This window comes from Triticum aestivum, chromosome 2D, assembly GCF_018294505.1.
Source record: "Triticum aestivum cultivar Chinese Spring chromosome 2D, IWGSC CS RefSeq v2.1, whole genome shotgun sequence".
Lineage (NCBI taxonomy): Eukaryota > Viridiplantae > Streptophyta > Magnoliopsida > Poales > Poaceae > Triticum > Triticum aestivum.
Genome location: NC_057799.1, coordinates 40,381,371 through 40,442,318, shown reverse-complemented (window position 1 = coordinate 40,442,318; position 60,948 = coordinate 40,381,371). Strand labels below are relative to the sequence as shown.

At 46.4% G+C, this 60,948-nt stretch overlaps 3 protein-coding genes and 1 pseudogene across 3 annotated transcripts; 2 read left to right on the top strand and 2 right to left on the bottom strand.

Annotated features, from left to right (window-relative positions):
• Positions 1–8,250: 8,250 nt before the first annotated feature.
• LOC123048598 (uncharacterized) lies at positions 8,251–10,117 on the top strand. The gene is made up of 4 exons (XM_044471671.1): positions 8,251–8,487; positions 8,581–8,958; positions 9,042–9,176; positions 9,284–10,117. The coding sequence occupies exons 1-4, from the start codon at positions 8,291–8,293 to the stop codon at positions 9,819–9,821; spliced, it is 1,248 nt and encodes a 415-aa protein (XP_044327606.1). The 5' UTR covers positions 8,251–8,290; the 3' UTR covers positions 9,822–10,117.
• Positions 10,118–11,012: 895 nt separating this feature from the next.
• On the bottom strand, positions 11,013–12,976 carry LOC123048597 (disease resistance protein RGA5-like). The gene is made up of 2 exons (XM_044471670.1): positions 11,994–12,976; positions 11,013–11,902 (listed from the first exon to the last, which is right to left on the bottom strand). Exons 1-2 carry the CDS (start codon positions 12,818–12,820, stop codon positions 11,086–11,088), a joined length of 1,644 nt encoding a protein of 547 aa, XP_044327605.1. The 5' UTR covers positions 12,821–12,976; the 3' UTR covers positions 11,013–11,085.
• Positions 12,977–13,308: 332 nt separating this feature from the next.
• On the bottom strand, positions 13,309–15,107 carry LOC123048596 (disease resistance protein RGA5-like; annotated as a pseudogene).
• Positions 15,108–25,463: 10,356 nt separating this feature from the next.
• On the top strand, positions 25,464–26,200 carry LOC123048595 (zinc finger protein 36-like). The gene has a single exon (XM_044471668.1). The coding sequence runs from the start codon at positions 25,502–25,504 to the stop codon at positions 26,090–26,092; it is 591 nt and encodes a 196-aa protein (XP_044327603.1). The 5' UTR covers positions 25,464–25,501; the 3' UTR covers positions 26,093–26,200.
• The last annotated feature ends 34,748 nt before the right edge of the window (positions 26,201–60,948 follow it).

Genomic DNA, 60,948 nt, shown 5'->3' with positions numbered 1-60,948 from the left:
GGCTTTGATCTACAGCAGCTAGGTTGTTTTTCCTCTCGGGACTGAAGGCTTTCTCGTAGGTTGCTAGATGCAATGAGGATAGGCTCTGATGACCATGTAAAGATTGGAGGAAGCGTTGAACCGTTTGATCTCGGACCGCTGTATATATTGAGAATCTGTAGTGGGTTACAAGTTTGGGAGGTCACTAGGACTCTTCAAGATTACACGAGGAAGAGAGACAGAAGGTTACACGAGAGGGAGAAGAGATAGAAGTTTGAATACACATATATCTCTATCTATATCTATCTAACAAAAGGTGCGTGTAAGTACGGTTCCATCGGCAGTGTTGTGTTGAGTAGCCGCAACGGGACGTGCGGTACAAAACCGTAACAACCGTATACCGTACGTATTAGCATCACGCGGTGCACAAGCATGCGCAGTACGTACGGTGCCTCGCTCCTACTCTCGGGGACCGCCCATGCCGTGCTCCGACACCTCACCGGGCGCTCGTGGGTGCGGGTTAATCTCTGTCAGTTTGAGGGCCGTTGTGTCGTTCCCTGGAAGTCAGTCAGGGCGCGTCAATGACTGCACGTTAGTCGTTTGTCACGAGCCGTAGTGAGACATCACACAAGCCAGCCATTTGGATCGAGCAGCGCCTGCATGCGCATGGAGCATAGTGCTCAGCTTCTGACGCCAACACTGTCAAGGCCCAAGCTCACCACCAACGGCGACGAGCTCCCCGAAGCTGTCGTCCTCGAGGATGCGGGTGCCGCCATGGCCGGCTTTGTGGGCCTCCTCCGCCAGCTCGGCTTTGAAATTGCGTACATTTTTGGAACTCATGAACAAGTTTTTTGCATAGGCGATCATTTTTTGAAATTCGTGAACAAAATTTGTAATTCAGAAACATTTTTTGTTTTGCACGTACATTTTTTTAAATTCATGAATATTTTTTTGAATTTCAAATATTTTTCTTAATTTTGTGAACAATTTTCAAAATTTTGTGAACAAATTTTATCATTTCCTGAATATTTTAATTTGGTTTTTTTCTAAATATCCATGAATTTGTTTTGAAAATTGTGAACTTTTTTTAATACACGAACATCTGATTTGTAATCATCAACTTTTTTTTGAAATGCTCGAACATTTTTTGAATTCATGAATTTTCTTTCTGAATGCGATTTTTTTGAATCATGAATATTTTTTAAACCACTAACATTTTATGTTTTCTGGAATATTTTTTTTGTGAAATTCAGTTTTTGGAATTTGAATTTTCTAAAAATAATTCCAAATTATTTTAAAGAAAAGTAAAGTAAAAACAGAAAAAAAAGAAGCAAAAAAGGCAAAAAAAACAAAATAAATCAACTGGGGTGCCCAACCCTGCTCATGGGCTGGCACATTAGGGCACTGGCATGTTCGCCACGCGACCCTTAAAAAAACCTTAAAAAAAAGATGCTAGTGAGTCACGCGCCATATAGGACGTCCCAACCTTCAGGCCTGATTTGTATAGAAACCAGTTGCATGCCCGTGCGTTGCCATGGATTAAAAAGAGTGATCGTAGAAAAGTGCATTGACAAGGGAAAATCATGTTACTGCCCGTCCCTATTTACTAATCAATGAAACCCGGATAACAAAACGCCCCCTCACTCCACCCCTTGGGCTATCACGATTGATACTTTTGTTGAATCCTTTAAGCTACCTTCCCATTGCCTTTGACAAGGGTTGGCATCTAGTACAATGAAGAGAATAATAATCTTTGAGATGAAGAGTCGTCCTTTAAAAGGGTAAAATAATGTTACTCTCCGTTCCAATTTACACTGCACACTTGTTTGTCATGATTAAAATGTAACCACCAATTTTACCAACAATATATTAATTATGTGACATAGCTGTTAAAACCTACTTCCTCCATTCGGAAATAATTGACGCTCAAACAGATGTATCTAGATAGATATATTCATTTGAGCGTCAACTCATTCCGAACGGAGGGAGTTTTAATATGAATCTTATTTTCCTTTATTCAATCAAAGGCTAAAAGCAATACATATGTTATCTTCATGAGAGAACACTTAGTTTCACATACCATTGTAGATGGCAAGATTCTTATATAATCTAAAAACTCCCGTAAAAAAAGGAAAGTATTTCTCTCGATGGCATGTATCTCTTAGTTTACTTAACTTACTGATTTACTTGCCACTAACCAATAAATTTTACCAAGGGTAATTTAGTCCTAACTAATCTATAATTATGTGTCTTGGTCACCGCGCCGAAAATAATACACCTAACATAAAGGAACGGAGGGCGTAATTGCAAAGGATATTGTATATAATTCATAAATTGCAGTCAACAACAGTTATTATTCTGAAAATTAAGTCAACCGCATTTTATTTCTCTATAGAAAAGACATTTAAGCATATAAGTACAAATGAAAATGCCGCTGAAGACTGGCATCACCTCACAAGCAAGCTATATGGATTTGAATCATCCACCAGGTCAAAGAAATTGCCATCGACAAATACAACAATACATAGAACAACTTACTGGATAACAGTACATCAATAATCGTGGAACTGGAACACTTTAACACAAAGCGACACAGATCATTAGTGCATTCACATCACTAACAAAATTGCATACATACTTAAAGCATGATCAACAATAAATGTTGTCGTATGAATTAGAAGCAAAGCCGTTAGATCAGAAGAACACGACCAAGAGCCATGTGTCTAAGTCTAACGCTTAAAATAAGTATAGTATACATGCATAGGAAATCCAATCCATATTACAATACATCATAGCATGTATACATAAGCAAGGAAGTGAAACATAAGTCAATACTTGTCAGAAACAGAGAAGATGATGAATGGTAATGGTAGAGCCACAGAGGTCACTGGTGCATGAGGGTATATGCGACGACAAGGTGCGTGAGAGGAATACCATCATATTAACTTAACTTGCATATCTCCCATCCACTTTTGTGTATGACAGCCAGGGCACCAAGAACTAAAAGCATGCATTCCTGACGTCTCCCTTCTGGTAGCTGCCACCGACGTTCACCTTGCTTCAGTAAATCCTTCCATGGCTCACATTTGCTTCAGCTCGTACTCAGTCCATGTACTACCAGATCAATGTCGATTAGGTAATAAATGTCCACGAGCGAGATAGGGGCTGAACTGAAGCAACCGGTACAACGGGAGGGCCAGAGCTGGATGACCAGCAGTCTAGGACGAGGTGATCTTGGTGGCAACCTCGCTCGTGTCTCGAATCTTTAAGAGAACAAATGGATTGGATAACGAGAGCAGGTGTGCTCCAGCTCAGAATAGCACTTCCGCTATCTTAGCTTGGTCGCACCGTAACTCGTGGATGAATTTTTTATGCGATCTGCTTAATTGAATGGTTCATCATGTGATGAGCGATGCATTGGACATTGGCCAGTGTTTTATCATAGTTATTCTCCTTCATTAATTCAATCATACTGCCAGATCAAAAGGAATTCATCCATTCCTGCGTGGGAACTGTTGTAGCAGAGGAAGGAGAGACAAGTATTTCAATATCCTGCCACTAGCAACTGGCCTCATCCAGCCTCAAATACTAGTCTTAATAAGTAGGACAGAACTTACATGTCAAACTACTACAAGTTAGCTACTGTTTCAAAAAAATCACCAAACGACACTACAAAAGGACTATCCTCCACCTCTTAAAACTTCACCAACAACTTTAGATGCACAACACGGACCAAACCCACAGTCCAGATGAAAATCCAAAATGTGAGTAAGCGATCAGGCAACGTTTCTTCACGGAATAGAATCACAATGTGCTCAGCGAAAAGTGTGTCTCCTTCGACTCCAGAGCGAACAAGTTCTGATCAAGACAAAAAGACATAATGAATTGATAGACTATAAACATGTGGAAGTTGACTGCAGTGGACATTCTACTGACAATCAATGAGATAGATAGATGGATAGATAGATAGATAGATACGACAAGTATTACTGTTGTTTTTAATTTAACAACTAGAGCATTTTTTTCATCTGCACATTGTCACTAAATCCATTATAATCAACCTACTACAAGTTCAGGTCAGAAAAATTAATCGGTACAACTCATATGATTAGAGCATTTAGACACTGATTGCTACTTCAAACATGCAACAAAATATTATCTTACCTGGTGTGCGGTGCGGACTAGAGAAAGTCACTTAATTCAATAGATATGCGAGCCTTCAGGAGACTGAGGCCATTCAGCCCGTACAATTTCTCTGTCGAGCATGAGATATTCATCTACCTGCACTTTCCATCTTCCAAGCTTCAAATTGCCCATTCATGTACACGGGATCCCCTCCCGAGTCGAACAGCATCCCTTGGTCCCCCTCCCGAGTCGCCCCCCGCGTGGGCGGCCGGGAGGCCCCCAGATCCCGTCGGCCAGTCCTCCCCCTCTCCTCCTCCTCCTCCTCCCTCGCCGCCGCCCAAGGGCGCGGCCAGGCGAAGCCTGCCGCCGCCGCCGGCGGTGAGGACTCGGGCCTTCTCGCTCGGGTGGGGCTCGCGCGGGCCGGCGCCCCCGGGCCGGACGCCACGGCGGGTGGTGGCGGCGCCTCGGCGACTTCGCTACCCCGCGGCAAACGGCCTCGCGATCTGGTGCGTCACGGTCGCCAGGGAGGGCGGCGGCGGGGCCGGATCGGTTCGCGGCGGTGCAGCCGGATCTATGCCCAAGCGTGGGCCTTGATCGCTGGATTGCCGTCGGCACGGTGGTGGGTGCGACTCGTCGGCAGCTGGGCAGATCCGCCGGGATTCTACCCTTGTCTGGTCCTTGATAGCGCGGGCAACTCCGGGGGAAACCCTAGATCTCCTTGGGATCGAGCGATGGCGGCGCTTTTGCGTCGTAGTCCCTCTTTAGGGCATCGTTTTGGAGTTTACTCCGGTTGAAGGGACCAGCGACGTCGGCGGCGCACGTCTGGTGGAGCAACTGCCGATGAAAATCGCGCCGACTACGGTCATGGCGGACGATGGCGGCGTCTTAGATGTCGTTCCCTTGTCGAGGCATCGTCGTTGCAGTCTGCGTCATCAGGCTTGGGATGCTCCGAGGGAAACCCTAGATCTGGGTCTTCCGGATCGGATGATGATGGCGTTTTATCGCTTTCCCTCCTGGGGGCATCGTTTTGGAGCAAGTGATGGCTGGGGGGGGTGGTGGAGCGGTGCTTCATCTCACACATTGATGGCGGCGGTTATCGGCGGCATGGCGCTGTGGAGGCTCGGCGTCCGATGCGCGGGATGGACTCGCGCAGGAGGAGGTAGCTGTCTGGCGTCATGGTGACATCGATGGCTGAGTGGCCAGACAAGGTAGATGCCTCAATACGATCTGAAGACGGACCTGTGGAAGATGGCGGCGACGACACACGAGTGCGTTTGACCGGATTGTGCCCCAGACCCGGTATGTGGCTCGGCTGGGGCTTCCGGCTTTTGATGTTAGGCTTAGGTGAGTGGTCTGAGTGGCCCAGCTAGCACCCCTTCATCGGATGGATAGGAGTAGCGGCATATGTTGCCAAGATGGTGGATTCAGGCATATTGTTGTAATACTTTGTAAGGTCCTCGAGAATAATCAATAAAGTGGCCATATGCATCTTCCAGATGCAGAGGCCGGGGGTCATCCTCCTTTTCTAAAAAGAATGTACACGGGATCCAACAGGAAGTGCCAGAACATGCCTAAGCAAGGGGATTTCAAATGTTATCTGACTCGCAAGACGTATCTGGACTTGACTTTTGAAAATTGTAAACCTGGCTTCATACTTTTCAACAGATAGTGTAAGCTTACCCCGGACTTTAAACTGCATCTAGGTTTATCCATTCAATGACAGCGTTGTCTCAAATATTTTATCACACAATTTAGAGTCTTCAGGCTCAAAAGTTGACTCAACACGCACATCCATCTTAATGATACAGCACCCACATCTAAAGTTGACTGCAATGGACATTCTACTAACAATTAATGAGATAGCAGTGGACATTGCACAATTGACATCTTATTATTGGATACAAAATTCAAATAAATGTCAATTGACTTTTAGTTAGATGTGAAATAGACACTCACATTATTTATAATAAACTTATATACTTATAACTCATTTTTATAATATCACAATCATAGTTAATGTACTTTTGTAGGTAATTTGTGATATTAACTAGATGATAATTATGGTAAATATTAATAACGGTCTTGTTTAACAAAGATGTTGTGTGCTAAATTTGAAATGTGTTTGTAATGCAAGTTACATTATTTTTATTTTCTTTCGCTACATTAAGCCCTAAAAGATAATTAAAATTAATCTCCATAAATAACGTGAGAAAAATAAAAACACGCAATTATATTCTTTTGCAGATTTATTTCTTATACTGACATGGACATAGTGTATATATCTATTTATGTATCTTCAAGTATCCTGGTAGAGATCACTGAAGCGCATGGTCTAAAAAATATCTTGATATCGGTTTATAGTTTATATAAATAAGAAAATTCAAGAGCATATAATTATTTACAAGGAGCTTGCCACCAAATCTTTAGCATGTTGAATTATCCTTTCTAGATTAAATGTGTCTCACATGTCCATACGGTTCAAGAATCCAATGATACATAAATATGGTCTAAAAAAATATCTTGATATTGGGCCGTGGTACTTCAATGTGGCGCAAGTGTGTCTTTGGGCGAAAGCTCAGCGCTTCGGCGCCAACAGCGGCGATGCATGTGGGTGTCGTGTCCCTCTTGGGGTGTCGTTGTGCTATCTCTCCCGGTGTCAGGGCTCCGGGTGAATACCCTTGACCGTGTCTTCTATCTCGACGGCGGCGGCCTGTTGCGTCATGACCCTCTTGGGGGCGTCGCCGTGGAGCGTAGGTGCCCTCCGGTTGCGTTTCTTCGCCATCGGCGGGCGAGCTCGGATCCTATCTCGAAGCTCCTCCAACTCTGGCTTGGGGCGGTGCCGACAACTTCCTATCCTTTACACGTGACGTCGAGGGCATCACTCTCGGTCCTTGTTGTCTGCAGGCAGGATCGGTGCTCCACGGTCCGGAGCAAGAGAGCAGGGATGCCCTCTCCAGCGACAACTTGGTGTGTGTGTTGCATTGACGACCGGTGGTTTCTCATGGAGGTGCGGTCTCTCTTCTAGTTAGTAGCCTCGGGTGTGTCTCGGTGGAGTGTGGGCACACTTGTAATCTTGTTCTATTTTTGATCTACTTTGTAAGAGGTTTCTCTCATCACTTTGTATCGGTTCGGCCATGTTGCTTTATATAGAAAGCGGGACGAAAGCCTTTTTTGATATTACAACACACGTTTACCAAGATTTTGGACCCAACAGGGCCAAGCAGGCCCATGCATGGCCTACATAATCGTGCCGGGTTGTGCCGCCCATTTTCTCTATTTTTAGGCCCAAACCGGCCCATTTACTTCGTGTCGTGCCATGGTCGTGCCATCCCAGAAAAGCCCCGCCCACGTCCCAAATGAATCCGTGCATGAATAGCTTACTTGAAGTCTAACAGCGTACATGCACTGATGCACATGATTTGATTGGTTTGCAGTGAACTAACACTGAGATGATAAGTAGGTCGTGCGATCTCGCGACTCATGACACTGGGTTGGCCTACCTGATATTTGTCCGGTGGCATGGTACAAAACACAGCTAGCTAGCGTTTGTTGTGTTGTTGCCTGGAGCCGGAGGAATTGGATCCTTTTCAATTTAATTAAGGGTCATCCATATTTGTGCCCTTAACTCGAACCCACTACTTAAATTTACTCTTAACTTTTTGATATGCTCAAGTTTGCTCCTAAAAAGCATTTTAGGTCACAAGAATGCCCTTCCATCTGGTCAAAGTTGTTTGACTGAAACTTTTAAAATTCATAACAAATTCATATGAACTTAGAAGAATGCAAAATAGGATATAAAAATGTTCATAAAAACATCACCTATATATGCACATATCATTTACGTTCATGGCAAATACACAATATTCCTTGCCTATTACAGGCTGGCTTATCATATATTGAGAACCTTTCATACTACGGTAAGAACCTAACGATTTTCCGTAGCTTATAAATGCATTTTGCAGGCAGTCGTTGAGTAGCCGCAACGCGACGTGCGGTACAAAACCGTATTCCGTACGTATTAACATGGCGCGGTGCACAAGCATGCGCAGTACCTAGGGTACGGTGGTACCTCCTCCTACTCTCGGGGACCGCCCGTGCCGTGCTCCGTCGACCGTCACTTCACCGGCCGCTCGTGGTTGCGGGGTGTCATCGTGTCGTTGCACTGCCTGGAAGTCAGGGCGCGTCAATGGCTACATCTATATGTCAGCCGTTTGCCACGAGCCGTTGTGAGACATCACATGAGCCAGCACCTGCATGCGCGCATGGAGCAGAGTGCTCAGCTTCTGACGCCAACATGAGCCAGCACCTGCATGAGCCGGAGGACGCGGGTGCCGCCATGGCCGGCTTCGTGGACCTCCTCCGCCAGCTCGGGGACCTCGCACAGTACGTCGCTCATGCCCTGTCTCGCCATCCCTCCGTCCTGCTGCATACTGCAACAACTGCAAATTCACTAAACTAGCTCCTGACCTTCTTCAGGCTCGCCGCAGAGGTGTTCCACGGCCTGCACAACCAGGCCACGGCGGTGTCCACTCGGGCGATCGGCCTCACGGTGGGGGCGCAGCGGATCGAGGCGCAGCTGCCGCTCATCGAGGAACGTTTCCGCCGTCGTCGGAGTGCACGGCCCTGCTTCCTGCAGCAGCAGGACGTCGCCGTTGCCTGCAGCAATTCAGTCTTGTCGTCAGGCATTCGGTCAGAAGGTTTGTGTGGTGTCGCAGGCCACGGCGTGGATCGGCGCCGCCCGAGTGCCTGGCTGGTGAACCACAGCGTGATTGTGGTGGGAGGAACGAAGTCTCGTTCCATGGCGGAGCACATCCGGCGGTGCCGCGGGCCTCCACAGCTGTCCCTGCTTGACAAGTAGTAACACCTGCTCCCGTGTCTAGGAAAACCTTAGCAGCTGCCTCAGAAGATGATATTTTCCTGGTTAATTTTGGGTGCAGGTATGATACTTGTGGCGAGGGGGCGTGCCTGAAGCGATACACAGACCCGTCCTTCTTCAGAGCCCAGTCTGCCAAGCATGAGCTTTTCTTGCAGGAAGCCAAACCAAAGCTTCAGAGTTCACACAAATGCTCCAAGTAAATTTTTTATTTATTTCTGAAGCTCATTTCTCCCATTTCCATCTTCCGGTCTCAGTTTACATTCTTTAGCATCCAAATTAACTTCCAATTTGTACCTCCTGCAGATTCAAAACAGACGCGTTGCTCGATACGCTCCGGCAACTGAAATATCGACACATCATCGGAAGAATCAGGCGTCAAATGCACAGCTCTCACAATCAGGATTCGCCAGAAGATGAAGCATCCGAAGCACACGTTTTGTCTCCATCGGATTCGCCTGAAACATCAAATACCAAAGTGCCATGCCCTTCGGTACCAGTGAACAAGGAGAGGAGCAGTGTCCTCGTCCAGAGGACCAGTTCGTTCGGGGCATGGCTCTCTCCGGATGCAGCTTCTACTCATGCGTCTGACATCATACAAGAAACCAATGCTGATGGATTTGCCAGCCATGGCGCAAACAAGGCCGATGAGAATGCCAACATTGCGACAAATGCTCGTAGCGCCCTTATCGACTTCATCGCCTCAAGGGTCGAAAGCTCGCCGAGGAAGCTCTCTGTCAGGAAGCATAGTGATCCTTTAACGGAATCCTTCCGGAACATGGCTAAGAAGGTGCTGCTTGAGAATGAATCAGCACATTCTTCACAACGAACCAGTGAATTCTGAAGACATGCCAGATCCAGATGAAGTTGCATTTTACAGCAAAAGCGCCGAGGAGACTTAACAAGAGGCGACCTCGGAGCAATGTGACGAACCTTGTGAATAACCTTGTCCGCCTGCGCGTCGGTGAAGAAGAAGCAAGCGGCGGCATCACTGATCAAAACACAAAAGTGACTAATCTGCGTATGTTGTATACCAGCGGTATTGAGTTGTGATGCTTCTGTGCCGGACAGTAAACAGTGCCATTTACATGTACTGTCGTTGTGCCTATTCCTCCTATGCAATGACTTTTTTTTTTCCCAGCGAATCGGCCTTCAGGCCCCGCTTTATATAGAAAGCGCAGGTGTCGACAACATCCTTCGGGTATCATCAGCTACATACAACTCGTTTGGTTGGGACACTGGTAACGTATTCAGTGGTGTAATGAGAATACGATGTATTAGATCAGGGTTTGAGCGATTACACGATGTGTTTGGTTCAAGCAAGGGAAGAGGAAACCGTAGCCTACTGCCGCCGGCCTTGTAGAATACGCTGGATGACGGATGGCTGCCCGCGATGGCTTGCAACCAAAAAATGGAGCACCATCTTCTCACGGCGGCGCTGCTGCTCACAGTGGCGAAGGGAAATCAGCGGCGCAACTGCGTGACGGCAGCAGCGGGAGAACGGCGGCGCTGCTGGTCACGGCGGACGGAGATCCCCGCGCCGCTGCTCGCGGTCAAGGGAGATCGCCGGCATCGTCGCCCATGACGGAGAAGGGAGAGGGCCGGCCGTCGGCGTTCTTGCCGACGGCGACAGAGGCGAAGGAAGATCTCCGGCGCTGCTGAATGCTGCTCGTGGTGAAGAAAGTATCTGGCGAGTGGAGAATAGAGAGAGGGGATCGATACCGGGCGAAAGGTGTTTTCGATAACAGTGCGTATGGGCTGTTTTCAATTCTGCGAAGAGCCGTTTCCGATTACACGGGATCTGAAACCAGCCCGACTCAAACAAACGCAGGTAACGTAATCAGCAGACGGTGTAATCAGAAGACGGGAAAAAAATCGGCAACCAAACGCGTCGATAGTGTAAGCAAAACAAAAAAAAACCTCCGGCCTGAAATTCATGCTAATATCACCTGTGATTGCAATGGCTATCAGTCAAGGTGCATAAGGGGTCTGTGATTGCAATAACTGAACCAAAATTAATATGATAAACCATGCAGCTAAAAAATATATTTCAAGTTATCCAAAAACATAAGACTGGAAAGATTCAGGCAAGGATGTTCATGCTGATATCATTTCGTACTGCAAGAGCACAAGGCGCGCCACATCATTTTGTACTGGGTGATCAGCCATCTCCTCAAGCTCTTTTTCTTGGTGATCGTTGTCACCGTCTCTGTAAGGGGACCTATACTCTTCTTTCCCCTCTCAAACATCCTGGGATTCTCTCTGCTGAACTCTATTGTTGGTGTGTTGGCGGAGGAGATCCGACAGACTTGCTCTGTGATGGCAGTCTCTGCAAGCTCCACCTCCGGAGCCGTAGCATCTTCACATCCAATAGCGGCATGGATTCTGGTGAGACTAGAGAGATGCTCAATGCCAAATTCAAAATCTCCATAAAGAGACAGCATCTCTAGAGCGTTGAAGTGGAGCCGAAGCCCCCGCAGCCGTGGCATGGCTCCTCGATCAAACTGCAGCTCATTTCCACCAGCCTTGCATGTGAACCAGAACACCTTAAGACACGGAAAGGCGCCACTGCAAATTATCACCCTTCTTCTTTGTCTTCTGGAAGATGAGTGCGTGTCCGTCATGGGAGCAGCAGGTCCTGAAGATACTAACTGGAGAAGGATAAGATGGGGCGCGGACGCGATGATACTCAGACCTTGCTCTCCCAATTGACTAATTTCAATATTCAAGTGGGTAACACAGGTGGCCATACAAAATGCAGTACTTCCCAGGATTGCACCAGATATAGTCAGTTCAAATCTTTGCAACTGGTACGGGGGACACAAGTTCAGTTGGCCAACCAAGTCACCATCAAGACAATGCAGAGATAGGGACCGAAGGTTAGAGTGTCCAACCACCTTGAGGAAATCAACGATGGCACGTGCACTGTCCACAGATGGGTCTAATCCATCAAAGCTCAAGCTTTCCAATTTCACCTGGTAATTCATGGATAGCAGCCCCTCTAAGTCCCAAGTACCTTAGTAGAATCAGCCCTCCAATGCCTTTCAGATGGTGGCTTCTCAAAATACCATTATCTTCCACATCGAGTACTCGTAGAAATTTGAAGGTTCGAAGAGCAGGCTTCCCTTTTCTAACCTTAGGATATGTGAGGAGGGTTGTCCATCCAGCACGCCCGCAAACTTGGAGGGTTCGCATGCTAGATAGGTGCAGGGTTACTGAGAGCAGCTTGCCGGCTTCATCTTCCTTACTGCAGCAATCGAATGAGAACCGTGGAATCAGGTACCATGGAGTTAGTCCAGACCTCATATCTGCACTCGTCGTCGCAAAGTTGCCTTCCGTAGACAAAGTTTTGATGAAGTCAAGGATCACACCATGCACCACACATCCTACAGCCTGGCCATCTTCGTAGCCGAACACTGGCTGAATCAGCCGCCTACAGATGAGCTCATTGAAATAGCTTTCTCCTGTTCTCCACAAGTTTTCTTCATGTCTTCCTAAGAAAAATCCCTCAGCGATCCATAGCCGTATCAAACGGTCTTTCTTGATGGTATAATATTCTGGAAAAACACCGAGGTATACAAGACAAGACTTCAAAGGGGCAGGTAGCTCATCATAACTCATGCGCAATAACATTCTCATCCCATCCGATGTGGAACATTGGTCTGATGTTGAAAGGATACGTCTCTCACGAATCTCTGGCTCAGCTAGTCCTGCAGATTTCCTGCCGGCTGCAATAAGTATTGCCAATGGCATGCCCCCACACATTTTCAACAACTCATTTTCAGCGGGCCTTTTTGCCTCGTGAAATAAAGTCTTGGATTCTTCCTTGCTAAGAGGCTCCATCTGGTGGATGAAATCAATTGGGCGTGTAGAACAACATTTGGCTACGTCGCTGATGCAAGTTGTGATCAATACTCTACTTCCAAGATCATTCTCAGGCAAAACAGAATTAAGAACATCCCATGCCGAGATGCTCCAAATGTCATCAATTAAGATGAAATACCTGGTATATAGAGGAACATGGTAAAAATTATCGGCTAATATATGATCAATTTATACAGATGACTTATCGCAAGCTGGTTCTGTTTTGTTACTTATCTACTCAATAATTTCGAGAGTCAGTTAGATCCAACTGAATGCCTCTATTGGTTGCCAATACATCACATATGCATTTGTTATGCTGATACTCCCTCCGTTCTCAAATAGATGACCCAACTTTGTACTAAAGTTAGTACAAAATTGAGTCATCTATTTTGGAACGGAGGGAGTACTTTTAAGCAGGAAAAGTGCTAAATTTTTATATATATTTTTCCTGTTGATTACTTGTTTGGTCTGCATTGATAAAAAAGATTGACAAAACACAACAAATACAGGGGATAAAAATGCTGAAAGTTTGATCTTTTTATCATGATTATCTTGTGATGCATCAAATAACATTACCCGTTATTAACTTGACGTGGTCTCAGATAAATAGAATGGGAAAAGCACGATGAATACACCTATGAATAGCCTCAGTCTGCATTCGCTGATGCTCTTGTGCATTTTATTGCTACATGAAAGTACAGTAAATATGTCTATCTGCATTAAAACAATATAAACGAGAAATACCCCTGAGCTCAGTTACGACTTGATTCATTTCAGGAGCTTCTGTACCATTCAGAGGAATAGTGCCCTGGGGCTTTACTTGGTGAAGTATATCCAGCCGAGTGGCCACTAGAGACGGTTTTCAGCCAAGAGTGACGAAAGCTTGGCACTCGAACTTGCATTGAAGCTTTGCATATACCTCCTTGGCAAGAGTAGTCTTGCCAAGGCCTTCCATTCCGACGATAGATACCATCTTTAGCCTCGCCTGTGTGGCAGTCAGATGCATGAGAAGCTTACTACTTGGTTCTTTCAGAGCAATGAGGTCACGGGTTTTCTCCTCATAAATCAATGGACAATCAACGGAGGCTGTACTGAGCTTATCAGTAGAATGTTTCAAGACCTCACGCGTTTCCCGTATCTTGGCCTTGTAGTCCTGGATTAGTTTTTCCTGCAATTCATCCATGTCCTTTCCGGGCTTCCCATGGACCAAAGTTTCCACCTCGCTGACCAGCTCACATGTTCGATCCATAGCCCTCAAAAAAAAAAACATGTTCGATCCATCCACACTGACTGCTCAAGACTCATCGGTGGCCCAAACTTATATGGGAGATCCTTTTTAAGGCTCTCCAGATCTTTATGTAAATCATCAATGATCTTGAAGCGATCTTCAGTTGGACTGAGAAGGTCGCACCACGTGAACTGCTCAAGCACATTGCGGATCCGGGACTTGAACAAAGCAGTCATCTCTCTCTCCGAGAAATATGTGGCCTTTGGCTCGTCGATCCACTCTTCGATGTCAAAGACCAAGTCCCTGGCAAACTTCGTCCACAATAGGGCATGCCGATCCATCACCCGCCCCCGGCCAAGCTTGTCGAAACCCTTCTTTAGGTTCACCACGCCTTGACATAACACCTCCATCATCTTGGGATGATTCTTCTTCAGTTTTGTGGAGCTGAGCTTGGCGAGCACGGAGTCGATTGATCCTGTCACCATAGGCTCGTCCACCAAACTGAAAAATCCTCTCTCTCTCGCCGAATTCATCTTGTGCGTTTCAATCTCTCGATCTACCATTAGGGAAGTAGTGTGGCAGCCGTACACCACAAATCGACCTCGCGCTACCAAGATGTGGCCGCCGCCCGCTGCCTATGTGAGGTCGCCGGCGAAAACCAGCCTCGTACAGATGCCGCTTGTCGTGACTTGAAAAAGAACCAAGCAAACTAGACCAATAGGGGGAGAAGCCCCGAAAAGAATTAAGAAGGATAAAGCCGTCGCTGCTTGCCACTGCTGGCCGTCGTTGCTGCCGCTACTCGCTCGCCGCTGATTTCGCAAGCCGCCACCGGCAAGGAGCGCCCCCAGGATTCGATCCGCCGTCGATACCGGCGAGGAGCACCGCCCAGGATTCGATACGCTTCCGCTGCCGGCGAAGAGCGGCCCCAGATTAGAGCCGCTGCCGCCGCCGCCGCCGCGCCGCCAAAAAACGGGAGAGACAGGGAGAAGGATGGGGTAGGATTTTTTCGGGTGAGTCGTTGAGGTTCCGTGAGAATTGACTCACGCACGGTCACGTGAGGGAGTGTCTTTGGTCTGTGCCCCAGCTAAATCATCAAAATTTTGATATGAACCTTTCCTCCGATATAAAATAAGTGTCGTCACTTTAAACTTTAGTTGTATATGATGGTCAAACACTTTTGTGGTATTCATTTTCATCAAATGTGTAGAAAAACTATGATAAAAATGAAACTATGATGAGAAAGGGTTGAGAAATAACAAATAAATTCTACTGAAGTCCATGACTCCATTGTCCCTCTTGTAATGCATTTTTCATGACTACTGCTATCTTCAGTTTTGTATGCAAAGCAATTATCAAAATTATAATTTGCAGCTATACTCGGCCATCAATATTAATCGAGGCTAAACTCTCCATTATATACTCCTAGACAGCAGTGGCGGAGCTTCACGAAAATACATGAGCGGGCCGACGGGTCCTAGCTGGAGGAAATTACTGCTAGGTTGTTATTCCATGGCTGAATAGTAGGTGTAGATCGATTTGCACAACTGGGCGGGCCAGGGCACGGGTTGGCCCAGCCGTAGCTCCGCCACTGCTATACAGGTCAGATCTTCAGGAGATGGAATAAACATAGGTTTTCAAAGGATCACAAGTTTATCATATAAACTACAGGTTAGACCTAAAGAAGACATAACTGCAAATGTAATCTTCAACAGCTGCCTGGTCCAGGAGTAAAGGACTTTTTTCTTTGCAAATCATCCAGCCATGATTATGTTAGTCTCAAATCTTCACTCATGTGTTTGCCTCACACTAGCAACCACAGACATTAACTACCCCTTTGCGTGCATGACCGTGTGATTAATAATCACATGTACGTGCGCCATATTAATTAACGCGACATACGAGGAGACAAGCTGGATCGCAACATTGGCTTAAGCAGTATTAATATTTTACCTTGGTACCTGTAATATGGGTGTATGGCATTGGATGCAAAACTAGAGGGAGTACAAAAACCTTTTAGGGTGCACATTTAGTATCTGGTTCTCTTTTTGACATGGGTTCTCTTATGTTGGAGAACATGCTTTCCTCGGCTCAAGCCAGCTTCATCACCACTCGTTTCAGCTTTGAGAAAGTTAGGACCGCCCTCCTCACCATGACCGACTATTGAAATCCCGTGCCATATGGGTTCGGCCTTGTGTTCTTCAAGAAGAATAGGGATCTTGTTAAAGATGACCAACTCTCACTTGTTAACCAATCCTTTGATTCAAACCATCGATCCTGGACGTTTGAATAGGGTGTTTATCATTCTCTTGCCTTAAGAAGGTAGGTGCTACTAACCCAGATAATTTTAGATTGATTTCTCTACGAATTGCAACATCAAAATCAGTTCCAGTTGCCTAACTTCTTTGCTCAAACCATGCATCCCATCTCTTATTTACCAAGACTTATATGGGTTTGTTAGGGGCAAAAACATTACCAATTTTTTTTTATGTGTCTGATATAATCCAAACCTGCTACAAAAGGGGAAAAACTTAGATACCTCTAGTCAATTGTTTTAGATAACTAGGCTTACAACCTAGATTCCTCTAGTCAATCCTATGCAAAAAGAAGTATCAAACATACATAGTCTTTACTTCAAAGAAAAAACCAGAAATGTCATATAGAGTTAGGGAATGGATTAGAGTCAACAAATGAGGCAGGTTCATTAATAACTAAATTTACATATTAAAATAAAATAAAACACTGCCTTCTTTACTATATCTTGCACACATGTTTTGGCCTTGCTTATGCGTTCATAACTCAAAATCGGTGATCTAATGGCCGCCCCCAACTAAACATACCAATAGTCACCAAATTCATATGGGCTACTTAGGAGTACACAATAATCCTCTTAAGATCGATCTTTTTTAAAGTTTTCGAGGAAGTATATATTACAGCAATCGCGCCTAGGGCATGGCCAATGCATAGCCCCAGGGTGATGCCTCACATGCCATGTAGGATCGGATGTTAGGAAAAGTAGGTTCGGATAGGGAAGCGGGATCCTCTGCAGGAGGCGGGTGCTTGGAGAGAAAAAGTGTGGTCCGGTGCATAAAGTTAGAAAAGTTGAAGTGGAGAGTAGGGATGCATGTGTAGTGAGAGTCTACTTTATATTCTTTGATGATGCCCACTAGTAGTAGCTTGCATTGGAGAGAGAAAAATCATATAGATGCTTGAAGCTACTTTTTATCATGTGCCATCTCTATCCATATGCCACCATTGTACATGCCCTTAGAGTATAAATGAAAGGAGTGAAACAAAGTGTCGATTCTGGGAAACATGGGTTTCCTTTCAAGAGGTTTGGTGTAAGACTTTTTATGTGAGGCTCCGTTTTTGGTTTCGTGAAGTTGGGGCCTTTGATCCATGTAGCCACTTAGATTTTCTGGTACTTTTGTTAAAATTAGGTTAGTTGGAGACCCGGTTGTTTTTTATTGGGTTTTAGTATTGCATAAAAGCACTCATACAAACAAGGTTACATCCATACAATTGACTTCTTAGTATTGGATAAAAAATTCAAATGAATGTCAATTGACTTTTAGCTAGATGTGAAATAGACACACCCATTATTTATAATAAACTTTTATACTTACTTATAAATCATTCTTATAATATCACAATCGTAGTTAATGTACTTTTGTACGTAATTTGTGATATTAACTAGTTGATAATTATGCTAAATATTAATAACGGTCTTGTTTAACAAAGATGTTGTGTGCTTAATTTGAAATGTGTTTGTAATGGAAGTTACATCATTTTTTTGCTACATTAAGCCCTAAAAGATATTTAAAATTAATCTCCATAAATATGAGAAAAATAATAAACACACAATTATATTCTTTTACCGATTTATTTCTTATACTTACATGAACATAGTGTATATATCTATTTATGTATCTCTCAAGTATCCTGGTAGAGATCTCTGAAGCGCTTGGTCTAAAAAAATATCTTGATATCGGTTTATAGTTTATATAAATAAGAAAATTCTAGAGCATATAATTATTTACAAGAAGCTTGCCACCAAATCATTAGCATGTCGAATTATCCTTTCTAGATGAAATGTGTTGTTGAACATGTGTACATGTACGTAGGTCTGGGTTCTGTATGCAGTACCTGTAGTATCTGTCTCCCTCTGTATGTACGTGGAGACAAGATACCGGTCGCACCCCTTGTACCTATATATATGTGCCTAGTGCACGATCAATCAATTATCGATGCACCAAATCATTCTCTACATGGTATCAATCGCAAGTCTATCTTCCAGCTTCCGCTAACCCTAGCCGCCGCCTCGGGCCGCCGCCGCCGCCGCGACATCCCGCCGCCGCCACCGCCGCCCCAAGCCGCCGCCACCACCCCTCCTCCCCGCGCGCCACCTCCCCACCGCGCGCCTCCACGTCGCGCCGCCCCTTCCCGCCGCGCCGCCCCTTCCCGCCGCGCCGCCTCTCCCGCCTCGGGCCGCCGCCGCCCCAAGCCGCCGCCACCACCCCTCCTCCCCGCGCGCCACCTCCTCACCGCGCGCCTCCACGCCGCGCCGCCCCTTCCCGCCGCACCGCCTGCCTCCCGCCGCCGCGCCGCCTCTCCCTAGCCGCGCCGCCGCCTCCCTCCCCACAATCTCATCGCCATGTCTTCCAACGCCTCCACCTACTCCAACCCCTTCGTCGTCGACCCTACCGAGATCCGCGACATCAACGTCCATGCACGCGTCCCCGTGACCCTCGACGCCTCCAACTCCACGTACTTCGCGTGGAAGACGTACTTCACGCTGCTCTTCCGCGAGAACAATCTCGTGGATCACGTGGATGGCACCGTGGACTCCCGCACCATGGTGGACGACGCCGAGTGGACCGCGATCGATGCCACGATCATCCGGTGGTTCTTCACCACCATCTCCAAGGACTTGTTCCACACGGTTGTGAGCACCGGCGATGACGCACGCGTCTTGTGGGTCAAGCTGAACGGCCTCTTCACCGACAACACGCTTCAGCGCCGTGTTTTTTTGCAGCAGGAATTTTTTGACTGTCACCAGGATGAACAGTCCATTGATGACTACTGCCGCCGCCTGAAGACGTTGGCGGACGAGCTCCGAGACATTGGAGCCAAGGTGGACGACGACCTCCTCCTCAGCACGCTCACCGCCGGCCTCAACGAGGACTTCGGCAACGCCGCCTCTAACCTCACCTTGATGCCGGAGCCCTCCTTCCCCAAGTTTGTGGCGTACTTGAGGTTGGAGGAGCGCCGGATGAAGGGGGTCAAGAAGCGTGTGCAGCACCACGCCCTCGCCGCAGGCACCTCCCGCGGCACCCCTCCACCGACCGCCCCACCCGCGCCGCACCAGCAGCCGCCGCCACCAGCGCCTCCGGGGTACTTCCCCCTCCCGCCCGCGCCTCCCGCCCCTCCCGCCGCGGGGGCGGACGCAAGCAGCAACAGGCGCCGGGGGGCCGTCAGCAGCAGCAGGTGACTCCCCCATGGACGTACGGCACCAACCCGTGGACCGGCGTCGTCCACGCCTACTCCATGCCGGTCCCTCGGGCTCCAGCTCCGGGCATCCTTGGGCCCCGCCCGGCGGGTCACCAGGCCCTCTTCGCCGGGCAGACCGCCGCTCCCTACAGCGGCTATGGTGCCGCCCCCCGCCGGCGCCCGCCTACGGGCCCGCGCCGGCCTATGGCGCCGCCACCGCGCCGGCCTATGGGACCGCGCCCTCCTACGGCGTCGCCGCCGCTCCGGCCTTCGGGGCTGCTCCCGCGCCGGCCTACAGAGGGTTCTACACTCCTCAGGCGCCGCCGCCGTGGGACCCGGCCTTGCTCGCTGCACTGCACTCCGCCCCGTCACCGAGCTCTTATGGTGGCAGTGGTGACTGGTACATGGACTCGGGCGCCACTGCTCACATGACTGCTCATCCCGGTAACCTCACATCTGCCACTCCCGTTCATACTCCCACCCGTATCACCGTTGGTAACGGTTCCTCCCTACCCATTACTCACGTCGGTCATATGTCTTTTCCTTCTACTTCCACTCCTGTGCATATGTCTAATGTTCTTGTGTCTCTTGACTTAGTCACTAATCTTGTTTCCGTTCGTCGCCTTGCTCGTGAGAATCCTATAGCTGTTGAATTTGACGATATCGGTTTTTCTGTGAAGAACGCCCATACACGGATGGTGCTCCACCGATGTGATAGCCCGGACGAGCTTTATCCAGTGCATCCCTCCGGCGCCACCACCACCCGTCGCCCCGCCGCCAGTGTCGATTTTTGGCATGCCCGTCTCGGTCATCCCAACCCCACCGTTATGCGTCAGATTCTTCAAAGTTTTTCTTTCTCATGTAATAAAGTTGACGATCACTCTTGTGAGGCTTGCCGTCTTGGCAAGCACGTTCATCTTCCCTTTAGCGCGTCTACAAACCTTTCCACCTTTCCATTTCAGCTATTGCATAGTGATGTTTGGACGTCCCCGGTTGCTAGCAACACGGGCTATTTATACTATCTGGTGATATTGGATGATTTTACTCATTATGTGTGGACCTTCCCTCTCTGTCGCAAGTCCGACGCTCTTGCCACACTCACAGCCTTTTATTCATATGTCACCACACAGTTCGGTCGTCCTATTCTCGCCTTGCAAACTGACAACGGCAAGGAGTTTGACAACGTCGCCGTCCGCAATTTACTTGCGTCCCACGACACCATCTCTCGCCTCACCTGCCCCTACACGTCTCAGCAGAATGGTCACGCCGAGCGCGTCCTTCGCACGCTTAATGACTGTGTCCGCACATTGCTCTTCCACTCCTACGTGCCTACTCGGTTTTGGCCGGACGCGCTCGCTACCGCCAGCCTCCTCATTAACATTCGCCCCTGTCGTTCCCGCTGGAACTACACCCCTCACCGGCTCCTCTTCGGTGCGGTTCCATCTTATGATGGTCTTCGCATTTTCGGGTGTCTCTGTTATCCTAGCACCGCGTCCACTGCTCCTCACAAACTCGCGCCCCGGTCCCTTCCTTGCATCTTCCTTGGCTATCCTCCCAACACCAAAGGTTACCGGTGCTATGATCCAGTCTCCCACCGCGTTTTCACTTCGCGGCATGTGTACTTTGATGAGCTCGTGTTCCCGTTTCAGCAGGTACCGTCACCTTCGGAGTCTCCTGCGGCGCGGTTCGTCCCTGCCTCCACCTCTGGCGGACCGCCCAGCCGCGCCCCGAGTCCGGCTCTGCCCGCGCTCCCCGCGCCGGCGGCCCCTGCCGCGGCCCCCGACACCACGGCCCCCGTTGCCGTGGTCCCCTCGGCTGGCCCCGCTGCGGCCCCCACCACGGCCCCCGTCGCCGCGGCCCCCGCCGTGGCCCCCGTCGCCGTGGCTCCCTTGGCGGCTCCCGTCGTCACGGCCGCACCCCTCACCGGTGTGGTCACTCGGGCTAGGACTGGGACCCTGCGTCCCAGCACGCGCTACTCGTTGGACGAGTATGCATGCGCGGCTTCTACCTCGACGCCGTCACCGCTCCCCACCTCCGCTCGCGCAGCCCTTCGGGATCCGAACTGGCTAGCTGCGATGCGTGAGGAGTTTGACGCCCTGCAGCGCAACCGTACGTGGCAGCTTGTCCCGCGGCCACCCCGTGCCAATGTCATCACTGGCAAGTGGGTCTTCCGCCACAAGACTCGCCTCGACGGTTCTCTCGAGCGCTACAAGGCGCGTTGGGTGGTGCGTGGTTTTCGCCAGCGCGCCGGCGTGGACTTCATCGACACCTTCGCCCCGGTTGTTAAACCGGGCACGATTCGCGCTGTTCTCCAGCTTGCTGTTTCTCGCGCTTGGCCTGTCCACCAGCTCAATGTGTCTAATTCTTTCTTGCATGGCCATCTCGACGAGCAGGTGTTCTGTCAGCAGCCGACTGGTTTCGTCGACACCGACTATCCGGACCACGTGTGCTTGCTCTCCCGTTCTCTCTACGGGTTGAAGCAGGCACCTCGGGCCTGGTACCAGCGGATCGCGGCCTTCCTCCAGCAACATGGGTTCCGGTCCACACGGTCCGATGCTTCCCTGTTTGTCTACCACCAGGGCCACGCCACCGCGTACCTCCTCCTGTACGTCGACGACATCATCCTGACTGCGTCCTCGCCAGCGCTTCTTCAGCAGATCACAGCTCGCCTCGGCACCGAGTTCGCCCTCAAGGACTTGGGGGCTCTCCACTACTTCCTCGGCATCGAGGTAGTGCGCCGGGCTACTGGCTTCTTTCTGCACCAGCAGAAGTACGCCTACGAGCTTCTGGAGCGAGCGGGCATGCTTAATTGCAAGCCTGCTTCCACGCCTATCGATACGAAGGCTAAGGTGTCCGCCGTCGAGGGCTCTCCGGCGTCTGACGCTCCCTTCTACCGCTCCATCATCGGTGTGCTTCAGTACCTCACACTGACGCGTCCGGACATTCAGTATGCTGTCCAGCAGGTGTGCCTTCACATGCATGCTCCTCGTGACACCCATTGGGCTCTCGTGAAACGTATACTTCGGTACATACGTGGCACCACAGCCATGGGTCTCACCCTGACGGCCTCGCCGGACACCAGCCTTGTCGCCTACTCCGACGCCGACTGGGCCGGGTGTCCCGACACTCGACGCTCCACTTCCAGCTACTGCGTCTACCTCGGGCCCTCTCTGATTTCGTGGTCGTCTAAACGACAACCCACGGTCTCACGATCGAGCGCCGAGGCCGAGTATCGGGCCGTGGCCAACGCCATCGCGGAGTGTTCCTGGCTACGACAGCTACTCCAGGAGTTGCTATGTGAGGTCACCAAGGCGACGCTCGTCTACTGTGATAACGTCTCCGCGGTGTACCTCGCTGCCAACCTTGTCCATCACCGACGGACGAAGCACATCGAGCTCGACATCCACTTCGTCCGGGAGCACGTCGCACTTGGTCGTGTTCGTGTTCTACATGTGCCCACCGATCAGCAGTTCGCCGATGTGATGACGAAGGGACTACCCACCTTGACTTTCGAGGGCTTTCGGTCCAGTCTTTGCGTCACCGGCGACGCTTCGACTGCGGGGGGTGTTGAACATGTGTACATGTACGTAGGTATGGGTTCTGTATGCAGTACCTGTAGTATCTGTCTCCCTCTGTATGTATGTGTATCTTAGGAGACAAGATACCGGTCGCACCCCTTGTACCTATATATATGTGCCTAGTGCATGATCAATCAATTATCGATGCACCAAATCATTCTCTACATGTGTCTCACATGTACATCCGGTTCAAGAATCCAATGATGCATACATATGCTTTATTTTGTAACAAAGATGACCTTCATATATAATATAACATGTAGGGAATTCATTGGAGAGGCACTAGCAACCTAATTAAACTAGCCACACGCATATCAAAATGATTAATTTGCACACTATTGGTATGTGGCATGGACGAGCAACTCTAACCTATTAATTAACTCAGTGCCTAGTGTCAGTTTCTATTTTCTGCATGTTTTTGGTTTTACGGAAAATTTATACCAAACAAAGTCCAAACACGACGAAACTTTACGGTGATTTTTTTGGACCAGAAGGGACCCTAGAAGCTTCGGAAGAAGGCCAGAAGATGTACGAGAGAGCCACAAGCTCAAAAAAAAATTCATCCTTATTGAAAGTATGTGCTAGATTAACCTAACACATGATTTATGCTTGTTGTGTTCCAATTATGTTGGACGTCTTTCTGGGCGGTTTGACGCGTACGAACGACTCAGGTGCACACAAACTAGCACGCATTTGCTAGCTACCTGCAAGTAGTGCACATCCACGACAACTTATTTTGCTCCGTATGTAGTCTTTTATTGGAATCTCTAAAAATACTTGTATTTAGGAACGAATGGAGTACACTGCATATGCATGCATGCCGAGGAGCCTGAGCACAAAAAGGTGGAGAGCGATCCCAGAAACAGCCAGATAGTCGCCTCAAACCCTGCCTCAAACGAGAGAAACCGCCTAAATCCCGCCCCATGCAGGGCAGATTGAAGATTTTTGAGAAAACGACAAATCAAGCCATTTTTACCTTAATCTGGGCAGATTTTCAGGCAACATGCCTAAATCCGGGCGGGTTCTTGGTCATGCCTGGTTGGATGGCCCAAGTTTGGGTAGATCTCCTCTGCACAGCAGCAGGCCTGGCCAGGCCGCTTGCACACAGTCGGCCCATCTTTTTCATTTAAGCAGAACCTACCCATATACTCACTCACTCACTCACTCACTCACTCACTCGGTCCATCCATTTCATCTTTCTGACCCCCAAAAGAAAATCCATTTCATTTTTCCAACTTGTCTACATTTTCATTATCAAGCATTTATTGTTGGCATTTTTTTGGTTTCTTAAAATTGATTGTTCCCATTATCCTTGAATAAACATGACCTAGCCCATTTATGCATACATTAAGCCAAAAAGAATACGAATACACATTATTGATCTGCAAGAGATAATTTTGACTCGAATGCACATTACCGATCTGCAAGAAGAGATGATTTTGACGCGAATTGAATAATCACAGTGAATCAATCACAATGGAAGACAAATGTATGTAGAGGGTGTTTATGCACACATGAAAGTCCTTACTGGTCAAAGATTATTTATTTGTTTGTACATGACCAGTAATTAGTTATAACGGTACCAATCATCACAGTGAGCATTCCTCCTCTTTTTTTTTGTAAATATTGATTCTCGAGACAGAAGGACAACAAATTCTCTTGTTTTTGTTGTTGATTGATGCCTACACACTTTTGCTTTTACTTTCAAAAATCCTGGTCAATCCAATCTAAATCAAGGAGGAAAACAAGAAAGACATTTTAGCTCTCAAATTGACGGTTCGTTTGGTTGGGGACAACACAGACTTCTATTTTTTTATAGAACTGCCCATCTGAACTTCTCTTCATTCAAAGCGGAACAAGTCCAACATATCCGTGGCGACAATCAGAAATTCATCATGGATACTACTCTACATCATAGGTGCATGAATCAACAGCTAAAGCAAAGGCATTTTTCTTTTTAGCACATTGGAGCGCCGCAACATTGGCCTTCCTCCGCCCGTAAATGAGTTTGAAACCCTGAAATTCAACGGTTCATGAATTGAATTGCACAGTAGATTCCATCCACTCGTGAATGAAGATAATAAAATACTGATATCCTTTCACGCACGCGCGCGCGCACGTTTGGAAAACTGGAAACCACTCCTCATGCATGCACGTACCCTTCCGCCCGCCCTCGTGCTCCTTTGAACCAACCAAACTCCTCTATCATCACCTTCTTAGATCCTTCGAATATACACATATATAACTCACAATTGCACGCACCCAGGAGCATATATATAACACGCAGAGCCCGATCAGGACTCAGTAAACCAGATTCCTAATCCACTACATCAAGCAGCTCGCGTTAGCCACAGCTCTCGCACGCCAATGATGAAGATGACGCACGACGACTACGTCCACCTCTGCCTCATGGCGCTCGCCTCCGTGGCCACCGGCGGCGACCAAGCACAGGCAGCGGAGGGGCAATGGCTGCATACCGTGACTGCGGCGGCGCCAGCAGCCTGCGAGCTTCGGTTCCGGTGCTCCGTATGCGGCAAGGCGTTCCCGTCCCACCAGGCGCTCGGCGGGCACAAGGCCAGCCACAGGAAACGGGCGGCGCTCGTGCTGCCGCTACAAAGCGTGTCGCCGGCGGAGGAGGCGGTGGCATCGTCGACGTCGTCTGGCGTCGGCGGGCACAGGTGCTCCGTGTGCCACCGGAGCTTCGCGACGGGGCAGGCGCTCGGCGGACACAAGCGGTGCCATTACTGGGACGGGCTGTCGGTGTCGCTGACGGCGTCGGCGTCGGGTTCCGGGTCGTCCGCGAGGGATTTCGACCTCAACCTGACGCCGGTGCCGGAGAAGGCCGCCGCCGGCATGCGAAGGTGGGGAGAGGAGGAGGAGGTGCAGAGCCCCTTGCCGTTCAAGAAGCGGCGGCTGTCAAGTCCTTCCTTGGAGCTTAATTTAATACTCCTTGATTAAGTGTGCTAGAGCTGTCGGTCCCACCGTTCATTCTTGTTTATTTCCACTTTTGTTTTTGAGCCTATTGTTTATTTCCACTTGAGAGCTCCGTTTGTGATTACCCCTTGATTTGTACCGCATCTCCTGATTCATTTGTGACTTTTGGTCAACTGCTAACACATTTGATGCAATAAATTTGGCACAGGATGGTTGTTCAATAGATGATGGTTGGTCAATCTATTTGACTTTATGTATCCCAGTGATTCTTTCTGACTTTATGTAAGTTTGAGAAATGAAATGTGATCCTTAATCAGAAAGCTTATTACCAACGAGGAGTTTCCTTCAACTCTAGTATCTTTGACGATCAAAGAAGCACAATAAAAGTGAAGATTCAACTCTAGCTAAGGTTAATTTCAAAAAACTTATGACGAAATCAAGTGAGCTTGTCTCTCTTATGTTCTGCTCATGAAGGATTTCCCTGAACATTATGTCCAATGGATTAAGCATAATGTCCAGGGTGGTGATGTAACAATCATGGTTAATGGTCAATTAAAGCCCTATTTTTAAACACAGAAAGGATTGAGGTAGGGGGACGCCTTCTCACCTAATAGGTAAAACATAGGTGTAGACGTCTGTTACAGAAGCTAATTCATAGACCAAATGATAGTGGTTTAATTAGTGGTGTAAGTGCCATGGCTGTAGGGCTTAGCAAGTTAGCATGCTCCAATATGTTCATAACAGTCTTTTGAATGGAAACGGATTCAATTCATAAAGTGCAAACAGTTTAAAAGATATCCGCTATTTATTAGAGAATTTTCCTGGTCTAAAGATCATTTTTAATAAAAGTGAATGTGATGCTTTGGAGAAGTTAGATCTGATTTAGACGCTTATAGAGACAATTTAACATGGTTGCTAGAGTTCTTTCTATGAACCTTGGCATTCCCTCATTATGCTAAATTAAGAAATGGTGATTGGAATAAAGTAGAAGGTACAGTACGAACTGGCAAGGCAAAATGATGTCCTATGGTGCCAAATTATTTTTGCTAAGATCTTGTCTCGGTAATACTCCATAGGGATTTTTATATTACTACCTTAGGCCTAGTTCCTTTGGTGGCTTCTCCCATAAGCCTCCCCTCCTCGGCTTCTCCCAGAAGACAACTCTCCCTCCCAATTCGTTTGACTGCCTTCTGCACAATCCTCTGACCATATTGTCCCTCTTATATGTGCTCTCTACACATCCACTTACGTGTGGGGCCCACCCGAAGAAAAAGGAAAAACAGCTCTCCCCCCTTTCTGTCAATTACACGTGGGACACGAGCTAAACTAAAAAAGGAAAAAAAATCCTCTCTCTCTCTCTCTCTCACTCTCACTTACATGTGGGACCGGAAAACAAGAAAAATGAAACGAATTAGCATAACTTGAACTTTCGTGGTTGGGATTGCAGCTCAGTCGCAATCTTTTGGTGTTCAATATGCTCCCCTAGCTTCTACCCCACCGCTCCTCAAGTTGATCATGCAGCTTGTTGCACTTTCTCCATGCAAAACAAGCTCTTGTGTTTTTCTCTTCTAGCTTCTTTTGTGGTTCAAGTTGTTGCAATAGCACCCATACAAGAAAAAAAAAGCTTGCACAACAATATAATGTATTGCAGTAGCGTTATATAAGAAAGCGAACATCAAGTGAAAGCATTAATCATGGTTAACAAAGCTACAAAATACACTATCTTAGAATGGATCCTAAAAATTATAATTCCTGGCACAGAATGGACTCAAGAAGATGGCTCGTCAAATCCACATTTACAGCATGATCCATACTTACAATTGTGATTACATATCATGGGTACACGATGACTATGTTTAAGAAATAAAAAATGTCTTGGGTCAACATCTATGCAATTTGGAGGACTTGCTAGGTCTATACAACACAGAACAACATGCAAAGCCAAGAATGCAAATGTCACGTCAACTCAAAGCAACCAGGAAATTGAATACATTGGTGCCAATAAAATGATCATGCTCTTGGATGATCCCCTTAATGGTTACACAAAACGGAAAAAATAGCGAAGAAATCTGGATGAAGAAAAACTATGTATCAAGATCGACCCACACAAAATAGAAAAAAAGGACCACACGACTTAAACTAGCAAAACTTATCCTCACGCATGGAACTCCACAAAGTTTGGAGGGGCTCTTGGACGGATACCTTCTCCCCACGTAAACCTTCTCCTGATACGCTCTTTGCTCTCAGCCAAATCCATCCCCACTTGAAGTAGGGACACGATGAATAGGAGATTTGGATACCTCGCGATGAATAGAGGGGAAATGAGGGAGCTTCATGGGAGAAGACTGACAGACATGCCTAGGTGATAGGCACGGGTGCATAGGACGGTAAGACAAAGAAGTATGTGGTCTAGTTTAGCATAGTGAATGTATGAACATCATGGGACCCACTCTTGCTTTATGTCGTATTAATTCGGTTCAATCAATGCATTCTCGTTTTCCGCAAATAAAAACAAACAAAAGTGATTTTTATAGGTTGAATTTTGTGTGAATCCTAAAGAAACTTTACAGCAATAAGTAATTGTGATAGTTCATTTACCCATGTGTGCACGTAAAAAACCCAACTATTTACAGTATTGTTGTTTTTCAGTCGAGTGGTTTACAATTCACTTTCATTCAAATATGTGGCCATTCGTTTGAGATGGTGCTTTCGGGCCCTTTTGTGATGTCAGGCACACCTTTGTTGTCGGATCAACCCATTACAGTCCATTTTTGGTTAACTGTCTTTCACCCTTTGATATTCCATTTCCGTGATTTCCCATTTCTTTAGGCGTATTGTTCGAAAAGTTCATGGCGATTGCGAGCTCTTCGCCCTCACTTGATTTTCGCACTGGTGTCTTGTGGTTTCAGTTGTTGTAGTCGTCTTCACCCATCCCCTGTTGGAGTTCTTCCTAATCTAGCGGTTTGATTTTATTCCTCTGCTGCGGATGTAGCTGTAGTTTAACGGGTAGTCGTAGCAGTGGATTTGCCTCGTGTTTTGTTTCAAATGTGGTTGTAGGTCCATGATGTAGCGGTGGGATTCGATTCCCCTGTCGATTTCATATCTGCTGGCCTGGGTGTTTATTCCACCTGCATTTTTTGTTGTTAGATGTAGTGGTATGGTATGTTTCCGCTAGTCGTTTGATTCTTTTGGTTTGCATGATGTAGATGTAGGTGTTGATGGTGTATCCTTCATGTGAATTTGTTTGCCCTTGTAGTTTGATTTTGGCCGACCCCTGTAATGTAGATGTAGATGATAATCCTTTCCTATGAATTTGTATCTTTTAGTCGTTTTTATTTAGCTACTTTCTACTGTGTAGTGTTTCTGATGTGTTTTCTCTCGGCTTATAATGTTCAAGTTTTGTAGGCTTCTCATGGTCCCCATTTGTACGGTTGCCATGGTCTTGTTTCTACTACATCGCCCTTGTTTCTCCTGTTTGTTCCTCTAGTTGTTTCCTTGATTATCCTTCCCTCTAATCATAGATTTAGTTTTATTTCTTTTTTGAAACCTAATGAACAGCCACATTGATAGGATTTTCAATGTAATTACAATTCTATTAGTGTGTAAACTCGGGGGAACTTACATTGTGATCACAATGCAATTTCTAGTGCAAACCAAAATGGAATTACAACGACTAGATTGTAATTTCAGGGGTAATTACGCCGTAATTTTTTTGGGTAATTACAATGCTAATTTTGCAATTACAGTGTAATTACAGGGTAGTTATAGCATAAATTTTCAGGGGTAATCACTTAGTAAACTACTAGGAATAGTAGTTTAATTTCTGGTACATCACAAGGCCAATTACTATGTAATTTCAAGGGTAGTTACAATGTAATTTAATGGTATTTATAATGTAATTACATTGTAACTTCAGGTAAATTATAGTGTAATTTAGTGCAATTACACTATAAGTCACAGGGCAATCACACTATAATTTTAAGGTTATTACAGTGTATTTTTCCGGACAATTTTTTGTGGTTTGCTGGGGTTTGTCTTTGTTGGTAGTATTGCATCCTTTTACAGAACCATTTGTGTTGTTTGTCCATGTTTTTGGGTAGTATTGCATCTAACTTTACTCCTATATACTGTCAATTTTGTACTGAATTTTTCAGTAGTAAACGTCAACAGCTGATTCTAGTTGTTTTTAAGATACTTTGATGTGCATAGGAATTCCTGCTGACCAGTATATAATTTCTGTGTTTTGCTACTGTGAATCAGTTTCTTTTTGCCTCTTGTGCTTTGGAAATGATTTTTTCTGCCAGTGTGGAAGGATCGATATAGTTGACTAGAGGGGGGGGGGGGTGAATAGACAACTAACAATTTTTAGCTTTTCTTTACCAAATTAAAGTTTGCATCAAAGTAGGTTGTCTAGATATGCAACTAGGTGAGCAACCTATATGATGCAACAACAACAAGCACACAAGCAAGCAAGGGAGCCAACACAATATACGCTTGCACAAGTAAAGGTGAGAGATAACCAATAGCGGAGCCGGTGGAGACGAGGATGTGTTACCGAAGTGAAGAAAATATGCCCTAGAGGCAATAATAAAGTTATTATTTATTTCCTTATTTCATGATAAATGTTTATTATTCATGCTAGAATTGTATTAACCGGAAACTTGATACATGTGTGAATACATAGACAAACAGAGTGTCACTAGTATGCCTCTACTTGACTAGCTTGTTGATAAAAAATGGTTATGTTTCCTAACCATAGACATGAGTTGTCACTTGATTAACGAGATCACATCATTAGGAGAATGATGTGATTGACTTAACCCATTCCGTTAGCTTAGCACTTGATCGTTTAGTATTCTGCTATTGCTTTCTTCATGACTTATACATGTTCCTATGTCTATGAGATTATGCAACTCCCGTTTACCAGAGGAACACTTTGTGTGCCACCAAACATCACAACGTAACTGGGTGATTATAAAGGTCCTCTATAGGTTTCTCCGAAGGTACTTGTTGGGTTGGCGTATTTCGAGATTAGGATTTGTCACTCCGATTGTCGGAGAGGTATCTCTGGGCCCACTCAGTAATGCACATCACTATAAGCCTTGCAAGCATTGCAACTAATGAGTTAGTTGCGGGATGATGTATTACGGAACGAGTAAAGAGACTTGCCGGTAATGAGATTGAACTAGGTATTGAGATACCGACGATCGAATCTCGGGCAAGTAACATACCGATGACAAAGGGAATAACGTATGTTGTTATGCGGTTTGACCGATAAAGATCTTCATAGAATATGTGGGAGCCAATATGAGCATCCAGGTTCCGCTATTGGTTATTGACCGGAGACGTGTCTCGGTCATGCCTACATAGTTCTCGAACCCATAGGGTCCGCACGCTTAAAGTTCGATGACGGTTATATTATGAGTTTATGTGTTTTGATGTACCGAAGGTAGTTCGGAGTCCCGGATGAGATCGGGGACATGACGAGGAGTCTCGAAATGGTCGAGACCTAAAGATCGATATATTGGACGACTATATTCGGACATCGGAAAGGTTCCGAGTGATTCGGGTATTTTTCGGAGTACCGGAGAGTTGCGGGAATTCGCCGGGGAGTATATGGGCCTTATTGGGCTTCAGGGGAAAGGGAGAGGAGAGGCTGCGCCCCCCCAAGGCCTAGTCCGAATTGGACTAGGGGGAGGGGCTGCACCCCCTCCTTCCTTCTCTTCTCTCTTCCCTTTCCTTGACTCCTACTCCTACTACTTGGAAGGGGGGAATCCTACTCCCGGTGGGAGTAGGACTCCTCCAGGCGCGCCATAGGGGCCGGCCCTCTCCCCCCTCCACTCATTTATATACGTGGCCAGGGGCACCCCATAGACATTCAATTGATCCCTTGGATCTCTTAGCCGTGTGCGGTGCCCCCCTCCACCATAATCCACCTCGATAATATCGTAGCGGTGCTTAGGCGAAGCCCTGCGTCGATAGAACATCATCATCGTCACCACGCCGTCGTGCTGACGGAACTCTCCCTCAAAGCTCGGCTGGATCGGAGTTCGAGGGACGTCATCGAGTTGAACGTGTGCTGAACTCGGAGGTGCCGTGCATTCGGTACTTGATTGGTCGGATCGTGAAGACGTATGACTACATCAACCGCGTTGTACTAACGCTTCCGCTTTCGGTCTACGAGGGTACGTGGACAAACTCTCCCCTCTCGTTGCTATGCATCACCATGATCTTGCGTGTGCGTAGGAATTTTTTTAAAATTACTACGTTCCCCAATAGTGGTATCAGAGCCTGGTTTTATGCGTTGATGTTATATGCATGAGTAGAACACAAGTGAGTTGTGGGCGATACAAGTCATACTGCTTACCAGCATGTCACACTTTGGTTCGGCGGTATTGTTGGATGAAGCGGCCCGGACCGACATTACGCGTACACTTACGCGTAACTGGTTCTACCGACGTGCTTTGCACACAGGTGGCTGGCGGATGTCAGTTTCTCCAACTTTAGTTGAACTGAGTGTGGCTACGCCCGGTCCTTGAGAAGGTTAAAACAACACTAACTTGACGAACTATCGTTGTGGTTTTGATGCGTAGGTAAGAACGGTTCTTGCTCAGCCCGTAGCAGCCACATAAACTTGCAACAACAAAGTAGAGGACGTCTAACTTGTTTTTGCAGGGCATGTTGTGATGTGATATGGTCAAGGCATGATGCTATATTTTATTGTATGAGATGATCATGTTTTGTAATCGAGTTATCGACAACTGGCAGGAGACATATGGTTGTCGCTTTATTGTATGCAATGCAATCATCCTGTAATGCTTTATTTTATCACTAAGCGGTAGCGATAGTCGTAGAAGCATAAGTTGGCGAGACGACAATGATGCTACGATGGAGATCAAGGTGTCGCGCCGGTGACGATGGTGATCATGACGGTGCTTCGGAGATGGAGATCACAAGCACGAGATGATGATGGCCATATCATATCACTTATATTGATTAAATGTGATGTTTATCTTTTGTGCATCTTATTTTGCTTAGATCGACGGTAGCATTATAAGATGATCTCTCACTAAATTTCAAGGTATAAGTGTTCTCCCTGAGTATGCAACGTTGCGAAAGTTTTTCATGCTGAGACACCACGTGATGATCGGGTGTGATAGGCTCTACGTTCAAATACAACGGGTGCAAAACAGTTGCACACACGGAATATTTAGGTTAAACTTGACGAGCCTAGCATATGCAGATATGGCCTCGGAACACTGGAGACCAAAAGATCGAACGTGAATCATATAGTAGATATGTTCAACATAGTGATGTTCACCATTGAAAACTACTCCATCTCACGTGATGATCGGACATCGTTTAGTTGATTTGGATCGCGTGATCATTTAGATGACTCGAGGGATGTCTATCTAAGTGGGAGTTCTTAAGTAATATGATTAATTGAACTTTAATTTATCATGAAGTCCTGGTAGTATTAGCATATCTATGTTGTAGATCAATAGCTCGCGATGTTGCTCGCCGTTTATTTTTTATATGTTCCTAGAGAAAACTAAGTTGAAAGATGTTAGTAGCAATGATGCGGATTGGATCAGTGATATGAGGTTTATCCTCATTGCTGCACAGAATAATTATGTACTTGATGCACCGCTAGGTGACAGATCTATTGCAGGAGCAGATGCAGACGTTATGAACGTTTTGACAAAAACTCGGTATGATGACTACTTGATTGTTAAGTGCACCATGCTTTACGGCTTAGAACCGGGACTTCAAAAATGTTTTGAACGCCACGAAGCATATAAGATGTTCCAAGAGTTGAAATTGATATTTCATACTCATGCCCGTGTCGAGAGGTATGAGACCTCTGACAGTACTTTGCCTACAAGATGGAGGAGAATAGCTCAATCAATCAGCATGTGCTCAGATTGTCTGGGTACTACAATTGCTTGAATCAAGTGGGAGTTAATCTTTCAGATAAAATAATCATCGACAAAATTCTCTAGTCACTATCACTAAGTTACTAGAACTTCGTGATGAACTATAATATGCAAGGGATGACGAAAGTAATTCCCGAGCTCTTCGCGATGCTGAAATCGACGAAGGTAGAAATCAAGAAAGAGCATCAAGTGTTGATGGTTAGCAAGACCACTAGTTTCAAGTAAAGGGCAAAGGGAAGAAAGGTGAACTTCAAGAAGAACGGCAAGCAAGTTGCTGCTCAAGTGAAAAAGGCCAAGTCTGGACCTAAGCCTGAAACTGAGTGCTTTTACTGCAAAGGGACTGGTCACTGGAAGCGGAACTGCCCCAAGTATTTGGTGGATAAGAAGGATGGCAAAGTGAACAAAGCTATATTTGATATACATGTTATTGATGTGTACTTTACTAGTGTTTATAGAAACCCCTCGGTATTTGATACTGGTTCAGTTGCTAAGAGTAGTAACTCGAAACGGGAGTTGCAGAATTGATCAGCCAGGCTTTTGTGTGTGGACTGTGGGCTGCTCCAGCCAGCCGGTAGTAAGTAGTAGCCTTTGTACGTGGATTGGTCCATACAAGAGAGAAAACAGAACAACTAAACCCTAAACCCTAAACTCATATATCTTCAGAGGCAAGGGGAATAAATTTTCTTCGCAAAATTTAGCCTTCAACATCTGAAATTCGTGAAAGAAATGGCAAGGGGATGATTTTACCCATTATAGCAGAATTGATCGGGTCTGCGGCAGCAACTTTTACATATTGCCGCACATCTCTCTGGCTCCAGTTTTGTTTGCGGTTTGGTGATTTTTTGGGAACATATTTCGAAAGTACATCACATGACAAAAAGATTATAAATAGAAAGAACGAAAAAAGGAGCCTTGAGAAAAAGATCGACTGAACAAAACATTTTTTTCAGGCACCTGACCATTAGAAAAACCGGCAAATATAATTACCGTGATTTAATTTTTTAAACGCTCATGCGCTCATATATATACGCCATGATTCAATTAGAAACTCTGATATTTAGTTCTTCTGACCACTCCTTGATCTTCGTATCTTCTTTCCTGTCAAAAATGCAGTTTCTTATTCAGCAGGATATATTCGGAGATCGCGCTCTACGATCATTCCTTGGTTCGTGCTGCCGGCAACGTGTGAGTCAACCACGTTTGGAATACCGAGAGACACGCTAGCACGTTGCCCTGGTATATAGCTGGATTAATTAGTGGCGTAACGCCAGTACGGAGTAGTAGTAACATTATGGTCATATATATATGCCGATCCATAACACACATAGCTGTAAACTGCTGCATTTTGTAAACGATCAATCAACTAATCATCCACGCCGATCACTGCTCGAGCCCTCGCCTGCTTCCCTATATAAAGCAACGGCCGATCGACGGCACAAACACCGCTCACAGCAGGAGACACATTAGCCGGCCGGCCTCTGAGTTCATTGCCACCTATAGAAATACAATCAAAGCAAGCTCATCGTCCGTCCAGCAGCCTGTACGTGATCGATCCATGGCTTCCGTGGCTCGGAACACCATGCTGCTGCTCGTCCTGGTCGGCGTCTTCCTGCAGCTGGGCTCCGTCGAGCCCGCCGGCAGGATGCTGGCCGGCAAGGTCGCAGGTGGGGGCGGCGGGGGCGCGGCCCGCATCCTTTTAGGCATCGTCGACGTCCACAACAACGTCCACAACAACGTCAACGTCCAGGTCGCCAACGTCAACGTCCACGAAGTCGAAGTCGAGGCCGGCAAGCTCCACCCATGAACCTTCCCCAATGGCAGCTGCCTGCAGATGCATGCGAGTTTGTCATTGTTCCTTCATGCACGCATGCATGTGTCAATGCTTCGTATGTTTTGGAGGGAGAGCTCTCTTTTTCAAGTAGCAGCAGCTAGCTCATGTCTAATTTGTATCCTGCTTTCGCTATGTTGTGGATGCCGCTTAAATTAATTAAAGTGTATCCTTGATATTCCTCGAAAACGGAAGAAGGTCCTTTTTTTTTTTGCGGGTGAGAAGATATTGATGATTATAGTAAGGAGTATATACCAGGAAAAACGCTTCTTTTCTACTGAGTGGTTTTATGCGCGCATCGGCCGCCAACGTGTCGTTGGATTGTTGTGATCGTGAAGGCACGCCAGCGGGTAATGAAACCACACAAGACCTCATGCCAAGAGCATGCCCCAACCGAAAAAATGAAACAAATGCAGGAGCTACAAGCAAAACGGAGTACAACAAGTGTCCACTACTTATAAAAGAGCAAACTTAAATTAACGGAAACACTAACGCCCACACGTGTGGGCGTTAGCCAACTCACCCACACGCCTCCATCGCCGTCCAGTTACTTCTGCACGAATCTTGGCACGAAATGGCTGATTTTGTGTGCCATGTAGGACAACTCGCATGTGTGGCATGTGAGAGAGTTCGCCCGCACGTCGGTTTTCTCTCCGCGGTCAACGGTTGCCAGTCGAGGGCGTGCGGTGGAACTGCCTTGGCGCCCGCACGCTTCGCCCGACTGCGGTTGCCGTCAACCACGTCTCGCACTTCGCCCCCCCCCCCTCGCGGTTCCATTACTCTCTCCACTTCATTACTCACCCAACCCACCATCCATAGCAGTTCAGCCGATTGGAGGAGAAGCCGAGAGGAGAAGGCGGCGGCGGAAGCGGAAGAGTCGACGGCATTCGCGGCCGTCGGTGGGGCTCGCCGGACCGGAGCATCTTCGCCGGAGTGCCCGCAGATTGAAGGTAATGCTCCTTCCCACGCTCACATTCGTTGCCTGCATTCCCCCTCCCCTCTGTGGTCAATTTTCCGCTCAAGATTCATCGAGATTCCGGCGGATTCGCGGTGCTCCGGCGTTCCCGTCGGCGGCGGAGTCCCGTGCTTGCCGTTTAGGGTGGCATTGCGCAGTTTTTTCGCCGCCGCGGTGGCAGTCATGCCGGTGTGGCTTGGCCTGTCCGTAGCTACATCCGGGTTTTGCCTTGCGATTGAGCCGGCATTTTTTCTAGTTGTTAGTTATGTATTGCCTCGAAATGCTATTGCCATCAGTGCAGGAAGTTTTTTGTTGTTGAATTTCAGGGTATGATAGTTGCAAATGAACCCTAGATCTAGGTAGTTGTATTTCAAAGTGTAGTATAAAGGCAGCCATGGCAGTTTCAGCAACTATCTGCACTGGATGGCAACTAATTTCCTGATCAACCGTGTCAGTTGCCACAAATATGCTTTCCATGTGGCAACTAATTTTGCGAACACACTATGGCTGTTGGCATGCTGTAGGTACGATAATGGGCAAATTCACTGTACTATAGACTCAATTTGCGTTTTGCCATGCTGACTTGTGATATCTGAACATATTTGGCTGTATTACATGGCAACTCATTTTTAATATGAGGCCAGGGTGTGAATTGCCACATTACATGTTGTTTAGTGGATGTTTTCTGCACTTTTTGAATTGTCTTGCATTTTAACATGGCAATTTCAACCTAGTACATTTGCCTGTGAACATATGGCAACTCATTTTTATATGAGGACACGGTGTGAGTTGCCACATTATATGTTTGTGCAGTGGAAGATGTGTGCCTTTCATTGTATTGTCTTGTGCTAACATGGCAACTTGAACATTTGTTAAAGTGCCTTATGATCTGTATATATTTTAATGAAGCCAATGTGTTTAGTTGCCACATTTCTTGTTGGACAATCACAGGGGGTGTGGGTGTTCCTATGATCTTGCCTCATCTTGCCACTTTCAATTGAGCGAATGTGGCAAGTACATTCTGTTAGCTGGCAAATGCTTCCTTCATAAGTTCATACATGTCCAGTTTGCCATGCTTCTGCATTTTTGCTTTTCCATTTTGATTTATTTTTCTGCCTTTTTTGTGTATGTTCATCACATGGCAATTACTATCCTCTTTCAGATGCTTAAAACATTGGGGCAACCATCAGAGTTTTAATTTTCTATTTCATCGATGATATCAAGTGAATACTTACTTTATGCAGTTCTTTCTGTATCTGTCGGAAGTGTTTTCATTTCACCCTGACATGTGTTTTGTTCTTACCTCAGCACAATGGCTCGCGGCGACCATCAAGACGATGATGATGACTTCATGGAGTTACCGCAACAGAATCGCGCAACTGGACGGACGAAAGATGGCGATGAGGTAATTTTCCACCCTCATATGTTTTAATGTCACATTGAGTTTGCAATCGTCTGTTAGGAACTAAATTTTCATTACATTGAAACATGGCAACAAATGATCATTTGTCTGTTATGTAGAAGAAGAAACGTTATCACTATAGGGCCGCACAAGAACGCCTGACTATATTGACCGAGAGATTTACTGACGAGCAGAAGGGAGCTGCTGGTGAGATGGGGATGCGGGCTCTGATAGATGTTCGGTGCAAGAACCTAGTGAACCCTGTATGCGACTGGCTCGGTGAGATTTACGATCCCGCCTCCAGGGAATTTGTGACTCTATGACGTGGAAGACTGTCGTTGGACGAGGAATCCGTGTTCTGCACTTTGGGTGTGCCCCGTGGAGAAATCAAAGTCCCGTATGAGGTCAATAATAAGATTGAGGAAAAGTTGTTTGCCCGTTTTTTCCCTGGGACGGCATCCATGCCGAACACGACTGTGCTGGCAAATTCGCTGGAGAGTATGAAAACCCATGGCGAGGTTTTTAAGATGAAGCTGCTCATGTACTTGACCTCAGCTGTCTTTGCGCCTACCACATCTCTTCGCCCAAGCAACAAGTGCTTCCCCATCCTGGTGAATGCTCTATCTCTACTCATTCTTCCTTTAATCTTTTGACTCTGATGTCATCTGTAATCTAGTCACTGCCAGTTTTTCATGTTTTTTCATTTGAATGCTGATGCGGCAACTTCTTGTCCTGAAATTTGTGTCATGCAGGCGAAGCTAAAAGACGTGAAGAACATGAATTGGTGTAAATTCACCGCGGACTTCCTGCATGATGCATTCTCAAACAAGATGTACCAAAAGGGTTGTCGACTCCATTTAATGGTATTTTTCCCCTACTCCTTTGCAAACACTCTTGCCACGTTGAATGTTTTCCCAAATCAACATGCCAGCTGTTGATAAGTGTGAACCGTACAAGATCATGCATGGCAGCCCGTTTGTTTTTTCATTGTTTTACGTGAATTTGTTTACGTGTGAAAGCGACTTCTGTTTGATCCATGGCATCCGTGGTTGCTGCCTACAAGGCAATAGCATTTTTCAACAGCACACAAAAAAAATGTTCATTTCATACATACACTCTCTGTTTATACAGTATGCATGGCAACCATGATGTTGACCTTGTGGCAACTATCATCATAACAAGATGGCAACTGCCAGCACAGCATGATGGCACTAACACAGATAGATGGCAACTCTTTTTTTCTTCATCCCCTTCAACTTGATGACTGAAGGAATATACATTAGCTTCTTTTTCAACATAGCATGATGGCAACTGAGATATTTTTCTTTTTTATTGTGTACACCAGCTCATGTACGCCGATCGGCTTAATCTGTCCACCGTTGACTTTACTGGGATAGGAGGCCCGCCACCTCCACATAAGTTTGCTGTTTCTGCATGGACGTATGATGCTGTCAAGGCTGTGTTTGCCGCAGACAAGATAACTGATACGAAATATGGGAAACTGCAGGTTAGTTCTTCCTCCTTTCTTTGCACGACATTCTTCAATTTCGATGCTGCATAACATATGAAAAAATCCCCATTCGGCAACCATCTGTGGCTAACAAGAGATGAATACCTTGTTAGCCATGGCTATCTGCGCATGGCACCCATGTCTGACGCCACATGGCAACTCCGCCATCCGTGTTGAAACTTCTATTCTCCCCCTCTTTTTTGCAATACATGAGCTGTTAGTGAGTGTTCCTTATTTTCTCTCTTACATCCTAGCTGTTTTTGATGATTTCCAGCTGATGGCCAAGCATGCTATAGACTAAAACGTGTTTGGTGGGCCTCAAAACTTTGGCAAGTGGATGGACGTGCACTCAGCTCCGTCTTGTCCTGCTGAGGTAATCAAGGATTTTTATTTTGTTTTTTCAAAAAAAATTCTCTTCTTCTTTTTTTTGATATATCTCTATGGTTGTTTTGGTTTATTTGATCTTGTGCACGTGACTCTAATATTGTTGGTTACTGTTGCTTCTTGTTTCGTGCACAGGCGAGGGCACCTGTTGAGCATCTAATTGGGCATTTTGCTTCCGGAATGACCAGCTTCCAGAATGACCATTTTGCTTCCAGGAAGTTGGTTGAGGGTTGGACGTCCCTTAATGGCTCTGACAGCGACGCGGTTGCGAGGCAGTTCACTCCATTTGTTGCAGAACGGACACATCGGCCAACTAGTTGCCGTGGCCGGTACGACTACAACAGCTCCCAGGAGCTTCCTGACACGCAAGATGAACTAGATGGAGATGCTGGTCTCGACAAGGACGATGATGATGACATGGAGAACGTGCAACATGAAACCGACGATGATGAACATGTTGAAGTTCGTGCAGGTGGTAAGAAGGATAAGGCTGCACCAGATGTCCCCCCACCGGAGAAAGTCAAAGAACGGACAGTTGCGAGAGACAAGGGGGTGTCACCCTCAAAGAGGGGCAGGGCTCCAGAGGATGTTGGGCAGGGCTCTGCTGGCAAGAGGTCTAGGACTGATCCCTTAGCTGCTAGGAGGAGGTTCGACATCTATTTAGTGTTTTGTTTGTCTCTCCTTTTTAACCGACCGACCCTTTTTTCATTTGTTTGCTAAGCGTGGCAATGATTTTCGTGTCTGACACTTGGTACCTTTTTTTGTCATTTTTTTATACGTGCAGTGAGGCGAGAGCTAGTGGACGAGCAGTTATGAAGAAACAAGCACCGACGCCAACCCGTGTTTCTGCCCGATTGAACAAGGGTGCCCCCATTGCTGGTGACACCCCTTCCACTAGGTCGTCTCCTCGTACGTCGACGTCCAACACCGGGGATCCTGTCGTGTTGGTAGACTTGAGGAAGATAGTCAAGAAGTAGGTTATCCCTATTTTTTCATTGTCATAGTGCTACATTTTTGCTTGATGCATTGTAGATCATATACAGCCTTTTTAGTTTATACATTTATGTGGCAACTACCCGTTTTTCTTTTCAATGCAGCTGTCCAGCTTGCCAGATGGGCTACTGCCATCAGTCCCACATGGCAACTATTGTTTTCTCATGATCCTTCTTTTTACTGCATGGCAACTCCTGCTTGTTCTGCATGGCTACTGCTAACTAGGCCACATGGCAATTCTTATTCCACTTATATGGCAACTACCAGCTTTCCATTGGCTTCCACCCCCCTACATTGTCTTGTGTGCTCATCCATACCTAGTTCTGAAATGGCAGCTCTGGCACATCACACATTTCTTCATTTTTTAATATGGCTACCATGGCAACTATTTTGTTCAATTTTTTGCACTGTTCATGTGATTTTTTTGCAGGGTGAAGAAGACTACCACACGCGTGACCAAACAGAACCCCAGAGACCCACTCGAACGCATTCACTCAAAGTTGTCGACAGGTGGCAACTCATATGTTCATGAGGCGCCAGTCGATAAAACTGCTGATGCACCATCCACTGTTCCCACTAGCTCTGATGCAAGCGGCCGACCATCTCGGCCGGTTGCAGATGTGCAGGCTACAACAACAGGCATCCGTACATCTGGGAGTGATGAGTCAGTATCTTCCAGGACTGCCGAGATATTGCCCACTCTGCTAGCAATGAAGGATGCTGCTGTGACCCATGCCACCCAATCAGCAAGTGTCGAAGTGGACTCTCCCGATATCAACCTAAGCAAGGAAGATTCCTGCTCATCTGATACGGATTCCAAGCGCGTGGGTGGTGGAACTTATGCATCCACAAAAGAAGGGGGTGCGGCGACAATTCAGAATGATATGCTATCCACAGGTGAGACTCTTGGCACAACAGCTCCAGCTTCTGGTGGTCCAGAGGTTGCTATGGCGACTGTTTCGCGAGCTGGTCTTCCACCTAGGCGACGTAGCCCCCGCAAGCAATCTGTAGACATACCCAACACACCAGCTGTAGCTAGGAGCAGTAGAGATGACTCTGGTTATGTGCCTGCGTCCACACTGTTCCCACCACCTGCCAAAAGCAATGTTATGGAGAAAACGGAAGACCGAAGTACAACTGACCCAGGTGGCAAGCCGGGCACGACTGACGGAGGTGAACATCCGGAGCAGACTGCGTCTTTACCCGCCGTGGAGAACCCCAGCTTAAATCTACGCACTTCTAAGCTCCCAGTCAACATTGGTGACCCCTACAGCCCAAACAAGAAGATTGGCAAGAAAGCTGCGACTGATACCGCCGACAACACGCCCCGCCCTACTAATAAGCCTGATAATTTTGCAGAAGACGAGGCAGAAATGTTTGTTGATCTGTCACCCCTGGATTCTGCCAAGCAAGTTGTTCGCGGTCCGGCTAGTAGGAAGGAGAGGCACCCAATAACTTTCACCCCACCGAGCTTTAGCCTTGGCATCGATCGCAGTCAAGATGAACCAGTTGTGCAAGATCATATGCCAGTTGCCTTTGCTTTCCCGGCAGGCATGGCCCCAATGATGGCGCAGCCAATGGCTGAGGGCAGGGAGGCTGTGAAGTTTGCAGAGCCGATTGTGCAAGGTACATTTTTTCTGCGTTTATCATTTTGTTGTATACATTTTTTTAGTCTGACTTTTGTCCCAAGCTTTTTTTGGTTTCTCACTGGTGATGGCAAATGTTATCTGATGAACATGGTAACTGGATTTGCTGCACAATGTCACCTACAATTTGTTGCCATGTTGCATTTTCCATTCGGCAAGCACATGGCAACTGGAGTTGATGCAACAAGGCAACTGCAGTTCAACCCACGTGGCAACTGTAGTTGTTGCCACATGGCAACTACGGTGCACTACACCTGGCAACTGGAGTTGCCTCCACATGACCACTCACTGTTTTTTGCACCTACACTTCATATTCTGCATCCTTTCTTTTCACACTAAACTTGTTTTGTTTTCTAGGTATCCTAACCCACTTTTTTTATCCTTGCAGCCACCCCTGAGGAGATTACGCCGTCACTTGATGAAGCCTACCGCAGGATTGAGGAGGCATCACTGCAGAGGAGGTCCTCATGAGGTCAGGGGCAATCATCTTCTAACGTGCCTGCTGAGTCGGTATCTGAGGATACCGTTAGAAGTGCCACCCCTGGTTCTGTGAGGTAGCATAGGGTAGTTCACACACCACCCACGGATGACTATGAGCCAGAAGTCAAGGCCACAAAGGATCAGAACCAGCTATACGATATTGTCAAGCGCTTTGGAAATGCGAGGTCCAACAGCAAGCACATGAAGGAGCTGAAAGCGTAATGACCACACCACATAACCCCTCATTTTGCTTTCCTCTTTATTTTTCTTCCTTTTGCTATTCTAGAGATGCTCTATTTATATTTTATTTCTTTTTTACTTAGTAGACATGATTCTTTCATGTTATATCATTTTCATACATCTCATGTTTGGACAGAACCAAGATCATACAATGCGATGCGACGTACGTTGACCTGGGTGATCTTGCCGAGTCTCTGAGGCCACTCGGTAAAATGTCGAAGAATGTAGTTGCATGTGGGATTGACTTCATCAACAGACATATGGATATTTTTTCCGACAAAACGATCATGCAGTACAGTGTGACCTGCAAAATATGGGATGGTGACTTCCACCACAAAATCCCGAGGAAGCATTTTGCTGTGCATGGTGAATTCAAGCTCGCAATGAAGAAATGTGTGAGTATTCCTTATTTTTTTGCACATTTTTCTTCCCATGGTATGTTTTGCCAGTAGCTATGCTTTCACATGTGGGCTACACCCTGTTTTGTGACAGTTGTTTCATGTGGCAACAGCTGCCACGTAAAATGAATTTGATTTGCTTCTTAATGCAACTTATGTGGCAACTTCAACTAAAACATTGGGCAACTTTGTTCATACATGGATGGCAACTTATTTTAATTACACATTGCAACTAAACATTCTATGTGGGTGTACTTTTGGACACTTGCTGCTTTTTGTCATTCATGTGCCTCTTAGTGCAACCGACGATATCTTTACACATCATTTTTTCAACTACATTATTTCTGTTTTTGATGTGAATTATGCTTTTTCTTTCCTTTATTTTACTTGTAGGTCCTGTTCCCCGTGTTCCAGGAGCTTGCACCACAGGATCCACATGACAAGTGTGGCCACCACTACGTGATTTGCCTTGACCTAAAGAACCAACGATTTGAGGTGCTTGATTCAATGCGTTCAGAAGCTGATGAAGACGTTACTACGCATGCTGAATACTTCATCAACAACCTCAAAGAGACATGGAACCATCACTACGAAAACTCAAAGGTCCAGATCAGACATTTTCCAATCGAGTATGTTGCGACTACGAAGCAAGGAAACCGGTAATTACTATCTTTTTTTCATGTGTCCTCTACACCAATGCTAACCCTTTTTGACACCTCTGCATTGAAGTTTATGATTTTCTCTGTTCTCTTGAGTTCAGTTGATTCTTTTCTTCTTTTAGGCACGACTATGGCTTTCACTTGTTGGAATACCTTGCAAAGTGGGATGGTCGACGGGTCCCTGTCGTCACAGCTGCAATGGTCGTCGAGCTCCGCAAAATATACACATGGAACTGGTTGATGAATGAAGATTTCAACACGCGGCCAACACACGAGAGTACATAGAGGAAGCCGTCAAGAAAGCCAACAAGAAGTACAACTGATCACGTGGTGCTCCATACCGCACGCCTACCTTACATTCGGTTGCCGAGGAATGTAAGGTATTACCTTGTTCTTTCAAAACTATGTCCGTGTACTATGTTATGACTGCATCTCCCCGTAGCCTAGTATATAGTGGCGGCGTGTGAGCGACATTTGAATTTTTTGTAATATATGTGTGGATGTGAACCTACTTAGGTGTGACAACAGCTACGTTTATGTTTTTCAGTATTATTATGTGTTCGTGGTTGGTAGTACCAGTTTGGTGTTTTGAATGCGTCTATGATGTCTGAAAACATGGCAAATGTAGTTGATTAGACACGGTTAGTGAAAGTTATCATTTTTTTTTGTTTGGCTTTTGGGTTTTTTGCATTGCTAACTATATCAGTTAGCATGGTAGTTCATAAGCAGCCGTAACCTTGCGGTTTTTCACGGGATCGTTTCGACTTGTTTTTCATAGTTTGCACACAATACAATATGTGTGGACTAAAATGCGTTCACTGAACACGGAAATCTACGCGATTGCAGACTCAGTATAAATAACATGGCATATTCAGTAGAACTAACATGGCAGATTCAATAGAAAAGGCATGGCAGATTCAGTAGAAAAGGCATGGCAGATTCAGTTGAAACAACAATTCAAATTCAGTGGAAACAACATGGAAGATTCAGTGGAAATAACATGTCAAATTCAGTGGAAATAACATGGCAAATTCAGTACCACACACGGGGCAACTGTAGTCACTCATTCATGGCATTTTCCTTCAAATTCTGATGCCCACCAAGAGTCATTCTACCAATTTTTAAAATTTAGAACATCTACCTTACAAAAAATGTCACCAACAACCAAGTTACAGTGCTCCAATGTTGCTTACGGATTGCCCGTCCCTTTCTTTGTTTTCTTGTGTTTTGCTTGAATCTCCAATCCCGATTTGTATCTCACCTCTTTTGGACGCCCCTTTGTGATGGAACGGGGCGGGTTCCCGACCTGGGTTTGTGTGCTTGCTGTTCCAGATCCTAACTCCAAGTTTTCAGATGATGGCCCCGTGGACAAAGGCACACTTGAGGTGCGGGGGAACCTTGTGTAAGGCTTCCTCAGCTTTCCTCTTCTTGATCTCATCAAGCTCTCTTTTCAGGGCCTTCCTGTGTTTTTCTACAACCCTCGCTGTCTCATCACTCTTGCACGCTTCATCTATTAGTTCAACATAGTTCTTTGTCAACACAACGTGCCTCATGGCTTCCATGGTTGACTCTGGTCTCTCATCATGCATAGCCAAAACTGCATTTGATGTTTGTGGCCCCAATGTGTCGTCTGTTGGGAATCGTAGCATAATTTAAAATTTTCCTACGCTCACCAAGATGCATCTATGGAGTCTACTAGCAACGAAGGGAAGGGAGTGCATCTACATACCCTTGTAGATCGCGAGCGGAAGCGTTCCAATGAACGTGGATGACGGAGTCGTACTCGCCGTGATCCAAATCACCGATGACCGAGTGCCGAACGTACAGCACCTCCGCGTCCAACACACGTACGGTGCAGCGACGTCTCCTCCTTTCTTGATCCAGCAAGGGGGAAGGAGAGGTTGATGGAGATCCAACAGCACGACGGCGTGGTGGTGGATGTAGCGGCTCTCCGGCAGGGCTTCGCCGAGCTTCTGCGAGAGAGAGAGAGAGGTGTTGCAGGGGAGGAGGGAGGCGCCAAAGGCTGTTGTGTGCTGCCCTCCCTCCCCCCCTTTATATAGGCCCTCTGGGGGGTGCGCCAGCCCTAGGGATCAGATCCAAGAGGGGGGGCGGCGGCCAAGTGGGGGGGAAGGGGTGCCTTGCCCCCCAAGGCAAGGGGGAACTCCCCCCCCTTAGGGTTTCCAACCCTAGGCGCATGGGGGGAGGCCCAAGGGGGGCGCCCCAGCCCACTAGGGGCTGGTTCCCTTCCACTTTCAGCCCACGGGGCCCTCCGGGACAGGTGTCCCCACCCGGTGGACCCCCGGGACCCTTCCGGTGGTCCCGGTACAATACCGATAACCCCCGAAACTTTCCCGGTGGCCAAAACTGGACTTCCTATATATAATTCTTCACCTCCGGACCATTCCGGAACCTCTCGTGACGTCCGGGATCTCATCCGGGACTCCGAACAACTTTCGGGTTTCCGCATACATATATCTCTACAACCCTAGCGTCACCGGACCTTAAGTGTGTAGACCCTACGGGTTCGGAAGACATGCAGACATGACCGAGACGCCTCTCCGGTCAATAACCAACAGCGGGATCTGGATACCCATGTTGGCTCCCACATGCTCCACGATGAATCATCGGATGAACCACGGTGTCGAGGATTCAATCAATCCGTATGCAATTCCCTTTGTCAATCGGTATGTTACTTGCCCGAGATTCGATCGTCGGTATCCCAATACCTTGTTCAATCTCGTTACCGGCAAGTCTCTTTACTCGTACCGTAATGCATGATCCCGTGACTAACGCCTTAGTCACATTGAGCTCATTATGATGATGCATTACCGAGTGGGCCCAGAGATACCTCTCCGTCACACGGAGTGACAAATCCCAGTCTCGATCCGTGCCAACCCAACAGACACTTTCGGAGATACCCGTAATGCACCTTTATAGTCACCCAGTTACGTTGTGACGTTTGGCACACCCAAAGCACTCCTACGGTATCCGGGAGTTGCACGATCTCATGGTCTAAGGAAAAGATACTTGACATTGGAAAAGCTCTAGCAAACGAAACTACACGATCTTTTATGCTATGCTTAGGATTGGGTCTTGTCCATCACATCATTCTCCTAATGATGTGATCCCGTTATCAATGACATCCAATGTCCATAGTCAGGAAACCATGACTATCTGTTGATCAACGAGCTAGTCAACTAGAGGCTTACTAGGGACAGGTTGTGGTCTATGTATTCACACATGTATTACGATTTCCGGCAATACAATTATAGCATGAATAATAGACAATTACCATGAACAAAGAAATATAATAATAACCATTTATTATTGCCTCTAGGGCATATTTCCAACAGTCTCCCACTTGCACTAGAGTCAATAATCTAGTTCACATCACCATGTGATTTAACACTCACTGGTCACATCACCATGTGACCAACATCTAAAGAGTTTACTAGAGTCAACAATCTAGTTCACATCACTATGTGATTATCACTCAATGTGTTCTGGTTTGGTCATGTTATGCTTGTGAGAGAGGTTATTAGTCAACGGGTCTGAACCTTTCAGAACCGTGTGCTTTACGAATATCTATGTCATCTTGTGGATGCTACCACGCGCTATTTGGAGCCATTTCAAATAATTGCTCTACTATACGAATCCGGTTTACTACTCAGAGTCATCCGGATTAGTGTCAAAGTTCGCATCGACGTAACCCTTTACGACGAACTCCTTTCCACCTCCATAATCGAGAAAATTCCTTAATCCACTAGGTACTAAGGATAAGTTCGACCGCTGTCATGAGATCCTTTCCCGGATCACCATTGTACCCTCTTGACCAACTCATGGCAAGGCACACTACAGGTGCGGTACACAACATAGCATACTATAGAGCCTACGTCTAAAGCATAGGGGACGACTTTCGTCCTTTCTCTATCTTCTGCTGTGGTCAGGTCTTGAGTCTCACTCAATACTCACACCTTGTAACACAGCCAAGAACTCCTTCTTTGCTGATCTATTTTGAACTCTTTCAAAATCATGTCAAGGTGTGCTGTCTTTTGAAAGTATCATCGGGCGTCTGGATCTATCTCTATGGATCTTGATGCCCAATATGTAAGTAGCTTTATCCAGGTCTTCCTTTGAAAAACTCCTTTCAAACAACCCTTTATGCTTTCCAGAAATTTTACATCATTTCGGATCAATAATATGTCATTCACATATACTTATCAGAAATGTTGTAGCGCTCCCACTCACTTTGTTGTAAATACAAGTTTCTAACAAACTTTGTATAAACCCAAAAACTTTGATCACCCCATCAAAGCGTATATTCTGACTCCGAGATGCTTGCTCTAATCCATGGAAGGATTGCTGGAGCTAGCATACCTTTTAGCATCCTTAGGATCGACAAAACCTTTCTGATTGTATCACATACAACCTTTCCTTACGAAAACTGGTAAGGAAACTTGTTTTGACATCCATCTGCCAGATTTCATAAATGTAGCTAATGCTAACATGATTCCGACGGACCTAAGCATCGCTACGGATGAGAAAAACTCATCGTAGTCAACTCCTTGAACTTGTGAAAATACTCTTTGCCACAAGTCGAGCTTCATAGACGGTAACATTACCGTCCATGTCCGTCTTCTTCTTAAAGATCCATTTATCTCAATGGCTTGCCGATCATCGGGCAAGTTCACCAAAGTCCATGCTTTGTTCTGATACATGGATTCTATCTCGGATTTCATGGCCTCGAGCCATTCGTCGGAATATGGGCCCACCATCGCTTCTCCATAGCTCGTAGGTTCATTGTTGTCTAGCAACATGACTTCCAAGACAGGATCACGCATTACTCTGAAGTAGTGCGCATCCTCGTCGTCCTACGAGGTTTGGTAGTGACTTGATCCGAAGTTTCATGATCACCATCATAAGCTTCCACTTCAATTGGTGTAGGTGCCACAGGAACAACTTCCTGTGCCCTGCTACATACTAGTTGAAGCGACGGTTCAATAACCTTATCAAGTCTCCACCATCCTCCCACTCAATTCTTTCGAGAGAAACTTTTCCTCGAGAAAGGACTCGTTTCTAGAAGCAATTACTTTTGCTTCCAGATCTGAAATAGGAGGTATACCCAACTGTTTTTGGGTATTCTATGAAGATGCATTTATCCGCTTTGGGTTCGAGCTTATCAGCCTGAAACTTTTTCACATAAGCATCGCAGCCCCAAACTTTTAAGAAACGACAACTTAGGTTTCTATAAACGGTGTCGTCTCAACGGAATTGCGTGGTGCCCCTTTTAAAGTGAATGCGGTTGTCTCTAATGCCTAACCCATAAACGATAGTGGTAATTTGATAAGAAACATCATGGTATGCACCATATCCAATAGGGTGCAGTTATGATGTTCGGACACACCATCACACTATGGTGTTCCAGGCGGTATTAATTGTGAAACACTTTCCACAATGTCTCAATTGTGTGCCAAACTCGTATCTCAGATACTCATCTCTATGATCATATCACAGACATTTTATCCTCTTGTCACGACGATCTTCAACTTCACTCTGAAATTACTTGAACCTTTCAATAATTCAGACTAGTGTTTCATCAAGTAAATACACTCAGCATCTACTCAAATCATCTGTGAAGTAAGAACATAACGATATCCACTGCATGCCTCAGCACTCATTGGACTGCGTACATCAAAATGTATTACTTCCAATAAGTTGCTCTCTTGTTCCATCTCACTGAAAACGAGGACTTTCAGTCATTTTGCCCATGTGGTATGATTTGCATGTCTCAAGTGATTCATAATCAAGTGAGTCCAAACGATCCATCTGTATGGAGTTTCTTCATGCATATATACCAATAGACATGGTTCGCATGTCTCAATCTTTTCAAAAATGAGTGAGTCCAAAGATCCACCTACATGGAGCTTCTTCATGCGTTCTACACCAATATGACTCAAGTGGCAGTGCCACAAGTATGTGGTACTATCATTACTATCTTATATCTTTTGGCATGAACATGTGTATCACTACGATCGAGATTCATTTTAGGTGCAAGACCATTGAAGGTATTATTCAAATAAACAGAGTAACCATTATTCTCCTTAAATGAATAACCGTTTTGCGATAAACATAATCCAATCATGTTCAACGCAAACACCAAATCTCGATGGTAGAGGGAGCATGCGATGCTTGATCACATCAACCTTGGAAACACTTCCAACACATATCGTCATCTCACCTTTAGCTAGTCTCCATTTATTCCGCAGCTTTTATTTCGAGTTACTAACACTTAGCAACCGAACCGGTATCTAATACCCTGGTGCTGCTAGGAGTACTAGTAAAGTACACATTCATATAACGTATATCCAATATACTTCTGTCGACCCTTGCCTGCCTTCTCATCTACCAAGTATCTAGGGTAGTACTGCTTCAGTGACCGTTCCTCTCATTACAGAAGCACTTAGTCTCGGGTTTGGGTTCAACCTTGGGATTCTTCACTAGAGCAGCAAACGACTTGCTGTTTCATGAAGTATCCCTTTTGCCCTTGCCCTTCTTAAACTAGTGGTTTTACTAACCATCAACAATTGATGCTCCTTCTTGATTTCTACTCTCGCGGTGTCAAACATCGCGAATAGCTCAAGGATCATCATAACTATCCTTGATATGTTATAGTTCATCACGAAGCTCTACTAGCTTGGTGGCAGTGACTATGGAGAACTATCACTATCTCATCTGGGAGATTAACTCCCACTCGATTCAAGCGATTGTGGCACTCAGACAATCTGAGCACACGCTCAACGATTGAGCTTTTCTCCCTTAGTTTGCAGGCTTAAGAAACTTGTCAGAGGTCTCATACCTCTTGACGTGGGCACTAGTCTGAAATCCCAATTTCAGTCTTCGGAACATCTCACATGTTCTGCGACGTTTCAAAAACGTCTTTGGTGCCACAATTCTAAACCGCACTGAACTATCACGTAGTCATCAAAACGTGTATGTCAGATGTTTCGTAACATCTACAGACGACGCTGAGGTTCAGCACACCGAGCGGTGCATTAAGGACATAAGCCTTCTGTGCAGCAATGAGGACAATCCTCAGTTTACGGACCCAGTCCGCATAATTGCTACTACCAACTTTCAACTAAATTTTCTCTAGGAACATATCTTAACCAGTAGAACTAAAGCGCAAGCTATGACATAATTTGCAAATACCTTTTTGACTATGTTCATGATAATGAAGTTCATCTGATTATGAACTCCCACTCAGATAGACATCCCTCTAGTCATCTAAGTGAAACATGATCCGAGTTCAACTAGGCCGTGTCCGATCATCACGTGAGACGGACTAGTCAAGATCGGTGAACATCTCCATGTTGATCGTATCTTCTATACGACTCATGCTCGACCTTTCGGTCCTCCGTGTTCCGAGGCCATGTCTGTACATGCTAGGCTCGTCAAGTCAACCTAAGTGTATTGCGTGTGTTCCGAGGCCATGTCTGTACATGCTAGGCTCGTCAACACCCGTTGTATTCGAACGTAAGAATCTATCACACCCGATCATCACGTGGTGCTTCGAAACGACGAACCTTCGCAACGGTGCACAGTTAGGGTGAACACTTTCTTGAAATTATTATAAGGGATCATCCTACTTGCTACCGTCGTTCTAAGCAAATAAGATGCAAAAACATGATAAACATCACATGCAATCAAATAGTGACATGATATGGCCAATATCATTATGCTCCTTTGATCTCCATCTTCGGGGCACCATGATCATCTTTGTCACCGGCATGACACCATGATCTCCATCATCATGATCTCCATCATTGTGTCTTCATGAAGTCGTCACGCCAACGATTACTTCTACTTCTATGGCTAACGCGTTTAGCAACAAAGTAAAGTAATTTACATGGCGTTATTCAATGACACGCAGGTCATGCAAAATAATAAAGACAACTCCTATGGCTCCTGCCGGTTGTCATAATCATCGACATGCAAGTCGTGATTCCTATTACAAGAATATGATCAATCTCATACATCACATATATCATTCATCACATCTTCTGGCCATATCACATCACATAGCACTTGCTGCAAAAACAAGTTAGACGTCCTCTAATTGTTGTTGCAAGTTTTTACGTGGTTTGTAGGTTTCTAGCAAGAACGTTTCTTACCTACGTATGACCACAACGTGATTTGCCAATTTCTATTTACCCTTCATAAGGACCCTTTTCATCGAATCTGTTCCGACTAAAGTAGGAGAGACAGACACCCGCTAGCCACCTTATGCATCTAGTGCATGTCAGTCGGTGGAACCTGTCTCACGTAAGAGTACGTGTAAGGTCGGTCCGGGCCGCTTCATCCTACAATGCCGCCGAAACAAGAAAAGACTAGTAGCGGCAAGAAGAATTGGCAAACTCAACGCCCACAACTGCTTTGTGTTCTACTCGTGCATAGTAACTACGCATAGACCTGGCTCATGATGCCACTGTTGGGAATCGTAGCATAATTTAAAATTTCCTACGCTCACCAAGATGCATCTATGGAGTGTACTAGCAACGAGGGGAAGGGAGTGCATCTACATACCCTTGTAGATCGCGAGCGGAAGCGTTCCAATGAACGTGGATGACGGAGTCGTACTCGCCGTGATCCAAATCACCGATGACCGAGTGCCGAACGGACGGCACCTCCGCGTTCAACACACGTACGGTGCAGCGACGTCTCCTCCTTCTTGATCCAGCAAGGGGGAAGGAGAGGTTGATGGAGATCCAACAGCACGACGGCGTGGTGGTGGATGTAGCGGGTCTCCGGCAGGGCTTCGCCAAGCTTCTGCGAGAGAGAGAGAGGTGTTGCAGGGGAGGAGGGAGGCGCCCAAGGCTGTTGTGTGCTGCCCTCCCTCCCCCCCTTTATATAGGCCCCTGGGGGGGCGCCAGCCCTAGGAGATGGATCCAAGGGGGGGCGGCGGCCAAAGGGGGGAAGGGGTGCCTTGCCCCCCAAGGCAAGGGGGAACTCCCCCCCTAGGGTTCCCAACCCTAGGCGCATGGGGGGAGGCCCAAGGGGGGCGCCCCAGCCCACTAGGGGCTGGTTCCCTTCCACTTTCAGCCCACGGGGCCCTCCGGGACAGGTGGCCCCACCCGGTGGACCCCCGGGACCCTTCCGGTGGTCCCGGTACAATACCGGTAACCCCCGAAACTTTCCCGGTGGCCGAAACTGGACTTCCTATATATAATTCTTCACCTCCGGACCATTCCGGAACCTCTCGTGACGTCCGGGATCTCATCCGGGACTCCGAACAACTTTCGGGTTTCCGCATACATATATCTCTACAACCCTAGCGTCACCGGACCTTAAGTGTGTAGACCCTACGGGTTCGGGAGACATGCAGACATGACCGAGACGCCTCTCCGGTCAATAACCAACAGCGGGATCTGGATACCCATGTTGGCTCCCACATGCTCCACGATGATCTCATCGGATGAACCACGGTGTCGAGGATTCAATCAATCCGTATGCAATTCCCTTTGTCAATCGGTATGTTACTTGCCCGAGATTCGATCGTCGGTATCCCAATACCTTGTTCAATCTCGTTACCGGCAAGTCTCTTTACTCGTACCGCAATGCATGATCCCGTGACTAACGCCTTAGTCACATTGAGCTCATTATGATGATGCATTACCGAGTGGGCCCAGAGATACCTCTCCGTCACACGGAGTGACAAATCCCAGTCTCGATCCGTGCCAACCCAACAGACACTTTCGGAGATACCCGTAATGCACCTTTATAGTCACCCAGTTACGTTGTGACGTTTGGCACACCCAAAGCACTCCTACGGTATCCGGGAGTTGCACGATCTCATGGTCTAAGGAAAAGATACTTGACATTGGAAAAGCTCTAGCAAACGAAACTACACGATCTTTTATGCTATGCTTAGGATTGGGTCTTGTCCATCACATCATTCTCCTAATGATGTGATCCCGTTATCAATGACATCCAATGTCCATAGTCAGGAAACCATGACTATCTGTTGATCAACGAGCTAGTCAACTAGAGGCTTACTAGGGACAGGTTGTGGTCTATGTATTCACACATGTATTACGATTTCCGGGCAATACAATTATAGCATGAATAATAGACAATTACCATGAACAAAGAAATATAATAATAACCATTTATTATTGCCTCTAGGGCATATTTCCAACATCGTCAGCGTCCCAAGTCCAGCGCCGCCGCATGAAATGGCGGGGCATTCGTGTCACCGCGTTCATGTCCATTACTTTTAGTATGTGACAGCACACAATCCCGTCCCGTTCGAATTTGCAGCATTGGCAGTAGTATTCGCCTTCCTTATCGAGGCCTTCACAAAGTAGTTCCTTCCTTTGTCTAGGTCTTCAGGTTCTGAATCCGACATGCCCAAGAGAGAACACACCTTGAACGTATGTTCGTCCACCTGGTAAGCCATGTACATGCTGGCACGCTTTATTTCTTCCTGGAATCTGCAAGTTTTTTGTGGTTTTCTTAAACTCTTATATGATGTTTGTAGCACCTTATGTTGATATTTTCACATGGCAAATGCATAACATTTTAATTGGCAAGTGCATTACATACCATCATGGCAAATGGAACTACAGTTGATTAAACATGGCAACTATAGTTGATTTCACACGGCAACTGCAGTTCATTAAACATGGCAACTACAGTTCATTAAACATGGCAACTATGGTTGACTTCACACGGCAACTACAGTTCATTAAACATGGCAACTACATATCATGATTACCCTGTACTCAATGGCTACTTTTAATATATCAGCATTTCAAAAAAGCTGCCAACTGCATTGCATTCTATATGCCACCTACCACCTTCATGCTTGTGCAAATAAGACGGTAACACAAATGACTTACTTGTTAAAAATCTTGTTGGTATATGTCTTGCTCATCTGCCTCTCCATTGGTAACTATGTTAGCAATTTAGGCTGCTTGAGCGCGGTGTTTGCTTCTTGCTGTAGCTCAGATCCCAGTATTTTCTGTTGCAAAGCTGTGTATTGCTTGGCAAACTGCATCAATGAGTTGCCAGGGCTCACGTACCGCTTCAGAACAGCATTGAACCCCTCCCTGCGCTGCGTAGTTTGCAGAAATGGGAAGAAGCACTGCATGGAGTAGGCCGGCACCCAGTACATTCGCTTCTCCCAAAGGCTAGCAAGTGTCTCGTTGTCTTGGACTTGATATGTTTCAATCATAGCTGTCCAGCTCCGTTCAAACTCCTCCACCATCAAGCTGTGGTCTACGCACAACTCGAATGCCTTGTGCAGCTCTGGACGGTCAGCAAAGAACGGTCCTTGCTTCTCCTCAGCCTTCTTTATAATATGCCACCTGCAGTGCCAGTGCACTGCCAACGGAAAGACCCCCTCTATGCCTGCACGCATGTTAAAATCCTGGTCTGTTATTATTTTCATCGAAGCAAGTCCACCCATGCACTCCAAGAAGGTTTTGAACAGCCAAGTGCACCCATCCGTGTCTTCGTTCCGAACGAGCCCGCATCCGAACTGCAATGACTGATTGTGGTTATTTATTCCTATGAATGGAGCGCAAGGCATCTTGTACATATTAGTGAGATATGTCGCGTCGAACAAAATGCAATCTCGGAAATGTTTGTAGGCTCTTCTTGCAGCACCATCCACCCAATACATGTTCCTGACACAGTCCTCATCGTCCAATCTTATCCTGTAGAAGAAATCTGGATCTTCTTTCCCTTTCTCATCGAAGTAGGCTATCGTGTCTTCTATGTCAGCCAACCTGCTCTCTCTACAGTACTTTGCTTTTAGGTTTGTGACGTCTGCTGGTATGTAGGGCATGCTACTCAGAGTTCCATTTTTGCTGTGGATCATGGACAGTATCTGGACCATTCTTGATGGACCGACGTTACAATCATGTAGCAGCTTTATGAATTTCTTTTCTAGGGGGGTGAATCCTCTGTGGGCGCTGAGAAATTTTACCAGGTCAAACTTCTTTATGAGTTCGTGGTTGTGGTTGTCAAAATATTCAATGACCACCCACCGTGCTCCATCTATGTTTAGCTTACACCGGACAGGGCATTCCGTCTTGACAATGATACCTCTCTTTCGTTCCGGAACGACAGGTGCAACACCTTTACCCTTCTTGTTCCTTCGTGCCTTGTAGCACCTCATCTCACCTCTGTTGTACTCGTTAGTTTTTTTAATTTTCCTATGGTATTCGGTGTTGACCGCAAACCCATGGAACATTGCATATGTCTGGTAGAATTCCTTGGCATCTTCAAACAAATCAAATCTCTGCCCAACATACGGTGGTTGAGGTACCATGATTTCTGATTGCCCATCTTCTGCATCCCCTTGTGCTTTGTCATCAGTTTCATCATTCACTTCAGTATCGGCGGCTGTTTCATCTTCTTGAGTGTTGCTTGCGCTGGTGTGCAAAGGTGTGCTTGTCGGCATTGCTGGAATGATTGCCATTTCCGACACTGACTCCGCATTGTTTGTGGCATGATTGTTGGCTGGCTGGTGGAACGCTTCTTCCGTGTGCTCAGAGGTTCCTGCAGTAGATGTCCCACGCCGTTGTTGATTGTAGTTCAAGGTCCTGCAATAAAAAAAGGGTACGAGTGTAAGCATTGCTTGGATGGCATGTTTATCGTAACGGAATCCAACAGCTGCATGTGATTTGGCATGACATCATTCACATAGCAAACCGTGGAATCTACATATGGCCATGCATGGCAACTATAGTTCTCCAGTCATGGCAGCTATAGTCCAACAAACATGGCAACTATTGGTGCCAAGACATGGCAACCAGAATCTTTTAGCATCAAAACTTCGATTCTATAGCCATGGCAGCTACAGTCCTGTTGGGGAACGTAGCAATAATTCAAAATTTTCCTACGTGTCACCAAGATCAATCTAGGAGATGCTAGCAACGAGAGAGAGGGAGTGCATCTTCATACCCTTGAAGATCGCTAAGCGGAAGCATTACAAGAACGCGGTTGATGGAGTCGTACTCGCGGCGATTCAAATCGCGGAAGATCCGATCTAGCGCAGAACGGACGGCGCCTCCGCGTTTAACACACGTACAGCCCGGGGACGTCTCCTCCTTCTTGATCCAGCAAGGGGAGAGGAGAAGTTGAGGGAGAACTCCAGCAGCACGACGACATGGTGGCAATGGAGCTCGTGGTTCTCCGGCAGGGCTTCGCCAAGCACTACGGAGGAGGAGGAGATGTATGAGGAGGAAGGGGCTGCGCCAAGGGAAGGGTGTGGCTGCCCTCCCCCCCCCTCACTATATATAGGGGGAAGGGGAGAGGGGGCCGGCCCCTCTAGATGGATCTAGAGGAGGAGGCGGCGAGGGGAAACCCTAGATGGGTTTGGGCGCCCCACCCCCTAGGAAACTTGCCCCCCAAGCCGGCAGGGGCGGCTGCCCTAGGGGTGGCACCCCCACCTCTCCTGGTTACGTGAGAGGGGTTGGGAGGGGCGCACAACCCCTTAGTGGGCTGGTTTGCCCCTTCCCCTTGGCCCATAAGGCCCCCAACGCTTGCTGGGGCCTCCGAAACCCCTTTCGGACATGCTGGCCATAGCCTGGTACCCCCGGAACAATTCCGGACTCCAATACCCTTCGTCCGATATACCGATCTTCACCTCCGGACCATTCCGGAGCTCCTCATCATGTCCGGATCTCATCCGGGACTCTGAACAACCTTCGGTAACCACATACTATTTCCCATAACAACTCTAGCGTCACCGAACCTTAAGTGTGTAGACCCTACGGGTTCGGGAACCATGTAGACATGACCGAGACACCGCTCCGGCCAATAACCAATAGCGGGCTGGATACCCATATTGGCTCCCACATGTTCCAGGATGATCTCATCGGATGAACCACGATGTCGGGGATTCAATCAATCCCGTATACAATTCCCTTTGTCCATCGGTATGTTACTTGCCCGAGATTCGATCGTCGGTATCCTAATACCTCGTTCAATCTCGTTACCGACAAGTCTCTTTACTCGTTCCGTAACACATGATCCCGTGGCTAACTCCTTAGTCACATTGAGCTCATTATGTTGATGCATTACCGAGTGGGCCCAGAGATACCTCTCCGTCATACGGAGTGACAAATCCCAGTCTCGATTCGTGCCAACCCAACAGACACTTTCGGAGGTACCTGTAGTGCACCTTTATAGCCACCCAGTTACGTTGTGATGTTTGGTACACCCAAAGCATTCCTACGGTATCCGGGAGTTGCACAATCTCATGGTCTAAGGAAATGATACTTGACATTAGAAAAGCTTTTAGCAAACGAACTACACGATCTTGTGCTATGCTTAGGATTGGGTCTTGTCCATCACCTCATTCTCCTAATGATGTGATCCCGTTATCAATGACATCCAATGTCCATGGTCAGGAAACCATAACCATCTATTGATCAACGAGCTAGTCAACTAGAGGCTTACTAGGGACATGTTGTGGTCTATGTATTCACACATGTATTACGGTTTCCAGTTAATACAATTATAGCATGAACAATAGACAATTATCATGAACAAGGAAATACAATAATAACCATTTATTATTGCCTCTAGGGCATATTTCTAACAGTCTCCCACTTGCACTAGAGTCAATAATCTAGTTCACATCACTATGTGATTGTAATGAATCCAATACCCATGGGGTTTGTTCATATCTCGCTTGTGAGAGAGGTTATTAGTCAATGGGTCTGAACCTTTCAGATCCGTGGGTGCTTTACAAATCTCTATGTCATCTTGTAGATGCAGCTACCACGCGCTACTTGGAGCTATTCCAAATAACTGCTCTACTATACGAATCCAGTTTACTACTCAGAGTCATCCGGATTAGTGTCAAAGTTTGCATCGACGTAACCCCTTACGACGAACTCTTTTACCACCTCCATAATCGAGAAAATTCCTTAGTCCACTAGTTACTAAGGATAAGTTCGACCGCTGTCATGTGATCCATTCCTGGATCACTCTTGTACCCCTTGACTAACTCATGGCAAGGCACACTTCAGGTGCGGCACACAACATAGCATACTGTAGAGCCTACGTCTAAAGCATAGGGGACGACCTTCGTCCTTTCTCTCTGTTCTGCCATGGTCAGGTCTTGAGTCTTACTCAATACTCACACCTTGTAACACAGCCAAGAACTCCTTCTTTGCTGATCTATTTTGAACTCCTTCAAAATCTTGTCACGGTATGTATTCATTTGAAAGTACTATTAAGCATTTTTTATCTATCCTTATAGATCTTGATGCTCAATGTTCAAGTAGCTTAATCCAGGTTTTCCATTGAAAAACACTTTTCAAATAACCCTGTATGCTTTCCAGAAATTCTACATCATTTATGATCAACAATATGTTAACAACATATACTCATCAAAAATTCTATAGTGCTCCCACTCACTTCTTTGGAAATACAAGTTTCTCATAACTTTGTAAAAACCCAAAATCTTTGACCATCTCATCAAAGCGTACATTCCAACTCCGAGATTCTTACTCCAGTCCTTAGAAGGATTGCTGCAGCTTTGCATACTTGTTAGCATCTTTCAGGATTGACAAAACCTTCTTGTTGTATCACATACAACCTTTCCTCAAGAAAATCGTCGAGGGAACAATATTTTGACATCCTATCTGCAAGATTTCATAAATAATGCAGTACCTGCTAATATAATTCCAACAGACTCTTAGCATCGCTATGAGTGAGAAAGTCTCATCGTAGTCAACTCCTTGAACTTGTCGGAAATCATCTTAACGACAAGTCGAGCTTTCTTTTAAAATCATTGTCCGTCTTCCTTTTAAAATCCATCATTGTCCGTCTTCTCCATAGCTCGTAGGTTCATTGTTGTCTAGCAACATGACTTCCAAGACAGGATTACGTACCACTCTGAAGTAGTACGCATCCTTGTCGACCTACGAGGTTTGGTAGTGACTTGATCCGAAGTTTCATGATCACTATCATAAGCTTCCACTTCAATTGGTGTAGGTGCCACAGGAACAACTTCTTGTGCCCTGCTACACACTAGTTGAAGTGACGGTTCAATAACCTCATCAAGTCTCCACCATCCTCCCACTCAATTCTTTCGAGAGTAACTTTTCCTCGAGAAAGGACCCGTTTCTAGAAACAATCACTTTTGCTTCCAGATCTGAAATAGGAGGTATACCCAACTGTTTTGGGTATTCTATGAAGATGCATTTATCCGCTTTGGGTTCGAGCTTATCAGCCTGAAACTTTTTCACATAAGCGTCGCGGCCCCAAACTTTTCAGAAACGACAACTTAGGTTTCTCTAAACCATAGTTCATATGGTGTCGTCTCAACGGAATTGCGTGGTGCCCTATTTAAAGTGAATGCGGTTGTCTCTAATGCCTAACCCATAAACGATAGTGGTAATTCGATAAGAGACATCATGGTATGCACC

Excerpts from the sequence above, each read along its gene's own strand:
- LOC123048598 (XM_044471671.1), top strand. The coding sequence starts at position 8,291 with ATGGCTACATCTATATGTCAGCCGTTTGCCACGAGCCGTTGTGAGACA. Across the intron at positions 8,488-8,580 it reads CAGCTCGGGGACCTCGCACA|GCTCGCCGCAGAGGTGTTCC; the intron begins GTACGTCGCTCA and ends GACCTTCTTCAG. Across the intron at positions 9,177-9,283 it reads AGTTCACACAAATGCTCCAA|ATTCAAAACAGACGCGTTGC; the intron begins GTAAATTTTTTA and ends TACCTCCTGCAG.
- LOC123048597 (XM_044471670.1), bottom strand. The coding sequence starts at position 12,820 with ATGGAGCCTCTTAGCAAGGAAGAATCCAAGACTTTATTTCACGAGGCA. Across the intron at positions 11,903-11,993 it reads GGAGGGCTGATTCTACTAAG|TGCACGTGCCATCGTTGATT; the intron begins GTACTTGGGACT and ends ATCTGTGGACAG.
- LOC123048595 (XM_044471668.1), top strand. The coding sequence starts at position 25,502 with ATGATGAAGATGACGCACGACGACTACGTCCACCTCTGCCTCATGGCG.